This window comes from Anopheles coluzzii, chromosome 3, assembly GCF_943734685.1.
Source record: "Anopheles coluzzii chromosome 3, AcolN3, whole genome shotgun sequence".
Classification (NCBI taxonomy): Eukaryota; Metazoa; Arthropoda; class Insecta; order Diptera; family Culicidae; genus Anopheles; species Anopheles coluzzii.
The window spans coordinates 36924023-36991333 of record NC_064671.1 but is presented as its reverse complement, the minus strand read 5'-3'; the positions used below and the strand labels follow the sequence as shown (position 1 = coordinate 36991333).

The following is a 67311-nucleotide window of genomic DNA, read 5'->3' as shown; positions in this document are numbered from 1 at the left end:
CAGCAGTAGCAGAGTGCCGGTGTGTGCGATGCGGCTTTTACGTCGGTATTTTTTCACCTATCGACACAAATATGGGTCCGTGTGCGCGCGTGTGTGTAGTTGTGGTGTTCGATTCTCCTCTACACACCAGCTGCTGCTTACCACCGTGTACGCGCCGTAGGCCATATTGCCTGGCTTTGCGCTACTTTTTTTTGCGCTTCAAAGCTATGTGCGCTGCCGCGCGGCGTTCCCGTACGCGTGTACGTGAAATGGACGCGAAAAAAAAAGAACGGAAATATGACTGCTAAAGGTATGGAGAGATGTATGTGATGATTTCAGCAAAAGCCAATTCTTTCCAACTCTGTACTCCAGCACGGTTCTGGTCGCTCTTGCGCACGTTCACACATTAGTGGCGCGGCGTTCAACACGTGTCCTGGACAAATTCGGTTTGAAAAGTAGACTACAAGCTGGTTGATGGGGAAGAATAATACTGTGCCCAGTAGCTTCCAGTGGCCTTCCCTTTGACCGGATCGCAATAATCTAAAAACAGACAGAAACCCCCGTAACACGCAACACGAGTGTGAGAGAGTGAGCGGGGAGCAGCTTTCGCCCAAATGCACCGTTATCAGCACCAGCAGACATGTTCATTCCAGGTGATTCCAGCGGATCGAAGCTGCCGTCTACATACGAAGCGGCCACTCTACAAATACAAACCCGCATCCCCCCTCCTCCCATCATGCTTCCCCCCATGTACTCACCATAGACAGAGTGTCCAATTTTCGTACGGACGGATGGAGTTCGATCAAATCCAGAGTTCCTTCCTGCGCGCGAAGGTTGGATTTGGTTTCGTGATGGTGGTGGTGTTGGTGGTACTGATGATGGAATTTTACCACACTTGATTTTGCTGGCTGTACCGGGGAATATTCCTAAGAGTGTCCTTCCGGGGTTTTAAGCACCGAAACACACACACAACAGTAGCTGACACTCGGAACGTCACCGCCGCTGCGCCACACACGACGACTCGCTATCGTTGCTCAAGAAGCACACGCACAAATTCACGCACACAAACAGCTCTATATACACGAATTACTTTAAACACTAGGACACTAGGAGAGGAACACAGCAGAGATAGGCACCGAGGCGGCAGAGCAGAAAACAGCAAACACCAGTGGAAGAATGAACGCGCTATAATTGATCACAGATCTTTTTGGGTTTTGGGTTGGAAAAAGGAAACGAGAGAGAAATAAAGAAAAAAAAACGTACGATTAAAATTTGGAGAACAAAACTAAGGTTAACTTTAGCAGTCGAGAGACACAGGGGGTAACATCGCCGATGTGGAAGATATTTTCCTGTTACATTTCGGCGAATGTTCTCGCCTCAGCGAATACGAAGCAAGATTTACACACACACGCATATACGCACGCACACGCGCATACACACACGCAGCAAAAACACACCGATCGTACCTTTGCCCGTTTGCAAAGATTTTCAATTGCACACACACACACACCGAGATCCACGGAATTCAAGGAAAGATAATCCTTCCTAGGAGGCAAACAAAAGGAATATTGTTCTTTTCAAGCTTTCTTTCCCAACTTGTGTCCAACTGCCCAACGCTTTGCTTTGTATGATGTAGAGGCAAGGCAGTATCCGCGATGACGTGACGAATGCGTTTTTACGTCTCGGCAAAAGCGAGATGTAATTCTGTGTCTGTGCGCGCTCTCGATATGGCCCTTTTCCGATGGCCGCACAGCAACGGGGACGTTTCGCACACGCAATGTAGAGAGAAAAAGAAGCTGTTTTTACCGAGATTGACACAAGCAAAATGACGAAAATAATGGATACTGTTAGGTGCCGTGCTTTTTCTCTTCGCCAATGGCGCGGGGTGCCGCAATAATGGTGGAGATTCTATCACACAGGAGACGCGCAATACACGGCCGGCAGGCGGCGCGAGGTGAGCAAGAGAGAGAGAGAGAGAGAGAGAGAAAGGGACGACTTTTTCACGGCAAACTTCTGATTTACGCTCTATTGCGTTTCTGTTCACGACGGTAAGTTCAGCGCGTGCAGTCTTGTTAAGATGTGCAATTTCACTGAACAGTGTGTGCGTTGGTGTGTTTTCGATGCTCCGATTCGCCGTAAATTGTACGATTCGTAGAATAAAAGGCCCACTTTTTGGTGGTAATTTTACGAAATTTGCCGTCCACGGTTCTCACACGATTTTTCCTGTCTCCGTCGCTGCTGTCAGACTGGCAAGGCTAGAGCCGCGGTCGAAGCGAGTGAGCCAACGGTTTGGCATATCACGGGCTGGTTAGTACGCGCTCTTGCAACCGGTTGCAAATGTTTGGCGTAATGTGTCGTGCGTGTATGATGAATTATAGAGGGTTACAACATTAGTATGCTTTCTCGTTCTCGCCAACAGATGGTAAGAGTTGACATGAGCAGAGCAACCATGCTGATTTTGGAAGTAGGACCGGTGAGTGAGACGTTCAGGGCTATGAAAATGTTGCCGATACATTTGGTGCCAAAGTGTATGGACGAACTGTCGAAATTGTGTTGAGAGAACATTTTTGTTGTAAGCGAAATAAATCGATTTGCTTCACGTTTATTATTGAATGAACATTTCCGAGCGCGTTTGTATAGCACGATGAATGAACAATCAATTATATTTTAATCATGTTTATTGGTAAATACGTGTAAAGTTTTTGAAATACACCCAAGTGCCACAACTCCACTAAACGGTTTCTAAACGGCTCAAGCTATCCACCTAAAGGGGATCTAAAAAGACTTCGTTTAGCAGACGACAAACGACTGATGCATTCTAAAAATAGCAAAAAGCTGTTGGCGCTCTCTGTTGGTGGGATATCCCAACCAGTTGAGCTTCATTGCTTGGAGGAGAGCTTTCTCATTCCTTCTGTACTGTTGTATGGTTTCGCATTGAAGTTATGCATCGCTAGAACTAATTGTTTAAATACTAAACTCCAACAATAACCGCCAGCACTGAAGCAAGTGAGATTTGAGTAATGGTCGTTGGTGTAGATACCCGCGTATCTGACCACACGACCATTCATATACAGTCATTATCCGATATACGCTATCGTACGGGACCGAGCGCAATAGCGTATCTCGAGTTTTCGCGTATAGCGGATTTGTATGGAAAAATAGTTTACACTACCAGTTCGAGGGTTGAAAAATATCGCCACAGAGTTTTGCATTAAAGTTTTTTGTTGTAAAACAGGTATCTTTTGCACAAATTTAATGCAAAATGCAAAAAGAACATTAAGGAAACTCAAAAAGAGCATAAAATATTTCAAAGTATTAAAATATTTGTAAAAAACACATGGAGCTGTCAAATTTAAAGCAATCGCGTACTGCGAATTCGCGTATATCGAGTATGGCAGCGATCTAATCTTGTTGCGCGCAACATTGTTGCTCGGCAACATATCGCTGAGGTGGTCTATGAATGTTGCTGGCAACATTTCGCTTTGACATTGTTTAGCGTAAAAAAATTGCCAATTAACAGCTCAGAGATTATTTTTTATCATTCACTTGTTGACTAAAGTGTTGAAAAAATGAAATATACACCAAAAAATGTATTATAAATGCTTAAAATCCAAATTTAGCGGATGTCAACAAAACGCACACTGCTGCTGTGTCATTTCATACACCCGATTACCATGACCAAGGTAAATAGAAAATGTTGCCAGACAAAAATCAAATTGGTTTGAATTTGGCTGGCAACAAAGTTGCGCGAGCTGTCAAAATCCATACATTTTGCCAGCAACAATGTTGCGCGCAACAAGATTAGACCAGTGCCTATCGCGTACTGCGGATAATTGCTGTATTATAATTTTTATATGAAATTGAAATTTCTTGGACCATTATCCGTGCAAATCGATTAACCGGCAATCGTCTGGTCCCGAGCTGCCCGAATAATCGACGTTCTACTGTAGTTATCAACGCGAAAACAACAGTGTTTTATCATATTGTGCTCTGAATTTCATTAAATCACAAATTTAATTCTGTGCGGAAAACGAAGCAATATTGTTTTTTTTTTTAATTCCGGACAGCCGAAGTAAATTGTGATTTGTTACATAAAAATATATTTTTACACAGTGATGATAACAAGAAAACAACGATATTTGAAAATCTATGTGACAAATGCATTCATGGCCGCACGGGAAAGACCGTCAATTCGCGTAGCAGTTCTTCGGTTCTATGCATCTACGATTACAAGAGAAAAACAGCACCCAAACCGCGTTGTATTTAAAACCGTCGTGCTGTCGGTCCAGGAGAACACAGACATCCAGAATCAAGTGTTCAGACCTTGAAACAATTTAAAAACAAAAAAAGGTGTAGTGTGTGTATGTATATGTTAATTTAAACGTTATAAAAATGAATTTTGAGGCTGTTCAGAATATGAATCGTTCGTAATTTTAAACATGAGCTCGAAACTGTCCGGAATATGAATCAAAATATCGTTGCAGATTTATGATATTTTACAATGTTTCGAGTAAAATTATTGAAAATCTTTATTTTTCTCAAATGTAGAAGGTTTTCTTTAGTAAAGTGAGTAAAACAGAGGTTTAACTGAATAAAATTGAATTAGTATGAATATATTAGATACCAAAAATGCATAAATGTCCGTAATTCGAAGCAATACGGTATCTTTAAAGAAATAATTTTATTTTTATTTTCCAGCTTTTATTTACATGCACATTTTAATGCTTTGCAAATAATCAATTCTCTTTGCAATCGTGATGCGTCCAGACAAATGAAATATAATAATAAAACTACTGACGTATGTATGTTAGATTGATACATTGCTGTTTCTTTTATGTACATTAACTACTTTTTATCACAACAATTGTTTTGCTTGTTTCGTGTTAATTTCTTTTGCTTTTTTGGTGTTAATTTCTTTTGCTTTTTTCGTGTGTATAAATTAATGTGGTTTGTTACGATACTTTTTTTTTAAATCCTTTTCAATGTTTTCCCGTTTGTGAGTTAGGAGATGCCTTTGGAAGCTCTTTCGCTTCAACGTTTTACTGCAAATCACACACTTTTGCAGCTGATGGTTTTGCCGATGTGCGTACAGTTTTCTTTTAATTACGAATGTTTGTCCACACTCACCACACACAAACTCTCCCTTATCGTTATTTTTTGATACATTTTCCTTGTCGTTGCTCGTTTTCAACGAGTCTTGCGATGGCACCATGCATGCGTACTGTTCCTTGTCGTTAGTATCGGGCGGACAGTGATTTGACAGTGACCTCAAGCAATCTTTTTCCACTTGTTTATTTAATTTTCCTTTACTTGGCTCGTTGTGTGGGTTGTTGTTTTCTTCCATTATTTCTAGGAAGTTTTCAACATTTTCTTCATTCGAGGAGCTCTCTGTTGTATCATAATCGGATGATATTTTGTAATCACCACACGTCATAATTGTACGCCACTGTTCTATACCGGAGATCGAAGTTTCCATAAGATCTGGATGGAACTCATCGACCACATCAACCTCATCCAGCTCAGTCTTGTACGCCATGTCCACCAAAGGTTTATCATAGACATTCGAATCCAAATATATATCAGATACTGTTGAAGATGATACTGTTGCAAGTTGACTTTGGGTCGATGGTTCCTGTACGCAGCTTTCCTGATCCACCTGTTCTGTGGATTCGTCCTCAGTGTAATGAGGGCTTTCCATGGGCAAATATTTTTGTTTTAATATTTTCTGATTTTTCTCCACTAGCTCGCTAAAGCATTCAAAATCTTGCACGTTCCAGGAGCATTGTTTGCAGATGTTCTGGGGTAATTCCGCTTCAAAGCATACCTGTAACGATTTAAAAGATTAATTTTTATATAACTAAACTGGCTTTCAGATTATAGTGATCACAATATTTGCATGAGTCTATATAAGTACTATCCCCGAATTAAATGTTATTTGGCCAAATATATGCTCGGTTTTTAGAATAAATAGAATACTAGAGAGAACTACTCGAACTACAAAATGCTCGTCTTGGATGCAAGCTAAGCATACAGTGCACTGACTATATTACCATGAGTACAGCAACAAGTCACAGATAGTCAAGCTCATTAATGGCTTATGGAGGCCTAGACCGACTATAACTACTACTACTGCGCTAAATAAGAAGAATAAAAAGAAACTCATTAAATTGATATCACTTTATTCCACTAAGTAGTGTAACAAGTGTTTAAAAATTTGTTGTGAAATTTGTGACACAGTCAACTGTCTATAATTTGCGAATCGATGAGACTTTCAAATAAGACGGGTTATTACATATTATGGGACCGACAAAAATGTTCAAAGAAGATAGCTTTTTAATTTGGAGAGGTATCAGATCAGAAGACCGTATCTACTATCTGGGTGTAGCTGGATTTTTTTACGACGATAACATGTACTTACCTTAAAGCAAAACACATTGTTCATCGCTTTTCTAATCTTTTCATCTAAAATAGAGCCTCCATCCGGATCATCCGCATCCAGGTCCTTTAAGCAAAGTCTGCAAATGATGTCACACATTGTCTTGCTTGATATTGCTTCTGTTTTTTTGTACTAATCGTCTTCAAGAACAACTTTAATTGTGAAGCGTGTGCTGAACCGTCGTAGGTTGAATTGTTGACAATGTCTATAAGATACGTTAGTGAAGTAAAACACGTTAATGATGGGAAAAAAATGTTATAACTATACAGAGGATAAGTGAATGATATACTGATGATGATCTATTCAACTTCAAAAGGTGTTTGGTGGAAGTTCAAAAGCGCAATGGAAATTGGTACTACGGTTTAACAAAAACGACACAGAAGAAAGTTCAGTGCCAAAGCCTACTAACAGCAATTTCGTTAGGATTTCGTTCGTCGACAGGGGGACCAGAATCGGTCGTAGGTCGTAGCGTTACAATGCGTTACATTTCATATGTTTTTTTCCGTTACGGTGGAGTTTTCGGTGTGTCTGGCGTCGGCCTTGAGCTTCTAGTAAAAATGACCCGATTTTAAACGAGGTTTACTGTGCTGGCGTAATAAAGCGTTTTTGTTCGGTGCTTTATGTATTATTTATTGCTAGTCTTAAGAGTTAGGCTAATTATAAGTGATAAGGAATAACCGGAAGACAGCTCCTTCCGGTCAATATCTGTTCAATAAACAACAATACAATACAACTGATTAAACTGAGAAGCATTGAGCCACACTGTTTTGGCTGCTTATTGCACTGCAGAGCACGACTAGAGTTACACCACCCACCCACCACGTGTGCCGTTTTGCCTTGCACTTTCCTTGCTGTTAAACGCTATTCCCCTAAACCACTACTCCGTCTTCCACACGAACGGCTCGAGCCGGTCGTCCACGCTGAGCAGATTGTTCAGATACTCCATGCTCTCGATGTTCTGGTTCAGTATGTCGTTGCAGCGCGTCAGCTGCTGGGAGATTTGGCGCACCTTCGAGAACGTTTCCGCGTACGACGTGTACAGCTTCTGCTTCTGCACCAGCTGGGCCAGCGCGCTCGACACCTCCTGGTCGACCTCCTTGATGCGGTTCGTTATCTGCTGCTGCTCCGAGGACACGTGCACCGCGCACGTGTTAAAGTGTGACTGCAGCCGGCTGCACATGTTGATCAGATGGGTCGGTTGCAGCCGCTCCAGCACTTCCGGGTCGCGGTTCGCCGGCAGCGTCAGCGTGCCGCGCATCACCGGCAGAAACATCGGCACGCTCTGCAGTCGCACGATGTCGTCATCCTTCTCGATGCCAACTTCCCGGGCGGCGGCCGACTTCACCACCACGATGCTGTGCGCCCCGCCGCTGCCACCACCGCCAGTCGGTGCGGTTGTGGGTCGACCCTTGCCACCCCTGCCCTCCAGCTGCTGGGTGAGATGTTGCTGGTAGTGGTGGGGCTGGTGCTGTTGTGACGTTCTGCCCATGATAATCGCACTGTTTGGGCGTGATTTGGTCTGCTTTGCCTGCTGCTTGTTGCGCAGCTTCGGTGAATCACCGATCGGTTTGTCCGTGTAAGAGATGTAGGGCAGGTCGGAATCGGAGCAAACGCTCATGGGCGGCGAGACGGGCCGCGAGTCGCAGATGTACGCCGAGGACGGTGTGACGGACGAGGTGGAGTAGCCATCGTCCACCCCGCCGCCCGGTGTCGTGCCAGTGACCGCAATCGTGTTGCCGCGTTGCAGCTTGCTACCGCTGCCGCCTCCTGACAGCCCTGAGCGCCCAGGCGTCGACGAGGACGTACCGGACGCGGTGGGGTTGGCCGTCGAGTGACGATGTAGGCTGCCGGTGCGCAGGGCACCGTCGGCGGCTGCTCCTGGCAGTTGCGTGGAATGTTCCGAGCCCATAGCGAGAGAAGGTCACAGTAACGGGAAGGGACGGGACCGTCCTTAGCTGAGCGCGGTCTTTAACCCGAAGCAACCGCGGGCCTTTCTGGTGAACTTTCTTCTATTTTGCAAAAGAGGGTGTTGTATCCTCCTACGTTTGAATCCCCATGTTCAGAGTCAAACTTTATCTTTATGGACTTCGACTAACTGGAGTCAAAGTAGAGCTTCTGGTATAGGATGTTTCTAATGTTTTGTTGTTTGTAGTTTGTTAATTCTGATGACAGTAGGCAATAGAGGCTTCATATGTTTATATCATGGTATTTGCTTCTTGGTTTAAAATGTTCATGGTTCGTTTGAATCGGTTGTTTTGTTTTTCAGTGTGTTTTTTTAATTTTAAATTTATTTCAAGGCCTGTACGTGTTTGAGTATCTTTCCATGGATTATGTTCTGAATGAGAGTATTTCTTGTGCTTTACTTTCTTTCCGTTACTTTTTTGTTGATATTGTTGTTTGGCCTGGCTTCAAGCTGTTTTTTGTTTTCACTTTCTTTTGTTGCCTGCGAAACGCGATTGACTCTCCCAAAAAAGGTCCTTGATATCCTGAATCTGTCCGTATTTGGACAGTTCCACTATTTGGTCTGCATTAGAGATATTTGATGAACAGTCTAATACCGGTGGTTCCAAGACATTTGGCAATGTGTGCTGCATGTTTTGTCGATAACGAAACTTATTCTGACACCAACGACTTTTTTGGACTGGCCCAATGTTAATTTTCAATCGTCCAAGTTTAATTTTGACAGCCCTTTTGAGCTCGACTGCATTCAATCGGGCTCGCGGGACACAATCGGAGTCAACCGGACTCAATGGGACTCGACCGGAATTGCGGAGTCAAATACGATTTAAATCTTGAATCCCATTCAGTTTGCCAGAGCCAGAGGTGGGATTCTTACATTTTTGTTATTTTTTTCGAAGCTCGGTTTTCCAATAAAAAAAAATGCATGCTTTGTAATCGATCTAATTGGCCTATCACTAAGCGACCAAAGAAAAAAACATGCAAATTAAAAAGCGTTAAAACTATTGATTTCTGACTATAGTTTTCCACACTAGTTGGAAGTGGGAACGATCGTAGAAGTTGGCAAAAATGAATAGGAAATTATGGTTTACTTTGATATTTTTTTCAGATGAATTAAAGCAATCGTTGTAACTAGGCAACAGCAGCTACCGTTCCTCTTGGATAAATTTTGTTAAACTTGCTGAAATTCAGGTATGTGTAGGGTACATTTTTAAACTTCAAAAGCAGTAACGATACGATTCCTATGTCGTTTCCAATTGCAACGTTTTCGTATACATACATCGAGAATTCTGGTTAACAGATTCTGGTTAACATTCACAGCTGGAATCTTTGCTACCTGTGATCATAGGTTTTTGGTAAGAGTGTCCCTTCTTTATAATCTTTTTTTTTCTTTTACACACTATAACCTTCGCCCGTTTTGGCCTGTTTATGGTATGGAAGCCAGCATACGTGACAGGAGGATACGGAGCGATACGTTTTGGTGAGAAACATTAACAAAAATTGGAAAGTTGTATCATGTACCAAACAACAAACTCTACCGTGGTATTATGAATAATAAGGATAAAGGGATAGCATCCGTGTCAGAAGACTAGGCTAGAACAAATCAAATGTCTAGGAAAGCAAAAATACTAAATCATAAGCAAAGAGTTGTCCATACACATTTCTTCCTAGTAATGGTGTAAAGCACAACATTCCGGTGGTGTTACGCCTCCTTCATAACAGTGTCCTTACGGAACCGGGCGAAGCGCCTGAAGCTATTCATGGGGTTGATGATAAAAGCAATACGCTATGTTTATGCAGCTGTTTTAGGAAACAGTTCAATGTGCATCTACTGGGGAAGGTATTTAATGGCCCATTAGCATCATAAACACAGACACACAGAAAACAAAAAAACTGTAACCAACCTTAAAGTACCATTACCGACCCAGACGCTGTATGAGCTCCGGCGCTACCAAACGACGCCGCTTCCTTACCTTACGCTTAGCTGCTGCTTTGGCACGGTTTTCTACGCGTTCTTCTTGTGGATGCGTTTTTGTTTTTGCTTCACTAAACACTCACCAAACTGTACTCAACAAAATAGAATATAATTTAATGCAAAACAACAAGTTTTCTGCACAGAACGCTACGATCGCGTCTGGAGCGCGTGAAGGTAACAAAATGTTGATGGCAATTGGTTTGTTTTGATCGTACGATGTTTGACGTTATTGACAGCGGTGGTTTAGTACCAACATAATCCACCAGAGCGCTGTACTGCTACAGCAAGGGTGAAGTAGATAGTAGAAAACCCATTTCCAACATTTTTTTCAGTATGTAATCAAAAAAATCCTTCAAAGAAAAGCAAAATCAGTATTCCTTCGATTTTTTTATCCGCGATAACTTCAAAGAAAAGAAATTGCTCCAAATACCATTGCTCCGGTTACGTACCGTCGTTTTGCTCACTGGCTCATTTCTACTGGATTGGTTTATTTTTAATAATAAAATTAGAAATATACAGTGGTCACCTACGTTGCTATCCGTCAGCTTGCCTACTCGTTTTATACCACATTTACATAAACTACATACCAAATTTTATTTTACTTTTCAAGTTTTTAATAAAAAAACGAGTCTCAACAAACTCCCTTGCTAGCATCACCCATTTTACACAGATTCACAGATATGTTTTCGGTACGCATATTTGCTTAAAAAATTATTTTTACATAAACTACACCGAAAGTCTCGCTGATGGGTCAGTATGTGTGAATTAAGTTCCTTCGCCAGTATAGACTTGTTGCAACAGGGACACTTTACGGTGGTATGATGCTTCTGGCTATGATATTCAGATTGCCATTTGGTTTCGAATGTTTTTCCACAATCTTCGCAGGCGTACGATTCGTCAGTTTTGCAAGCCGACGGTTCTTGATGTAATTTCAAACCGTTTGTTGCCGAGGCAGTATCCTTATCTTTAGGACTATTTACACGTTTTCGTTTTGCATTTGCGTCATGAATTTCACGTTCCTCATTGCCATCACCCGCTGATATCAAACGGTCATCGGCAGTAAGGATATCCCTTTCGATGGGTGTTTCGACTGTATCGCTGTTCGATGAATCGTTTTCATTATTTAGATTAGAGATTATGAACTCTTCACACACTAGAACCGAGCAAAGTTTGTCAGCAGCACCATTTACTAGGCTTGTCGTTGTTTCACAGTCCATAAGATATTCGCTTGTCATTTCACTGTGGTCCAGATCCCGCTTCTTATCGGAAACAATGTGACCGTTTTCTTCAACCGTTTTCATTGAGCTTGATTTTTCTAGTCCATTTTCTTCTATACCCTGATCTTCGAAGCCTTCGAAGGAGTCTTCGGTGAAGGTGTTATTTGATCGATTCGTTTGCGACGTATCCTGGAGAAGCTTTTCCTGATTGTTTTTTACTATCTCGCTGTAGCTGTGAAAGTCTAATACGTTCCACGAACATTGCTTGCAGGTGTACTCAGGTAAATCCTCATTGAACTTTATCTGTGTTGAAACAAAAAATGGCATTTGTGCCATTAGTAATAGTAGCTTGCTAATGCTTATTGATTGTGCGTACCTTAAACCTAAACACAGCTGCAAGTGCCTTTTGGAATGCTGCGTCCAATACGGAGGAGCCACTATCGTCTGGATCGACGTCACGCAAACACAATCTGCACACCGCGTCACTCATTGTTGGCTTTTTTTTAAGGATTATTCGTATATTTTACACAGCGAAACTGTAATTGGGTTACGCATTAAATAGACACCGAAACATTTTAAGCTAGGGAGAAGCTATACTTACTTATTTGGCACGCACAGCACAGTCCGAGGGTAAATTCGACCTGTAAGGCACAACAAGCTCCTGCAAAGATCGTCTCTATGGTGCCACAGTGCTGACAGTATAGAGATTATAACGCAGTGTTGTCAATGTGTACAAGAACTTTAGCCTAGTTTTATCGGTGTATTGTAATTACACCAACAGCATCAGACTAACAGATACCATTCTAATAGCGTAACAGAGTACATTAGTGTTTGGCAGGGTTTGTTTTAAGTATTGGGCAAGATCGATCCTTACTAATACTACTAAAGTAACCTGTCAACTGTTACAGGGGTTCAGGTTTACTCCTGTAAATTATGCCTACTCTCATTTTAGTTTCTTCTTCATCATAATACAGAACTAAGAACGGATGAATACAATTATTTGATTATTTTGCAATTCCCATTACTGCCACATGTATACTTACGTAGCTTTGTCACACATAGTTACGAGTTTTTCGATGTTTTTTTATTCTGTTGAACATATCTAGAAGTTCAAATTTTCCATTTATTCGTTACCTTGTGTCATGGATTTTGTAGCACAATGTGCCATTCTATGTTTCCATCTTCATTATGTATCATTTTTTCTAGCGCTTCGCCTTGGCAGCCCTAGCGTACGTGTTCGCGCAACAGGCTGCACGCCAGGCTCCACATTTTCCACATTCTGTACGGCACCAGCGTCCTCCAGCGCACGTTTGTTTATTTTCGAGCCCGATGCTGCCTTCCTATTGGCCGCTTTGGCTTTTTTACTCGCCACCGGTGGGTCCACTTCCACCTCTTCACTTGCATGCTCCAAGGCACGTTTCTTCGCCGCCTTTCTGGTGCGTTCGTTAAGTTTGGCTAAATTTTTCAACGCCAGCGCTTCCGCACTCAGGGACGTTTTGTTAGCTCTCGTTTGCTTGACGGCACCCGTAACCTCTGAACGATTCGAACAGGCCGTATGATTGATGCTTCCTTCACCATCATCATCATCGTCGTCGGCGTTGTCCGGGTCCAGCTGTGGTTCAACTGCTTCCTCGTCCTCGTCCATCTCCGTTCGGTCCGTCACTGTCCGCTGGATGGCCTCTACCAGTGCAGACGTTTTGATGCGAAAATCGCGCACCGTGCCCATGTGCAGCAGGTAGGTTAAATCTTTCTTCGTTTTCTTGCTCAGCTGCATCACGATTTTGTTGAACGTTTCAATGCGAAACACCAGCTTGGGGATCAGTTTTGTCTGCCGCAGCACCTTATCGCGGTTTGATTTCGCTTTCGCCGAGTTTACCGGTTCGTCCCCTTCGTCCTGCCCGATAATGTTCTCCTCGACGAATGGAATCAGGTCGTAAATCTTTGAAGCAAGTGGTTTGGATGATTTCACCACTAAATTAAACCTTTAATGAAAAAAGCGACACAATTATTAGAATTTTTAGGATATAAGCCAACCGACAACATACTTAGTCACGTCGTAAGAAATTGGTACAATTGCGTGGCGAGCCAGAAAATGTTTGCTTAAGTTGGCCAGACACCCGTAAACCGAAAGCAACAGTTTGATCAGCGCATCCATCGTCGCTCCGAGAGGCAAATTTGCATTGCACAAATGTGTCAGCGATCCGAGAATGTGCACCAACTGAGAGCAGATCGATCGTTCGATGGACTTTAGCAGTTGGGATGCTGTAGGATAAGAGATTGTTTAATTGTTTGGCCATCGGTTTGAATCTCAATATTGCCACTGTACTTACTCTCATCCGTATCGTCCAATCCAAACACTTTCAAACGTATCATAAGACTATTGGTGCGCAGAATCAGATGCTCGATTTCTTCCAACTGCTGCCGAAAGATCGCACACAGATAGTGGAAGGTCGGTTCGGCCGTGGCGGAAGTGATCGATTTAAAGTAAAACAGCGGGCTCGTCTCTTCTGCTGCAATCTGGCCAAACTTAAGCTCCAAACGCATCGCTATCGAATCAAAGTACGCTCCCGTTTGTGTGCGAATGCGCAAATCAAACAACAGCCGATGAATGATAGCAAACGATTTCTGCTTCAGCTTGGTGTTGATGCAGAAATTTTGCAACCAATCGTACCCCTGCGCCAGGTGGTCTTGATTAGCAACGGACGATTTGTACAGCAGCTCGAGACACTGCAGCAAACCCACGACGATTTTCTCCCCGATCGGTTCCGGTTCGGATCCCTCTTTGAAGCATTCGTCTACGATCGTTTGCAGTTGCGCAAACAACTCTTTCTTGAAGGATGGTCCAATCGTGCAACCTAAAAGCAAAGAGAAGCAGTTAACTAAATGGCTTTCCCATCTTGCAAACAGCACCAACAGCAAGCAAACTAACATATCAGCTGCAAAAAATCGTTGAACTTCCGTTCATATAGCTCGACGGCCGAGATAAGACCCTGCCGGAAGCATTCTACGGCGGCTTGTGCTACCAGGAGGCCACCGTTACCGATCAGCTCGGTCGTTTTCTTGATGCAACGATCGTACACCAGCTTTGTGCATTCAGCCAAATGGCCAAATATGCGTTTGCTATGGTTCACCTGCCAATAGTCCGGCATGGAGCGCAAGCTTTCCAACTTTTGGCACGCAATCTTAAGTATGTACTGCTGCAGATCGCGATTGCCGCGGAATATTTTTAGATCTTCTTCCTTGCCGTAATTGGTCATGGTACTGAAAAGATGGTAAAGGAATATATTTTTTGGGATATGTTGTTTTATTATCATTTTACTAACACTTACTCAAGCGAAATGTGGAGCATTCTCTCAACAGTGGCCAAGTCCCAAATATTTTCTGGTTTAAACGAAATTCCTGTCTTGGAAGAGGCGTTCAACGTTGATGCGTTGGCTGAAGCTTCTGCAATTTGTTTTTTGTTTCCTTTTTTCGGCTCCATTTTCTGTTCACATGAAAGTAAAAGTACTGAATTAGAAATTTTGTTACAAAACACGATAACACGTACCTTAAATTTCTCAACACAATGTTGATGATGTTTGAACAGCCGTACGAAATCGCGCAACAGCACGTTGTCGGGCTGCGTTTTGTATGCGCAATATGCCATCGCAGCTTCGAGCATGTTTAAGTATTGGGTTGCAATGACCAGACTCTTCGCATCCAGCGTACCAGCCTGTAAAAAAGGAAAAAAACAGCAGCATATGAATGAAGAGCAAATTGCTGTTAGCAAGCGATGCTATTGCATGACAAAAGGTCCTACTATGCCCAGATCATCGACGCTCAGATTATCGATCCGTTCGACAACAAGCTGCAACGTGCTCCGGACCGCACCCGTATCATGCTGAACGTCATGCTGATCGCAAAGCACCACACAGTGCACCATGAACGCTGTCAAGCGTCCCACATTGTCATACACCACTATGGGCCGCTGTTCGTCCGCGGAATAGTAATCCTCGCCCATCTCACCCTTGTACCGGACGCACTTGTCAAAGTCGATCCGGAACGATTCTTTGGGATTCTCTCCAAAAAAGCTTTCAAAGTGCCAGTCAATGAACTGCAGCACGTGCGGCAGCAGCTGCGTGTTGAACTCAACGGCCCTTCCGAGTGCTTCGTACAGCATCTGCCGCACCTCCAGCGTTTGGGTGAAGCATCTGAAAGAAGGGACGCTTGAAATGCTTAAAATTGGGTCCCAAACAGTGAAGCCACAAGACCTACTTTCGCAGCATGCCCATTATTTCCAGCGTTAGCATGTCGAAATGTACGTTCGGATTGTTCTGCGATCCATAGGCGGCCTGGGAGAGCAGCGACATGCCGGAGATGGTTAGCTGCGTGTAGTTGCCACCACCGCCGCCCATAATCGAACGGCGGGCATTATTGTTTTTCAGTTGCTTCAGCAACGAACAGAACCCAAACACACCCATTATACGGGTGGAAGTTTCACTGTGTGGATGGATTGAAAAACAGGAGGATAATTGAAGGTGAATGTTGAGGCAAAGCTACATTTCATGTTTACCCATTGTACATCGCTTTCCGCAGCACTTCGATGTAGCGATCGCGGATTGTATGCGAAATTCGCAGCAGCGGAAAGATGAATGCCATAAACCGCATTGCATGCGTTCCATTAATCTACAACAAAAGAGGGAAAACAAACATTATTGTTCACGCAAAACAGCAAACTACCCAAAACGACGGCTTCTCTTACCAGCAGCAAATAATCCATGATGAATTGTATCGTGTTCGTACACTCCGACACGGTGAGTGCGTTCGTTAAGCTGAGCGTCGTCAAGCACGTGTTAAACTGCGATTCCTCCAGGTCGGCAAAAAGATACTTTTTAATTTTCGCAATAATCCCGCTGCCGAAGATAAAGCGGCGCTTGATGAAGAGCTGAAAGAAGTTGATCGCTATGCCGTGCAGTTTCGGTTGCTTTTTAGCGAGCAGTAGCGCGAAAGCAAAATTAATAAGCCCGGGCGTCACCACCTCCTTCCCCTCCTGGCTGTTCTCCGTCAGTATACTGAACAGCTGATCGATGCGTGCTATAACGGATGGTTCGATGCGTCCACGGCACCACGCGGACTGGCTGCACATTTCTCGCTCCTGCTCGCTGATCGCTATCAGCTTGATGAGGAAAGCCATTATGGGTGAGGACACGACATCGGTGGTGTCCGGTTGGCGGTTAATTTTGCTCATCGCAAGCAGCGCCCCGACCAGAAAGGGCGTCAGCAGCACTTCCGGGTTGTTTTGAAACGGTTTAAACATTGCCACCGTTTGCGCTTCGTCGACCCGGAACTCGGTTACGTTCGAGAGATGGAACAGGATGGTTTCTTCCGCCTCCCGGATCTCGCTATCAGAGTAGCGATCTGTAAAACAGAATTTTATTATTATGTTTGTTATTAAAACTTTTCCACAAAACCGTACCAATACTATCAAAGTCCGTCGTATCGCTGTTTTCATTCGACAGCACTTTTTTGTAGTAGTTTTTGTGGAAGTACTTCTGCAGCGCCATCAGCGGCACAACCAGCAGCGACGGATGCTTTAGGCAGACGTGAAACAGCTGGCATGCCAGCGGCGGAAGCTCCAACGGTTCGATGTTCTTCAGGCTGTCCGACACTTTCGTCACAAAGATGCTTGTCTCGTCCTTCGAGAGCGTCAGATCGCGAAACATGCCACACAGCGCCGTCAGGATGGCGAGCTGCAGCTTCATCTTGAAGATTTCCTCCAGCACCTTCTGCCGGTATTCGGCACCGGTCAGTAGCATCCCGTTGGCATTGAGCCGACCGGAATTGCCCGACAGCTGCAGTAGCGTTTGCGGAAGCAAATGCTTCCAGGTAAGACATTTGGGATCGCCGGCCCGAATCGATTCGATGCACAGTTCGCAGATCTCGACCAGCTGTTCCGGCGTCAGTGAGGGCAAATCGGTCAGCAGACGGGCAATCAGATCGAACACCTGCTTCGTGGACAGCTCAACGACGTTCAAGTGCTGCAGCACGGCCATTACGAGCTCGAACCGCTTGCCGGCACATCGGTCCGAGCTGGCCAGCCCAAGCAGCGTGAAGTGCCAGAGCGTGTACCCGTCGATGGAGTCAATGTTCGAAACAACCATATCGATTAGCTAAAAGGATAGAACAGGGATTTCAATCATCATTCTTAGGGCGTTTCACGATGCATTTCACAACGTTGTTGGCACGATTTACTCACTTGCGAGGAAGGCAGCTTTTCGAGCAACTCTTTCAACTCATCATTCTGCCTTTTCTGGCCTAGTTTAATCACTGATAGCATAAGATTCGGAGGCATTTTACGCAGCTTTATACGACGAAACACAGTACGCACAACGAGAACAAGCAAATTGGACCGACACGGGCGGCGTACAGGATTATTCACGAAAACGTAAACATTTAAATCGCGCCAACCGACTTGTTTACGTTTGCACGCTTGACGTTTCTTCCAAGGTGTGCACATACAACGTGTTTGCTCAAGATCCGTATAAGTTTCTTGCTTGCAGGTTTGTTTACGTTATTTCAGCTTGCGTACAACCACCCCCTGTTCGGTGCGGTTTGTTTTGTTTCGTGATTATAACCCGCTCTCAATTGTCCAATTCTACTTTGCAGCACGGAAATTAATCCAGATTGTTCAAAATTAATAACAAGGTAAGCGAAATGCTATTTAGAATTTTGATGATCACTTCCACCGACCGTGGCTACGCAAACTGGCATTCCATTTGGGCGTACGTTTACCCAGATTTTCTTACCGCACGAGTCATCTCCTCCATTATTTGCATTGTCAGCTGAACGTGCTGTGAATGTGTTTTACTGCTTGCACCAGCTATTTCTATGATGACATAGGAATGCTTTTGGAATGAAGCGGCGCATCATCATAGCGTAAGTAGCGCAAGTAGATCATCAGAACAGTTGCCATGGGCAAGGGAATACATACTAGATCATACCATGCATCGATCGAAGCAGAACAGCATAGCACCATTGCAATCCAATGTCTCTACAACAATAACTCAGCAACGAATGATTCCAGTGGAGAGACCCGGTAAAACGTGCTCTATGGCATAACGATCAAACGAAAAACAAACAATCTGAACCCTTCTGCTCGGCGCGGTGTTGAGGAAAACGTCCGGGAAAGATGTGGTAACCACCGGTGTGTTCTTATCAGCCCTACTCGCCCTGAGTCTGATTGTACGCCTATGTGGGCTTGAGTAAGTGTGTGTGTGTGTGTTTTTTTTTCTATTTGCTCCACGCGCCTCTCCAGTGTGTACATCATTCACTTCGCAGTGCAGTGAAATCCCAGTCGAAGACGCGTAGCTAATCGCCATGAAGGAGCAAACCCCAACGGGAGGATGGTCCAAAAAATGGATCAAAATTTTCTTCTGCATGATTTGCACGATGCTTTGCGTAAGTATTAGCTAATTAGGTGCAATGTATAAGGAAAGTGAATACAAAGAGGTTTTTTTTTGCAGTACTTGGGCGTACTGGTGCTAACCATCGGCACGGTCGCCCGAATGCAGTATGAACTGCTGGATGTTCTGATGGACATTCGGATGTATCGTTTGATCCTGTTCCTGCTGCTGGTCGGAGCGTTGTGTCTGGTGCTAGCATTCATAGGATTCCTCGGGACCTGGAGAGAAAATCGACCACTCCTGTATACGGTAAGTGATGTTCGTTGTTGGCGAAGTGTTCAAGTGATCCTAACGCTGGGCTGATAATTACGTGCTTTTTCCGTGTCAGTTCTGCTCCCTTTTGGTTGTGTTTTCATTGATGGAGTGCACGGTTGCATTCATCGGGTACACCCAGCGCGATCGCATGGAAACGGAAATGGAATCGAACCTGTGGCTTTCGGTTAATCAGTTTCCCGTTGATGTTACTTGGCAACCGTACGTCGATTCGTATCAAATGCAGGTCAGTTGTATTCGCGTATTTGCTTTAAGCATACAGATGGCGTTTCGCTAAATGATGAGTGTTTTTATATATGTTTTAGTTAAAATGTTGTGGCGTCCATAACTATACCGATTGGCTGATGGCGATGCCACCGGACAATATCACCGAGGATGATAAAGATCTGATAGCGCAGCTTGTCCCACTTTCCTGCTGCGATCTTGCAGATACTGCGCAATGCACAATCTACGACGCCGGCTGCCACAGCAAAGTGTACGAAATATTCTACGAAACGGGCAATACGGTGATAACAAACACGCTTGGAGCGGTGATATTGCAGGTAAGATGCAGTTTTGGATTGCAAGATGCATAGAAAATTGAACATAAAACATTGTTCTATTCCATTGCAGCTATTGGGAGCAGCGTTTGCCTTTTTCTTGGTACGCAAGCTGCGACTATTTACGCAATCCGACGAGGGCTTTTTCCACGCTGAAAAGCCGAACCCATTCGCATACTCCAAATTGGTCAACATTGCGATATCGACGGAAAAGATGTAACCCTTTCCAGTAGTTCCGTATCCATCCCGCTGTCTTACATTTTTAGTCAGCTTTCAGCGGGCCTTGGATTCTCCCCTCCATCTGGCAAATCGGCAAAGCGGGAAAAAGTACTGCAGCGTGTTTATCAGTTTGTGCAGATAGATAAGACTGATATGATAACACAATTTAGTCATTTACCAATACATATGTACCGGCGCTAGGCGTGGCAAGCTGAGGAATGTAGTTCGGGCAGCGGTTTAAAGCAGCTTTTAGTGGAATAATAAAATAGAAATTAAACAGTTACTTAAAATTTAAAAATGTTTTTGAGTTGAGGTTGCACGAGTTTTAAGAAAATATTAAATTAAATTCATCTTCAAATGGACAATTACCATACTATTAATTCAACTAGAAAAGTGATGTTTTTTTGTATAGTTCGAGCGTCGTGAACATCTTTAAAAAATAGATCAAATAGGACCCTTAAAACTTGGAGGCGGCCAATGAGGGTTAGCAGTATGATGTTTCTAAACTATTATATTGTGTTAATGGCTCAGTTTAAGCCATGTCAAGTACAACGAAAATATAGGCATTAAAAATCTATGAGATGAAAAATAAATGAGATAATGCATAATTTATAATAATAAAATAGGTTTTGATTTTCTATTTCGATATTTAATGTAAGGTTTAATGTCTTCTTCTTCTCTTCTTCTTGGCCTGCTCAATGAGCACGTCTCGTAGACATGGCCAGGTCGCCAATTCGTTTCCAGGAAACTCGGTCCTGGGCTGCAGTCCTCCAACCACGGTTGCATCCGATTTCCGACAGGTGCGACTCCACCTGATCCAGCCAGCGAGCTCGCTGTGCTCCTCTACGCCTCGTGCCGAACGGGTCGCTGACGAGCACCTTCCTGGTGGGGCATGAGTCCGGCATCCTCATCACGTGCCCCAGCCAGCGTATCCTTCCGGCTTTGATGACCGTCAGGATGTCTGCACCGCCAAACAGCTCAGCTAGCTCGTGGTTCATCCTCCTTCTCCACACGCCGTGCTCGCACACACCGCCAAAGATAGTCCTTAGCACCCGCCGTTCGAAAATGGCGAGTGCATTGGCGTCCTCCGTCAGTAAAGTCCAGGACTCGTACCCGTAGAGGACCACCGGACGTATCAGTGTGCGATATATCGCGCATTTCGTGTGTTGCTGGAGTCTTCTGGATCGCAGGAGTTTGTGGAGCCCGTAGTAGGCACGATTTCCCTGAACAATGCGCCTTCGGATTTCGCTGCTTACGTTGTTGTCCGAAGTTACGATCGTGCCAAGGTAGCAGAACTCCTCTACCACCTCGAGATCGTCGCCGTCAACTGATACTCTGCTTCCGAGTCGGGCTCTATCACGGTCAGAGCCCCCGGCAAGCAGGTACTTTGTCTTCGTCGCATTGATCCTCAATCCAATCCTAGCGGCTTCGCGTTTCAGTCGGGTGTACGCCTCGCACACCGCCGCAGATGTTCGCCCGATGATGTCGATGTCATCCGCGAAGCCAAGGAATTGGAGAGTTCGGGTGAAAATCGTGCCCCGGATGTCGAAGCCCGCGCTTCGCATGACACCTTCCAGAGCGATGTTGAACAGCAAACAGGAGAGTCCATCCCCTTGCCTCAGACCCCGGTGAGATTCGAACGCTTCTGACAGCATGTTTGTCACTCTCACCTTGCACTGCACCCCGTCCATAGTGGCCCGCAACAGTCGTACCAGCTTCCCAGGGAATCCGTGCTGCTGCATGGTGTTCCATAGTTCGGTCCGATCTATGGTATCGTATGCCGCCTTGAAGTCGATGAACAGGTGGTGCGTAGGGATCTGGTGCTCTCGGCATTTCTGGAGGATTTGCCGTAGAGTAAAGATTTGGTCGGTAGTTGATTTGCCTCCAACAAATCCAGCTTGATAGCTGCCGACGAAATCTGTAGCAAGAGGCGAAAGTCTGCAGAAGAGTATTCGGGACAGGATCTTGTAGGCAGCATTCAGGACTGTGATGGCCCGGAAGTTAGCACAGTCCAGCCTGTCGCCCTTTTTGTACACTGGGTGTATGACACCCAGTTTCCACTCGTCCGGTAGTTCTTCCTGATCCCAAATCCTAACAATCAGCCGATGCATGATGACGGCAAGCCTCTCCGGACCCATCTTGAACAGTTCGGCCACCAGACCATCGCTGCCAGCTGACTTGTTACATTTCAGCTGTTTGATGGCGCTGATGACTTCGTCCAAAGATGGCGGGGGCACTTCGTCATTGTCATGCTGGCTGTCGTAGGGTTGCTCTCCTCTGCTTCCTGCGTCTGCTCTGGTATCTGCTCCGTTCAGGTGTCTGTCGAAGTAGCACTTCCATCTGTCGATCACCTCTCGCTCGTCCGACAGGATATCTCCCTCCTCACTGCGGCATATAGCGGTCATGGGAGTAAAACCGCTCCGTGCCGCATTCAGCATCCTGTAGAACTTACGAGTTTCCCCCGACTGGGATAGCTGCTGCATGAGTTGCTCGTCCGACTCTTCGAAGCCGCGCCTCTTGTCCTGGAAGAGTAGGGTCTGCTGCCTTCTCAGTCGTCTGTAGTCTTCCACGTTCTGCCGGGTCTCGCGCTGGAGCATGCGGGTCCGCGCGGCGTTCTTCTCGGAGAGTGCTCGCCTGCACTCATCATCAAACCATTCCTTCCTCTGGTTATGGGTCACGCGGCCAATTGTTCGCTCGGCCGTGCTGCTGATGGCTTGCTCCACCATGCGCCAGTGGTCATTGAGAGACATCGCCTCGGTAGTGGTGTCCTCCGGCAGCGCTTCCCCAAGCGCGATTGCGAAGTCCCTCGCCACAACAGCTTGTTTCAGCCGGTCTGTGTTGAGCCTTGGGGTGGGCTGATAGCGCAGTTTGTTGGCCACGCACAGTTTCTGGCGTAACTTAACCATAACCAAAAAATGGTCTGAGTCGACGTTTGCTCCTCTATAGGTCCTTACGTCGATTATGTCCAAGAAGTGCCTTCCATCGATGAGAACGTGGTCGATCTGGGAAAGTGTTTGCTGCGGTGATCTCCAGGTGTAACTGAAGCGAGGTGCGTGCTGGAAGAAGGTGCTGCGAATGTTCATGTGCTTGGAGGAGGCGAAGTTTACGAGCCGAAGCCCGTTGTCGTTGGTCAGCCGGTGGGCACTGAAACTTCCTATCGTCGGTTTAAATGCCTCCTCCCGTCCGACCTGAGCATTAAAATCCCCGATGACAATTTTAACGTCGTGTTGTGGACAGCGGTCGTACTCCCTCTCCAACTGCGTATAATAATTGTCTTTATCGTCATCGGTGCTTCCAAGGTGCGGACTATGCACATTTATGATGCTCAGGTTGAAGAACCTGCCACGAATCCTCAACCTGCACATCCGTTCATTGATCGGCCACCACCCGATCACTCGCTTTCGCATCTCACCTATGACCAGGAACGCCGTACCGAGTTCATGCTTTTCACCACCGCTTTGGTAGATCGTGCAATCGCTACGATAGGGGCGCTCCGTCACTCCTTTCCAGCGCGTCTCCTGAAGTGCTACTATTCCGAAGCCACGGGCCCTCACCTCGTCCGAAAGAATGCGGGTACTTCCGGGTGCTGTGAGAGATCTGCAGTTCCATGTTCCGAGTTTCCAATCGTTTGCCTTGTTCGGTTGCGTGGGTCGGTATCGGTTGGTCCGGTTCGAAATTCTTTGGTTTCCTTTCGTTGCGTTTATGTTTTTCCCAGGGGTGGCTTGCAAGGCCTCTCCCCTAACCTCCAGTCTCGTCGTAGGGCCTACGCATCCTAGCTGATTAAAGTCCCGTAGGATGCCAGGACAGAAGGGGCAACCAGCCGCCCCTAACATGGAGAACAGACGCTGGTCATCCCCCCCCGCTCAATTTAGCCATATAGCCCATCTTCCCAAGGGGTTGGGTTTCCCCGTATACCCAAGCTCAGATATTTGGAGAAATATGTTACCGTTCTGTACGCCGTGGACGTATTGAGTCGGAGTAGGGTATGGAGATCCTATATTAGCCTTCGAGAGGCGTCAGACCATACCCGTATCAGTGCGGTATTGCTACAAACACTGACAACAGAACAGAAGGTTTAATGTATTTATTGTGAATGACTTATTATATTTTGAGAATAGATAAATGAATACAAAAAAAACTCTGTTTGCAATTTACGTTTTCGTGTGGGATTTACAAGATTGCAACGGTTTTCTAAATTTCCTTTCAAAAACACTTATCGATGCCGACGACCGAAAGTGCAAAGTATTCAACTAAGGCCTATAAATTGACACGACAAGCGAATGACGTTAGCCGCGATTGGAACTGACAGCCCCTCGCACCAAAACAAAAATTTCACGATTTTGCTCGGCTTGCGAAAGAACCGTCCTCTGCGGGGATCTGCGGTTCTGTTTTGTTTTTTCGGTAGTAGCAAACTCGCGTGAATATTCAACATGAGCAGCCCCGCCAAATTGCAAGATCTTCCACCGAAGGGTGGCTATCAGAACATCCCCTTCAAGCGCGTGCCGGCGAAAACCTACTTCAAAGGTAGATACAGTTTGCGAAAGTGTCGATTATGTCATCACAACACACTCCTTCCTCCGGGAAGGGATGGGAAAAGCACACAAGCGCTAAATAATTACCCGAATCCTTGTTGCAGGATGGCAAATGATCGCTGGCTATGCCGGCATCTCGACCGTCGGGCTGTTCCTGTACTGGTTGAACGTGAAGGAGAACCACCGGAACGAGATTGAGATGCGTTCGGCGCGAAACGTCATCTATCCGCTGCTGCTTGCCGAGCGCGACCGGGAGTACCTGAAGCAGCTGCGACGAAACCGTGACGAGGAGGCCGAACTGATGAAGAATGTCGAGGGCTGGGAGGTACGATGGGCGCGAGTTGTCGTTTGTATGTCGCTGTGATTCTAATTGTATACAATCTCGCTTCCTAGGTTGGCACGTGGTATGGTGAGCCGGTGTTCAAGACGATCCCGAAGGATAAGTTGGTGGAGCCGACCTTCCAAGAGTTCTACGTCCATACTGATTACAAACATATGGCTCAGCGTTCCGATGTTAAGTTGATGAATTAGGGAACCTTGTCGTTGGCCCTGAGTGTGGTTTGCAATTGTAGAGGAATGCGTTATTAAAAATAAAATCAATTGTCACCTCCGGTGAAAGTCAAAAACGTAGACCCAATGTACCGCCACCCGAGAGCAGGATGTATACGGGGTAAGTAAACGAATATTTTGGTAGCAATAAGGGGATGGAATAAGGAATAATTAATGCAAAGTAACAGTAACTTACGCAACGCAACGCAACGCAGAGTCGGATGCGATCCAATTGGAATCGATTCCGATACGTGGGTGCAGCGAGTTCGGGTCGGGTCGGTCCGCAGTAGGTTTAGTTCGCCGCTTGGGTGTTACTTACCTACTTTGGGTCTGATTTGACCCGAACTCGCTGCACCGACTGGTCAGAATCGTTTATGCAGTCTTGCACCTACTGATCCTATGTACGATATGGATCGACTCCAGCGACTCCGGGTCTCTTACGGATGACTCCGTCCCGGTAGGTGCACCGTTCTTTCATAAAATTAAAGTGACATGACACGTGTATCTATTATCTAGATAACTTGGTTACAGTATATTTCCATGTTTTGCGTGTGTACAATGGATTCTTTCGAAGCAGGAATTCAAACATTTTATGAGTTTAAAAATACACCGTAACACGACAGGACACTTCAATCCTTAATAGCTGCTGACGCCTTGCAATTTGATTTGCTTGGCCAGATAGCATGCAAAGAGAATTCCAAAGAACTAAAATAGAAGAAGAAAAAATGACATAAAACATTATTACTTAAATCTCACACGAGTAAATGGTAGCTTAAGAAGCAAACCTGAATCACTGCCAGTGCTATTCCAGCAGCACCTAGGCTTACGGCGTGTGCCTTGATGAAATCACCGAACGAATCGATACATCCCGTTTTGCGCAGCGTAGCACTGGTGGGATCCGGGCAAGCAACATATCCGACGGCACCTTTTATGAAAAAACAATCATAAAAAAACATTAATCACCATCCTCATGGTTAATGCAAAAATGGTTCATACCCGTCTGCTGCCGGCAGCAGGTCATCGGTAGGAAAGTTTCATTGAATTTCGCCGCATTAGCACGTCCCCAGTCGGAACTGTTGTACACACCGCAGCAATCGAACTGGAATTGGAAAGAAAATATTAGCCCGAGCTTTTGATGCTATAGGAAAATCACCTTCAAATCCTACTCAGATACTCACATCAACCTGAATCTCGTCCCAAACCAGCGTAATGTCACCAGCGTTCTCGCCGCCATAGCTCTTCATCGATGAGTTCAGTGCATTGCTCACGAGTTCGCGAGTGTCATTGCGCAGCACGTACCCACTGATACCGGCCGCCAGTTCCAAAATAAAGATCAAGATCAGCAGGACGGAAAACTGCAAATAACAACAAGCACGGGATGAGCAAAAAAAAAAAAGCGATTACATACAGGGAGGAGAGGCAGCAGACAATTAGCATCCGAACGCAAATGGCGGCTCTTACCGTTAGGGTCATGCAGTAGTTTTCCTTGTAAGCGCCGCAGCACCCGAAAAAGGCAATCACAAAGATGAACGATCCAATCACCACCAGAAAGGTGGGAATGCTGAAGAACTTTGCGTCGAGAATGTCGCGGAAGTTGTGATAAGCGCCTTGCACGGTTAAGCCAACCGCCATTATGATCACACCCGTGATCTAGATAAGAGAGTGAGAGGGGGTAAAAAGAATGCAAAATTAAATTGGTCATTTGGTTGGTGTGGCTTTGTAGTATCTCAACTCACCGCAAAGAAAAAGTTAAACAGAAATAATAAATATTTGATAAAATTTGCACTCGTTGAAAGAGCCATTTTGGTGGGGGTTGGTTAAACAAATCTGAAACGAAATTAATGCCAAAAGAATTGCAATTAGTCTTTCCCCAATGAAAAGAGCAATTTATCTTAACTTGTATTGCATGTAGTAGACATAAAGAACTTATTTCAATCAAAATACATCGCACAAGACACCTTTTTTTCGTCCTTGAAGCCGTCAAGCTAGTCTAGGCTAGTGCAGTTCTCTGTTTGCAGTTCGACGATTGTATTGGCCCTTTGCAAACACCAAGGGCTATTTACTCACAGGTACGTTCGAATTACGCTGTAAGTGGTTCTGCAAATTAGCCAAGTCGAGGCAAGGAAGTTTACTGGCCAATGCGAAAATAAACCCATTCCAACAAAAGATGCTAAAACACGATAAGATAAGAGCGTCTATCGGGGCCGTACTTTCGAGACCTCATATCAATCGAAAAGGCAGAGGAAAAAAAGAATGCACGGCTTACATTCGCTTTCAAGTTGATTAATCTCTTCCGTTATTGTTGAAATTATAAAGGGTGACAAATACCTTTCATACCTGTTTCATGTTTGCATTACTCTAGCGTTTGCCAATTTGCTCTTTTCCGCAGTGAGGAAGAATTTCAATCAAGATTTGCCTGGCCATGATTGTGCACCAGTTTGCCGGCACTTTTTTGTAAAGCTTTACTTAACGGACGGGGTCACGCAAATTCAACGGTGTTGTGGTCACGCTAACGACTGCATTCGCCACCAAGCGCAAACAGAGGACAACTTTCACGTGTGAGATTATTAACTGGGTGGGCAAGTGCGCGCCACCCATTACACCGAACACATCGATTTCAGGGCCAAAAAATCGATCCAAATGAAAGGGGTCTACTACTACTCCTGGGGCCGCATGTTGTACCGGTACTCCTCCGGTGTGTTGTTGTGGAGCTTGTTTTGGGGGAGGACAGTGGTGGGCTGGACTCCACTATCCACCACCACACATCATCAGCATGATAAATTCATGGCTTGCTGTAGTGGTGGGGGGTTTAGACTCGACTGCCCCAAAAAGCCCGCAACTATTATGCTGAGCAAGCCTTGGTGGATTGCTTTCGATTGATACAGTTGGGAGGCGCGCGCGCGGTGGATGTTGTTCTTCTCTTTCTTCTTCCATGCGTTTCGTAACACCTGTAAATTGAGCTTCGCTTTACAGGTAAAAAAAACACAGATGCCTACTTGATTGTTCGCGTTCGCTTTCATCTATTTTGCGTTCTTTTCTCGGTTTGCCTTTTCTGCCTAGCCACACAGCTTGCGCTCGCGGCGCCTGTTCAGCGGAAAGCGTTTCGAATGCTGCGTATAGTGAGGGTGCCGTATGAAAATGAAGAAAAATTTCCCCGAAAATGAGTCATAAACCGAAAGCGCAAAAACGTTGCCAGCAACGTGGCAAATTACACCAACGCGTGTGTTTGAAGGAAATGTTTTCAACAAACGTTTTGCTTGTTCCTCGCCAGCTCAACACCATAATTTAACGCCAAGCTACTATAAGAAGCGAGCTACGGAGTGTTTATGTACTTCAGTTTTATCCATACATATGTATGTATTGTTTGTAGTAAATGAGCCACACACGGGAACACTTTTTTCTTCCAGCTTGTCACCAGCTAAACCACCCGAGGCGTCAGCGCGCGCATTTCTGTGTATGTGAGACCGTGGCTTACTGATAAGATGCGTAGGTGTGTATTTCACTGTGCGGGTGAACTGCAAACCACCGGGCGCAACCGACTCAAACTCACCCCGTAGCAGAATAATTCCTTTCACGATAATACACACAGAGCTTCTTTCCTCGTGCTTTTCTTTCCAAATCTTCCACAAGAACACGTGTTTCTTTACTACGCAAAAAACAGAACCTCACAAGCACGCACACGAACGACAGTGCCGGTCACTCTCACATGTACTAGGAGACTACTACCAAGATCTACAGCAATCGATTCACTTGCGCCACACGACGACGACCAGCCCGATGCGCACCGCACGAGCGATAAAATGGGAATGCGAGCTGAAAATTACATGCAACAGAGCGCGTTCGGGCATAACAAACCTGCCGGCGTCGATGTGGTTTACACACATCTACACAGGCTTTGCCTACGCTGTTGCATGTGATAATATCGATCGATGACGAATGGCACTTGAAATAGTCGGTCGGTCGCTACGTGTGTTCCGGAAGCGTTTTGCGGGGGAAAGGAGCAGCTGCACGCGGTGGCAATAGGTTACGGCATTCAATCATAATTGAATCTCGGCGGTTTAGTAAATTCGTAATGAATGCATTGCCTTTAAAAAGAATATTATTTCTTTGTACATTAGATATAAAAATACAATAACGCAATATATTTACACGTACGATATACACTAACCTACGGGGGCGCAGTTTGTTTGTAAACAATGAATAATTTGGATGGTATATACTAATTCATCTTGCAAATGCTATTGCTATAAGTCGTGCTAATGGACGGTTTCGACGATAAACAAACACTTGCCCTATTGTAATATTTCAATCAATTATTTTCCAGGAAATTAGCATTACATAGTTCCACAAAAAGTGGTCTTTTCGTGAGAATTTAACAACTGCTTTTGAAGTTCTCTTTTATTTGTAAGCTAAAAGAGAATTTCAACTTCCCTTTTTATGTGGCTTGCTGAAATGTCAATCTTTTGACAGCTGCCGGTATCGAATTTTGTTTACAAACAACTTTTGTCAGGGTACAAGCTCGCCCTTTCGCTTACAATTTGTGTAAAAATCACAATTTGCTTTGGTTTTCTCGAGTTTAAGCTAACGCCCTCAACATGAACATGCTAACGCACTTCGGTCCCGACTCGGGGGGCCGGGTTAAGGTAAGGAACGACTCCGCTCTGCTCATTACCCGCATCGCTCCTTATGCATTCTCTCCTTCCCGTGCTGTCCTCCTCAAGGGGCTGACGATAGTGAAACCGGTGGTGTACGGCAATGTGGCCCGTTCGTTTGGCAAGAAGCGGGAAGAGGACGGGCACACGCACCAGTGGACGGTGTACGTGAAGCCGTACCACAACGAGGATATGCAGTCGTACGTGAAGAAGATACACTTCAAGCTGCACGAAAGCTACGCCAACCCGAACCGCATCATCACGAAGCCCCCGTACGAGGTGACCGAGACGGGCTGGGGCGAGTTCGAGATTGTGATCAAAATCCACTTCCACGATCCGACCGAGCGGCCCGTCACGATGTACCACATCCTGAAGCTGTTCCAGTCGCCCGTCCTGGACGGGGAGGTTTCGACGCAGATCGAGGGCAAGAAGGGTCTGGTGTCGGAGCAGTACGAAGAGCTGGTGTTTCAGGAACCGACCCAGCTGATGCAGCAGCAGCTGACGAATGTGAAACCGGTCACTACCGGCAGCTGGAAGCATGATACGGATTGTAAGCGTCATGCGTTAGCGCAGATCGAGAGAGGGTGAGGGGGACTCACGCTTGTCTAACGGGTTGCCAATTATCAATCTTCTTTGCAGTTGAGGAAAAGCAGCGGCAAGCGTTGGAAAACATAATCGACACCAAGGCGAAGGTAATATCGGAAATTGCACTACTGAAGGAGAAGCTGAAGCTGGCGCGGGAAACGATTGCCAAGTTCAAGACGGAAATGTCCAAGGTTCAGGGACAGCAAGCAGCAGCCTGAGCAATCTCGAGAACTAGTAGCGTAAGTTTTTTTTCACAGTATCAGTCATTTTAAGAGTACACTAACAATTAAGGGAATTTTTCGACTGTATAATAAACGACAACATGAAGAAGAAATGGTGAAAAATATCAAAGACAAACGAACATAAAGTACAGTATTTGTATGATTTTATTTTACTTTTCTTGTCTTATCATCATGAAGTAACTAACATCGTGTGGGTTGTTTCTATATATGCCCTAAAGCAGGATGCAGCTAATATACTTTCATGCCTTCATTCTATCTAATTTTGTTCTCTGTTCCAAGTTCCACTGATCCGCCGCTCATCATAATTCACTCCAAATTTTGCAATAGACGATGAATTATTTAGTAAAGCTGTGATTTTTACAACACACACACATTCTGTCAAGGCGGGTTTGTTCGCATGTGAATGAGCAGTTCTAACTCGACAGGCTGTGTTTCAATTAAATGCCATTCAGTTTAAAGATGGGTGGTAAATATTTCAGCTCCATTCACGATTTCCTAAAATATTTAAAAACAATCGTATTACGAGAACACATTGGCTGCTATCAGAACAGTGGTTCCCTGTAAAATATTAGCCATAAACGGGGAAAGAGAGAGTGAGAGTTTTGTTTTGTTGCACGCAAATTGCTTATCTTTGTGTGTACTGGCCTTCTCCGCTCGCATCGCTTCAAGCCATCGAGTCTTTCTTTAATCGATAAATGAAATAAACTTAGCTAATTCTAACCATAAGTACACGATTGCTTTTCGGTAAGAATATTAAAATAGAGAGTGGGTACCATTTTCCACAGGCCTACTACGGTAATTGACCGATCAACCGATCGAAAACGAACAAAACACAAGAAGTGATAAGATGGAGATGGAGATATGGAGCGCTACCCCATCAATATCGTACATGAAAGCTAAAAGTGTGTTGCGCCAGCCCTTGTCCCTGCTGTCCCTGCTGTTTGTAGTCTTGTGTTGTGTTTCGCTTCCGACTGCAATTACTGATCTTGGCCGTTGTAGCTCTGTTTCGATTCCTTCGTGTTCAGCGGTGTGGCTTCCGCTTCGGCCGCTTCGATCGAGCTGGCCGGCTTGTCGCCCTTGTTCCATGGTTGCTCTTCGCCCGAAGCCAGCAGCAAATAGGCAACGATCTCCACCACGTACAGAGCGATCGTTACGAAGAAGATAACCCGCCAAGCGCCAATCGTTTGCTGCAACAAAAAAAAAAAGAAAAGGTTAAAATGTTAGTTGTATAGGCAATTTTGCAATGAATGCATGCTCCTCCCCCTGCTGCCGACTTACATTTCCGTGCGTAATCTGTCCAACGAAGATGGGCACAATGATGCCGGAGAGCGTGGCGGCCGTGTTCGTAATCGCCATCAGTGTGCCGGCATAGTTCGGTGCAATGTCGATGTGGTTCGAGAGCAGCCCACAGAACATGCCACCGATCGCGGTAATGCCGATCGTCATCAGTGCCACGGCCAGGCCGCGCTGGCAGCCGATGTAGCAGAGCGCCAGCAGACAGCCCATCGGCACGGCGGACGCAATGAAGGTGGCCGTTTTGCGCGCAATCGTCGTCGTGATCTTGCCCCGGGAGCGCAGTGCATCCAGCGTCTTGCTGAGCGCCATGCTGAAGAACCACATCGTCAGGAAGGGGATGGCGGTCACGACCGCATTCTCCTTGATGTTGAACTGCAGCACCTGCTTCATGTAGAACGGCAGCTCGATCAGCAGCATGTACCAGCCCCAGTTGTTGCACATGTGCGCAATCAGGATGCCATAGAACGGGGCGGACGTGAACACCTTGCGCCACGGTACCGGTGGTTTCGGCTCGTTGTGCGCACTGGCCGCGCCCGTGCCGAGCGACGTGGTGATGAGATCACGCTCCTCCTGGCTAATCAACGCCTGCTTGGTGGGTGTATCCTGGATCAGCCACAGCCACAGCACCATCCACAGGCAGCTGAGACCGCCCATCACGTAGAACACGGACTCCCAGCCGAGCGTGCCGGCCAGCACGCCCGCCATCAGCATCGAGATGACCGTGCCGAGGGCAGTGCCGGCGTACACGATCGCCGACATGACGCTGCGCTCGTTCGGCGGCGCCCAGGACGCCAGCATCACGTGCATGGCCGGGAAGGTGACACCTCCCCCGATGCCTTCGCCGATGCGCATCACGATCATCGCGACGTAGTGCATCTTGGCCGCGACGGGCGTCAGCAGCGTGCAGACCACGTTGATCAGCACGGAAAAGAACATGACCCAGCGGGCGGAGAACGATTCGGCGACGCGGGCACCGGGCACCTGGGACACCAGGTAGCCCCAGAAGTAGCAGCTCAGGATGATGCCCTGCACCGGTTCGCTCCAGATGAATGGTCCATCCTGGAATGGAAGGGGAAGAGGCAGAGATAATTAGAAAAATCGAACGTGAAAGTACACTGTATGGGAATTTTATACCGAAACACGTAAAGCTATTGGTAAAGGATTCCAATGGGAAGGAGCGAAGGCAACAAACGTTTAACGATCATTTTGATTATGATTCCAACCGATCGTTTCCACTTTTTTTCTCCTACAAACATTTAAAATAAGCCATTCCTCTTCATCTGCCAGAGCGATCGTTTGAATGAAAGTGAAACCAATTAACTTCCTCCACTCGCTTCCTCGCAGACGATCGAGCTGAAGATCATCAAAACCAAAGAGGAGCAACAACGTAACGGGAGCCGGGGCGTCGTGTTCGCATCGTTCTTCATCATTCTTTCGTTCGTAACACAATATAAAACCAAGCGAACGAAGGCGCGTGTGCAAATAACAGCTGTTATGCTTCTTTTTTCTCCCTCCAATACCGCGACCGACAACCCGCTGCGGCTTGTATCTTCAATTGATTGGCGCTTCGGACAGCGGGTTGTAATGTGCGCCACACGCACAAGTGTTGGCAGCGTTTTGTTTTGCTTCTTTTCGGGAGCATGGGACTGCGAACACCATGGTGAGGGTTATTTTTATTTATTTTGAGAGGGCACTGGGACGATTGTTTCGATTAATCTGTATCTGCTGTTCGGGGACAGCAGCATCTCCCCCAATTCGGTTGATTGAAATGTGGCGCTACTGCTCGATAAATTGTCCACTTCTGTGTACTCATCTTCGCTGAGGTCTTGGGATGGTTTAAAAAGCCTCGCTTTGGGGGTCATGGTGCGCTGATGGTTTTGCTTGTTGGTCAGAGTCAGTGTCACGCGTTCCATCGATGGTGATGGTGAAGATAGTCCAAGTTGAAACAAAAAAAAAAAGGAGATGGGACACGATCACTCTGTCGTCAAGTGTGCTTTCCATCTTGTCCCACTGTTCAATTGATACGGTATCTGGTTTGCTGCAAGGGTTGGTGTTGTGCAAATTGCTGCTATCAAGGAGGGGTTGTAAATTGATACTATTCGGAGCGATTGGCATTCGCGAAAAAGAATCGCTCTTTAATAAGGTCGACGCATTATTCGTTCGAGTTTATGGAGTGGTTGATGCATTCGAAATCATAAGTACTGACGATGTTTTAAGTTCATTAAAATCATAGCTACATTTAACAATTCCCTTGACTATCACGATCAATTTACAGTCGTTGTTCAGACCTAATTTTGGCTCTAAGGCATACATTTTTTTCTCTAAAGCACCTACTTTTATCTGTAAGTCATCAGTTTTTGACTCTTACTGAAATCATGTTAATGTTTTAAGATAGTTGAGCAGATTTTTAACATTTTTTTATAAATCACACAAAACATATAAAAACCGTGTAATTTGATTGTTTTTTGAGAAAAAAATAATAAAATTTTATTATTCCTAAAGCTAAGTTTGCATCTGAAAATACATGCCAATTTTTTCACTCTTCAAAAAATAATTAAAACTTCCAAAATTGGTAAAACAATTGTTTTACTTTAAATTCTATCAATGAAATTATTCTTTTCTTCCAATAATTCCAGAACACACAGTTTCAGAAATTACGTTAAATTTTGTAAATAAATTGATTGACTAACAGTCAAAATTGATGCTTTACAGACAAAAATTAATGCACATTGTCGAAATTGGTGCCTTTGAGACAAAAATAGGTGAGTTAAGGCCGGGCTACATTGATCGTACTCCGTAGTGTAATTTTTGTGAACGCGTACGCCATCTAGCGGCGGCGGGTTGAAGTTAGAGGCTGGTATAATTTATCTGTCAAAAAACGTTTTGGGTCGAGGAGGCTATAATTTTACCCAATGATGCATATATATTGGAAGATGGGGAAAAATGTTGACCAGCGCTTTGTATGAATGACGATTTGTCCAACAACAACAATTAACGGCCTACTTTGTTGCAATTTATGGATGTTTATCAAAATTTCAAACGGCAAACAGGTAGCCTGGTGGAAAATTGATGGGACACCAAGCATGAATAATTTTGGCACTTAAATTATACCCACATCTAGCTTGCGCTGGTCGCCGCCAGATGCGCTAGTGAATATAAAAATTACACTTGCGAGTACGATCAATGTAGCCCGGCCTTTAGAGTCAAAATTGAAAGGCAACGACTGTAAAGGCCGGGCTACATTGATCGTACTCGCAAGCGTAATTTTGATTTTCACTAGCGCATCTGGCGGCGACTGGTGGAAGCTATTTTTGGTAATCCAAGGAATGGTCATGCCGGATCTCAAAATTAAGTAGTTTTTCCATCGTTTTCCATTGCAAAAATGGATGCAATGCGTGCAAAACATGTGTATCTACGTTTTACAAACCTTTCTCCTCCGTTTTTAGTAAAAAAACATGGAAAAATAACGTATTTTCTGAAGCGGCTCCAAATTGTTTGGCAAAATGCTTCGGTCAGCCGCCGCCAGATGCGCTAGTGAAAATCAAAATTACGCTTGCGAGTACGATCAATGTAGCCCGGCCTTAATGCATTTCAAACGAGTATTCTTCGTGTTGAAAGGTCTATTTAGTGAACAATGTGAAAGAGAACGTAAAAGGTTCTTAGATTTGTCATTATATTTTGCATTTTATTTTATTGAAATATTGAAGAATAATGTAAAATATCAAGGCCGGGCTACATTGATCGTACTCGCAAGTGTGATTTTTATTTTCACTAGCGCATCTGGCGGCGACCAGCGCAAGCTAGATGTCTGTATAATTTATGTGTCAAAATTATTCATACTTGGTGTCTCATCAAGTTTCGACCAGGCTACTTGTATGCCGTTTTAAATGTTGATAAACGCCTACAAATTGGAACAAAGCAAGCCGTTAATTGTTGTTGGTGGACAAATCGTCATTCATACAAAGCGCTGGGCAACATTTTTCCCCATCTTCCAATATATATGCATCATTGGGTAAAATTATAGCCTCCTCGACCCAAAACGTTTTTTGACAGATAAATTATACCAGCATGTAGCTTCAACCCGCCACCGCTAGATGGCGTACGCGTTCACAAAAATTACACTACGGAGTACGATCAATGTAGCCCGGCCTTCAGACATGTATCAATATTGTAAAATATTGTCAAAAATCAGAAGAAAGAAGAAACGTGTAACACAAAAGCAAGAATATTATATTATTCAAATATTTAGACTAAATTTATACACAAAAATATAATTATTCATTAATTTGCACTAATTATCAAACAGCGTTCAATGTGAAATTTTGTATGCCGAGCGGGGTATAACGAAAAACTATGTTAAATGTATTACTTTGGTAGAGAGAACGTTGCAGTATGGTTGAAAAATTGAATGAACATCAACAAGAAATATTTCACGATCACTTTCAATATTCAAAATGTTCTCTAGTTCTAATGCAGAAGGATGTTAGAAGAAGCTAATCGGTCGTAGTGGTCGGTCAAACCATTATAGACACTCATGGCACGTGCTGATCGAGTGGGAACATAGGTCGTAGAGGTCGTACGTACGACGGGTAGAAACATAAAGAGGGATAGTTGAGAGCAGAAGCATATGTGATGAGGCCCAGAAGAAGAGAGGCAATAGACGACCCTCGAGATACTGAAGAAACCCAGAATAAGTCAACATCTATCTTAGGGGCAGCCGCGAGGTAGTGATCTATTGCCCTTCAGCTTTCTTATTACAATTCTGGTGAACGCTTGTTGGAACCGCTCGGTACGCCTCGGCCTGCACTTAGGCAGTAGGAATCCAGCGTACGGAGCAATATGCGAACGTTGTTCTCACTGTTGCACAATATATAGTTTTGAGACATGGAAGCTTTGCTAAAAAAATTATGATCCAAATGGATGGAGAAAGTTAAACCACAGTCCAACCAGACACCAATAACCTTGATCATATAGCACCTTCGCACGATCACCAAATGGACCTCTTTGGTAGGAATGTCACTCAAATCAATTATTCTGTACGGCAATAAATAGGAGGGCCCAATTTCTTTGTCAAACTTACCTCGACCGCTTCGGTTGAGTTGCTTCCCTGGCAGACGGGTTCCGCGTTAACCTGGTGGTGCTGTTCGTTCGCCCCGACCGCCGACGCAGCGTTGTGGGCAAGGGCCGAATGGTTCAGCATCGCCACCATCGCCACGCTCAGATTCACCTTCAGCCCATAAATGATCGCCATCGCGATCGAGCCGAGCACGGCCAGAATGTAGCGGGCTGGGATGAGTGCTAGAAAACGTGTTTGAAACGCACAAAATAGAAAAAAAGGAACAAATTTAATAATAAAGCTTCAAAATGTTTATGCGCTGAAATTCCTCGAACATATAAGCGTACGCGTAAAGGGCTACGGTTCGACGACCCATGAACGCGAACCAAAAAGAAACAACAGACAACATACCCTTCTACCCAACTAACAAACAACAAAGAGACAATTAAATTTTTACCAAACCCTTACACTTTTTTTTGACCAGCCAAGCACAAAGCGTGCGCGCGCGTGCCAGAGTGATCCTCCTAACATTGGTTGGCCCATTTCTCTTGCCCTTTCTACATGGATCGAGAAGAGTGGGGGAGCAGAGATCCGGCAAAAGAGATCGGTGATTGTGCCACACCATGGCCACCACTGTAAATCAGTCACACTTTGACACAGTCGAACGCAAAAATGGACAAACGCTGTGAAACAATGGAGTAAGGCATGGGACCCCACATAACCCCGCGCTCCCTCCCTCAGAAGTGCATCGATCCAGAACCGGACGACTACTGTTGCCTCCCGGTTGCATCTTTTCGCTTCCGCTGGCGGGTGGCGGGTTTTTGATTTGTTTTTCCGTCACAAGGCCCATATTCTGACGAGGCTACAAACGGTTACATTTGCTACACACGTCCGGAAGGGGGAGAACAGCGGAGTAAAAGCAACGCCTACAATAAACGAATCGTTCGCCACGACATCCGGGGCCTGGTCAGGGAAGGGAATTTCTCTTTCTTGCTTACGTCTTCATCTACGCGAAAAGCTTGCTAAGGTTAGTGCCAAAGGTTTGCTGGTAAAATGCAAATCTGGGGTGCAACTTCTCGTCATCGGAGGGGCCTTTTGCATTTGCTTTACTCCAAGATGGGGGTCGGGCAAACACACAAACACCACAGAAACGGTAGCTCCACCGGTTCATCGATCAGCGAGAAAACGTTTCCTCTTGGTTTTGGGCATAAGCATGGTTTGTCGTCTTCGATTCTGTGGAGGAGAAACGGGAGTTTTAGGGAGTGGCAGAGCCCAGACATCCGCCAGACCGTTACGCTACAAGGGATTCTTTATATATTACAAAATTGTACGGCTCACCGTATGCCTGTATAGCCATTGTCGCTTAATTTAAGTCACCAATTTTTGCCTCGTTTTATTAATCTTTGTCTCAAAGGGAACAATTTTCAAGCTGTAAGTCAATCGCTTTGTGGTTCAATTTAATTCCAATTATTAAAATAATTTAATGAACAGATATTAACATAGTACGATTATTATTTCAATTTTGATAATTATATATTGGTTCTTCTAAATTGGCTTGTATGTTCAGGCATATTACAATGCCTTGACCCTTTATTAAATTTAACTAGATTTTCCGCACACAAAAACATCTAAATAACAGTATATTTAAAAAAATACATAACAGGTGTGTTAAATCCGCTCAAATACCTTGTAAATTCTGGCATAATTTCTGTAAACCGTACAAATGGTTAACTTACAGACAAAAATAGGAGCGTTGGAGGCAAACATTGATGCAAACTGACAAAATTTGATGCATTACAATCAAAATTTAGTAGAAACGACTATACATTATTCTGATAAACCGCGTTTTAACTAAATTGTAAGCCAATTATCACGTAACATTAAACTATTAAAAAAAGCGTTCACTTTTGACTTCCGACAGTTTGTATTATTCAATAACAAATATTAAAACAATTAAAATGTACACATTTCAATGATTGATTGCAAATTGATGCACAACATTCTAACATCAACTGTCCGATCGATCATCGTTTAGCCATTGAAACATTGAAACAATGCATGAAGATCGTGAATATTCCCATCGTAAATCGCAGTAAAATAGCTTCAAACAGTACACAGCAAAAGCTTTTCATCTGCCGCCGCAATAAGGTAGAAGCAGCACATCTATGTGCAGGAATGCAGGCGCATCGGTTTTCCGACCACTTTTTGGCGGGAAATTCAATTGCACCTTCGTGTAGTGTGTTAGTGGCGGGAAACAATTTTTCCCATGGTGACGGCGACGACGACGACGACCTCTGTCGTCTGTTGGTCTGTTTTCCACCTGTTGGTCTATTTGCATCACAACCGACCTGTGTGTATGTGTATGCGTTCTTCTGAAGGAGACCGGCACAAACATTGGCGTGTGCATCGGTACAGTAGTGAGAATATTCTCTTCTCACGCGAAAGGTAGGCCGTGAACGCCGGCTTTTTGGCGCACGCACCAACACACCACCACGTGGGAAGAACGCGCGAAGGATATCTCAATGTCAAAAGCAAACGCACACTTTTCTCCCCCACCTTTTTTGTTCCCTTTCTGTAAGTGTCCCTTCGACAAAGGAATGTAAAAAAACGACGCTCCAATTGGAATGGTTTTCTTCCAATTGGAATACAGAGCTCGTGGCACTTTAAACTGCACTCAAACATTGCGGTTTGCGCAAAAAGAAAAACATCGCCACAAGTGTGACCCCAATAGCACCCGACAGACTTGTCTGCAAAACTCCTACACACACACACACACCGCATCCTGGCCTCTCATGCACACGGTGAGATTGTTCGCATTTTCCCGCATCATCTTCCTAACGTTTTCCAACGCTGCTTCGCGCCATGCGTCGCGACCTGGGAGTAGTAGCAGCACGCCCGTGTGTCCTCTAGCTGACCTTTCTGTCGCACCGAATTGGAGAGCGAGTTAACCCGAAGCAGGGGTGCAATGGGGATGGGTGCCTGAATGAGTAATTCTTGCCCAGGATTGCGTGTTCTTTGCATCGTTGCCCATCATTATCTGCAAACAAAACAGATGATTTTGCTGTTTGACAAACATTAATTGAGAGACATTTTCTTCCAAAAGTCACCTGCATTGTACTCGACCATCTCGACACCATCGAGTTTTGATAAGAGGCAAGACAACGTGTTTCGAATTTTTAAAATTCCCCGTTTCTTGGCAATGAATTCTTGCGCCATTCTCTTTCGTCTCTTCCTTCACAACGAATGTCTATTTTAAAACTTTGCTCGACATTTTGCTAAATAATGCTCCCGTCAAAATAAACAAACATTTGCGTTCATTACGAAGGCTGGTCGAGGTTTCTTTATCAGCAATTATCAAGCGATTGATGAGCCGTGCCCCTGACAAAACATTAATCAACACCCCCACAGCAAACACACACAATTGCATCAATCGATATACACCATGGCCTACTGATGTGTGGTCCCCTGTTTTGACTGACATGTCCCAACAGCATCTCTTTAGCAACCGGTGTCTGAAGAGCAAATTGCTTCAAATTCCTCAACCAACCCACCCCAAAAGCATGTGATTGGAATAAGGATTAAAATCGGGTTTAAAGTTGTACCAACATATTCGGGACCTTCTTTCTTCTTAAATTCGGCTCCCGACCATAGACACATTCTGGTCCTACTTGCTGTGGAAGACAGAAGACGGTCGCAACCTTGTAGAAGCTGTGGAAGTTAAAATACACACAACCCTCTCTATCGTCTGTCAAATAGCGACCATCGGGCTTTGGGGGAACAAATATCTCGTAGCTTCTATTTCCAGCTTCTCTCCGTTCCGAAGGATCCCTCGACAGCATCACGCACCGCACCGCACGCAACGCACCTCGTTCATTTGAAGACACCAGAGGAAGAAGAGGAATTGCCGTTGTGATGAGAATCATTCTCAAGTGCATAAATTAAATCCGCTGCTTCTTTGCGACGATTGCGCCACGCCTCTCTCGCTGGTGTGATGACTTCGATTTCACGTTCGGGATAAATGCGTGCGACCGTGGCCGACTGTGTCTTTTACCAGACAAAATAGACGATACAGAGGTGGTGTCTTCAAAAGAGCAAGTGCGAGGGATTAAATCTCCCCCGACATTGATTTCACCCCTCGTGGTCGTCGAGCGACAGAAACGCATCCAAGCAGGCGAGGCAACATGAGGACACCGCAGCAGCAGCATCAGCAGTAGCAACCGTATTCCACACGGTGGTTTAAATTTAGTTCAACGAAACCTGAATACTGCTCTCTCTCTGTGGATTGATACAGAAGCGGCACCCAGCGTGAAAGTGTGTGCTTTGCGTTCGTATGGAAGAGTTTGGCGAAGATGAAATCGGAAATAGGAATATTATCAGGGTGACGACCAAGCAAAGGCAAAAAGGGATCAGTGGAATTGTACTCTCGGGGTCTGCGGTTGGCTGTAGCGCTGTGAAAACCCACCGCACGACCAAACGACATCCGTGGGATGGGAAAGTGTTTCCTCCTCCGCAACTGGACCGAACGGTCTTTGGACTGCATCCCTCTTTGTACGCCTCTTCGATGTCCCACGCGGCATCCACACTTGGGGCACAACATATCCTTCTGCACGCGAATATTGAGAAATCAGAACATTCCAGATGTATCCCCGACCCGCGATGCTGCTTTACACACAGGATGGTACATCACAGTAAGCGGCGCCCACACATTTCCCACTATCCATATTGAAACGACCCAGACACGCTTCACCATATGGTGCCCAAGCTACCCTGCCATGGCAGCGGCACTTGCGATAACAGCATCTTTGAAGGCCTTTAGCCCATCCGAATACTTACATCCTAAAACATTGCCCTTCGCTGGCACGGTTTGATCGCCCATGATGATAGATTTTCCGTAAATATCGTTCCGCTTCTTATCGTTTCTTTCTTCACTTCACAACGCTAACTCACGCTCGTGAGGGATCTCCTTTTCACACACACAAACACACACGCAGTGCACACGTGTGATACGTGTGTCCCTTTACACTGCACAACACTCTCAAGTTGTGTGGTACACAGTTTGGGGATAAGAACCCACCACACGCTACGTTTGACTTCACGCAGCAGGCACAGTACAGTTTTTGTGGTCCGACTCCCGGCCCGGTCGTTCGATGAATGAGCCAGCGAAGGCAAACGCTACGCAAACGGTTCGCGCGCGCACACACCATGCGGAATCCAGCGAGACGCGAGAACGAGTTTTCCGTTCGTTCGGCGCTTTCACCAACACTAACGCACGCACACGCAGCAAAGGCAAACACACCACCAGGACCAGCGAGATGGATGAAAACGGTCAAACGGGGTTACGATAAGATTCCTACGGGGGTTTGATAGCTAGAATCGATATCTCCTTTTCTGATTGGAATAGCTAAATGGCTACACGCGTTATTTCTAATTACTACCTTCACTTCTTCACTTTTCTTTACTTTCGTTAAACCGCGATGTGTTTAGTTTGAAATTCGCCGCCACCCTCACGCACACGCACACACACAGTCGCACGCTATTGAGAGTTTTGTTTTCTATGTACTGCGCACACGCTGCCGCGCTTTTATCTCTTCGCTTCTCTTGCAGCTCGAAGAAGAAAACAACCGGCACCGGGGGACCGTCTTAGCATTAGCCTTTCTTGCCGTGTTTTGTTGTTCTACCCTTTTCTATCGAAATGTATGGATTATGGGCCATAGGCGAAGACGCCGACACAAACGGAACAGAGACGATGTAATGTGGCCGAACTCGGAACGCTTGTTATGGGGTTCGATTGCCACGCTTCTGTCATTAGAGCGTGTCTGTGTGTTGTGTGCCTTCTTTATTTTTTGGGAGGGAAATAGAAGGGCACGTCGCTTGAAAACGATATTTGTCTTTTTCGTTACGAGTGTGATGTGAATAGTTAATTCGTTTCACCGATGTATGCTAATATGGTTGAGAGCACACTCCTCATAACTGTTGCACTCTATCGGCGAAATTGTTCTCGATGCGATTGGTGTTAGCAGAATCATTGAAATTTGCAGCATTATGCAACACACCCGGGACGATTGGGAGAAAGCAAGATTCAATGCAATGATTGAATTTCATCATTCTCGTGCAATATCTTTCGCCGTGCTGATTGACACGAACGCAACGGTTTGCGTCAGCGTTGAGTAAACCATTAGAGCCTTGCGGTCGCCTTTGTGTTGATAGAGTGCACGTTTTAATTTTGAAGATTTTTGAAAAGAAAAATATTTTCTAATTGACTTGTAATAACTCTGAGCGAACCGCAGGCGTTCGGCGTTTGCTTATCACCAGTAAGGATGAAATTGGTTAATCAAATTGAACAGCACCACACCAATTCTGGTTACTATCACCCCGAACGAACGATACATTTGATAAGGTGCGGCCTGATATGTTGAGCACTGGAGCACCTGAAAGGGTCAGCATGTTGCGCTTCGGTGCAGCCCTGGTAAAGAAGGTAAATATTGATCTTAACGCGTTTGTATATTTGAAGAAGAAGAGAGAAACACGTCCGTACTTACCTGAAACACGCCGAACGCTTCGGTTGCCGAATTTGTTCCACATTTTTCGGATATCGGGAAATTGTTATTGATATCGTTTAATGAGGTTTTAACTTCTTCTTTCGTTGCTGTGAAATCGGAAAAGGTAAATACTTGTTCCATGTTTACCACTTCCATTTTTGTAGAGGTGGAACATACCTGCAAGCAGCAAGATTGATGCAAAAGCGCACGTAGGCACGCTGACGCTGGGTTACCGGTAATTAGATGATTCATGGATGTATCGGCACATGGCGTTTAAAGCTAGACGATGCTTTTAGAGTTACTTAAAGGGTGAAATTTTAGAAAATTTCAGAAAAGAATCAATAATGATCTAGATCTGTCGCCATTATTTCGCTAAATTCCTGTATTTCTTAATGACAGCTGCTGTCTAATGTGGCGTTGCAAAATCCCAGCCGGCAACAGAGTTACCATGGATGTACTTCTTTTGGTTGCCATGGGCAACCATCCTCCGTCTGTCCAGCAGCCATTGTGTCTAGACATGTTCATAATTGTCACAGCCGTACACCACATCGGACCTAGTTTTCCACCTGTTGTGAATTATCCTGCTCCAAAAGAAATCCTCCGAAAAATGGCAAGTATAACTAAAAAGTGAACCAAAAACGGCTTAAGCGCTCAACTCAGAATACACTAACGAAGCGTTGCACCGATACACAGACCTCCTCATCGTATCGTAGCTCGGATCGCCGTACCAGCCGCCGGTATGACGATGATGGCGACCGGCACCATCGGCACCGGTCGAGAAGTGTGGACCGGTGCCACCGGAGCCGGCGCAGCCGTTCCAATTCGCGGGATCGCTACCGGCGCAATCGTTCCGCTTCCCGGTCGCCGCGTGGACGGTCGCGCCATCGGAAGAGCTCCACTGCGCCGAACGCCTCGCGCAGCCGGATCCGGGTCGATTCGCCGGAGCCGAGCCGTTGCTTGGGCGTGTTCGGGCTGAGCGTGTACACGACGGAGCCGTACCTGAACGATATCTTCTGCCACTTTGGCACGGTGGAAAAGTCGATAGTGATCTACGACGCGAAGACGCGGCTGTCGCGCGGGTTCGGTTTTGTGTACTTCAAGTCGCAGGCCGAGGCATCGATCGCGCGTGCGAACTGCAACGGGCTGCAGATCCATGGCCGGCGCATTCGCGTCGACTACTCCATCACGGATCAGCCCCATCCGCCCACGCCGGGCGTGTACATGGGCCGAAGGCAGTACAGGTTAGAATAGGAATGGAAAACCCCGTTGCCACCTAGCAACGGAAAGCGTTCCTAGGAGGTGTGGGACCTTTTCAATGGATGGGTAATTTGGTTTTTGGTTTTATCATTTTCCTCGGTAGCCACTCTCCGTCCCCGCGGAACCGATCACACCACGAGGAGCATCGACGCCGCCGCCGATCTCGCTCGTATTCCCGTTCGTCCTATGAGAGCCATTGAGGCCCGACGGTAGCAGGAGCATGTGCCGGACAATAATGTAAGTCGAAAAAGTAGAAGTCTTGAACCCAGAAATGTCGAACTGTTCAGTAGTGTACACAGGGAAAAAGTCAAAGAAATAATGAAAATGTTGTTGATCTTTGCCGTGCTTGTGCAAATTAATTTAAATGCTAAGGGAAAAGTCAAGAGAAAAGACACATGTTTGTCTTTCCTTACAAGCATGTGAAAAAGGTTTGGAATTGAGCTTTCATATTTTCTTATTCATTTTTACAATTGTTTTGTATTTGATCAATATTTTAACGCAGATCTTTGTCTAATAATCAAAGTTTTTCTTATTTTCCAGACTGCGTTTCATTTGCATCAATGTTTTCCGGAAGTAGGGGCATCGTGGGCAGTGTGGATGCACCGAAAAGGTTTCATTATTGAACTTCATTCAACATCTCTCTGTACTCATCGATCGATCTCTGTACTATCTCGTTGATAATATCATTCTTAATGTTATAAATATAATTTATTGCAAACAATAGAAAAAAATCCTGTAAATATACTCCAAGGATTAGCTTCAAAGGGGAGAAAACAGCCTTTTAGAAAATTTTATTAAAATGAAAGTAACACCATTTTCAGCAACATTTAGCACGATATTCTAACCAGTTTCACAGATTGTCAACCAACTGCAAGATTCGTAGGCGGCAAATTTTTTTCACCTCCTCCAATGCAATTTCCAGCTCCTGCTCAACGGTGTGATGGATTCTTTCCGATACGCTGCGAAGTATCACTTCAAACTTGGACGCTTCCCGAACACAAACCACGAAGGGAAATCCAAACTTTGCCTTGTAACTGCAATGATAGATAGTAACAGAGGAGTTAAAATTGACTTTGTAATGTTAATCCAAATCGTGGCATCGGCTCTTACCTTTCGTTCAGATCCGTTAGCTTCTTTTTGTCCTCCGGCGACAAGTTATCCAGCCCCACCGATGCATGCTCGTTTGTTGAATCTTCCGACAGTTGGTTTGTGTCCAGCATTTTCCCGGCCAGATCGGGATAGAGGCGCAGTATTTTCAGCTTCGTCTCGGCCGGCAAGCGCTCCAGGTAGCTTTGGAAGGCAGCGATCATGGTGGCGAAGCTTTTGAAGGGCAACAGGGCCGAGCAGAATATGGCAGCTTCCGGCCAGCATTCTATCACGTTTTCGAACGTTTTGTGAAACTCTCCGGGCGAGAGCGCATTCAGCTGTTGCAGCGTCAATTTAGGGCGCCTGTAAATGAATGTTACTTTAATGCTTGTTCGAACGTATGCTTATGTTTAACACTATAGTAACGCAAATTGCAAGCAAATTAAATACCACTTACATCTCGCTGTTTTGGTATGTCTGCTAGGAACTTTGGAAGGTGACTGAATGCGCTTGGCGGTCGCAGATAACAAATACTTTCGAGCGTGGAACAATCAGAGCCCGTGCGGCGAAGTTCTGGGGCTGATTGATGGACCTTTAATCGCTGTTTACTATCTCTGTTGTTATTTTAAAACGCATCTCGGCGACGACATGTGCTCACACAAACTGTGACGAAGTCTACGCGAGAAAGCATTTGCTCATTTTGGCAACGGTGTGCAATTCTGATAGCACCAATTCCGCTACAGTAGTCTACATTGAAAAATATTAAATTAATCGAAACATATATTGCATTCAGTTCACTGATGTAAATTTATAATTGCACAATTAATTTTGGTACAAATGTTCCAAAATGACTTGCACAAATTATCAAAACTGTTCGGAAACAAAGGCAAACAAAAATTAAACAAAATTTCAAGTCGACCAAACAATTTCATCGACCTGCCGTTTCTGAAGGGGGTTTGACGGCTTCGACGTGATGACAGCACCGGAACTGTCAAAGTCGGCACATCATTACTTGCAAAAAGCAAAACATCTCTTGTGGACGCGATCATTCTCACCTAAACTAAACTGTATCAAGATGGTAAGCTGGCGACTAGAGTGTTAAACTAAACCATCACACTTTGCTCACAATCGTATTTAACAATTTCCACCTTCCACCAGGACGCTGGCATTAAAGTAACGCCAAAAATGCCGGCCACCTTCAACGAGTTCATGGGCCATCTGGAGCCGCGCGATGAAACTTGCGTCGCCCAACTGCAGGCCGTCCATCCGCTGAAGCAGTCCGAGCTGAACGTGAGTGCTGTTCGCTGCCGGCTTCCGAAACGTTTCATTGCAACTAATGCTCAAAATTGTTTACTTTACAGTTCGACCAACATCGTCACAATCTCAACATGCAAATGCTGCGAAAGCACGAGGGACTAGCGGCGCCGCTCAAAATTGCGATGGAACTGAAAGCCGTTTCGAAGGTTGGCCATTTGCCGTTCCTTCCGTCGACAAATTTGGCCCGCGACGTGCTAACGGGCCGGGATGAAATGATCGAGTTCTCGGACATCTTTAACCTGGAGGAGCACCAGGAAGTGATGCGTCAGCCCCATGCAGTGATGGAGAAGGCATTGGGGATGTAAGACGGAAGTGGATTGTTTATACACAATAACAGCAGAGGCGAGCACGGAGTGTTGGGGTTTGGAATAAATTCTTAAGAACGTAAGAATTCCTTGTGTTGTAACTGTATGATTAGTGTTTAGCTTCAAGTGATAACTTACATTTTTGATGATTTGTTGTGCTGAAGATTCGATCAAAGTAGACTGCACTTGAACACGTCTTTATTTCGTGGGACTACAATTGCATTGAAAACAAAGAGACAAAACCGGTTTGGGGGGCCACTCTGCACTGTGTGGCGGACGTGTGTTGCTTCTTGGTCATACGAGTGACGTTTGTAGATGTAGATATCATCTAATTACATTTTGTTTTTACCATTCTTTTGATTACTAATTCGATGTGGTATGTGAGAATTGAACTAAAAAAAAGTGGCAACTGAACAGTACGAATACTCTAGTCTTTTAGGGCCATCAGAACTGGTAACATCTTTAAATAGTTATGGCGTACAATAATAGAGGGTAAGTAAATAGAAATAGAAAGAAAAGCAAACCAACTAGGTTTGCTAAATTATGCTAATTAAACATGCGTTCTTTCGAATTATTCTTAGTAAGAGCTTTGGTTGTGAAGAAAAGAAAAAAAAAGACATACACGAAGCAATTGATGTACCCCTCGGCGAAGTTCGATACGGTAGCGCCATCTATCCGTCAGAATTCGTTCTAGAAAAGGCCCCCTAGCCGCAAAATTGAAGATTTCGGACGTCGTGCCCTAGCCGCAAAATTGAAGATTTCGGACGTCGTGTGGACGTCGTGTGGACGTCCACCCGACGTCCACACGACGTCCGGTTTAAGAGGTTACTCGACCTAGCGAATTTTTTTAGACGGGTTTTATGGCAAAAATTGTGGCGGATTTCCCAGAGTTGTTGTATCGAATAGCAGCCACAAAAAATAAATTTTATGGATGGCCAGAAAAAAATGAATCTTGCCCTCCCCCGCACTCCTTCCTGGTCGGTAGTTGCGATCACACCAGCTGTTCATATGATGGTGGTGGGAGTGATATCGCTTATCTGCTGTCTTCTTTATCCGTTCTACCAGATCATACGCGTTTTCTGTGACGTCCTTCCCCACCTCCTTCGTTTTCCCAGCAGTTATTGGCGAATGCTTGACCTTGTGTGAGCGTGCTTGACTTGGGGTTATTGTTTTTTTCCTTCCCGTTTTTTTTTTGGCTTCAGCATGCATTGCGCGTTGGCTAGAGCGCCGTCGTTCGAATCTGGATTTGATCAACGCGCAAGTTGTCGTTTGGATGGAATCGATTTACCGTTCGAGCTATTTGCCGGATCGATTGAATGCATGCTTCGTACTGGTTTTATATTGTTTGTTATTGCAGTTAGTTGCGCTTGTGCAAAAACAATTCAAACAAAAGATCATTCAATGCACTAGTCCTCTCATGTTAAGCCAACCAATGATTAGTTAAAGTCAACGGAAGGTCAAATATAAAAATGAGGGATTTCATTGAACACATATGGTCTTTCCATTATTTTTTCTTTAATAATGTACAAACCCTCCAATCTTCTCCCATCCCTCCCTCCCTTCCTCTCTCCCTCCCACCGGATTGAAGGTTAGGATTTACCCACCATGGTGTACTCTTTTAATTCTCATTATCGGGGTCTACTGTTCGGAAGAGAAAAAGAAACGTGTCCCCCGCCTCTCGCTCGATGCTGTAAGCGAGAAACGACCCGCCCCGGCTTGGCTGACGCATGCATCGCTCGCGTTGCCTGGCTTGCTCCTTCTCTCGCCTTTTTTGGAGACGCATCATCGTTGCGGATGGTGCTGCGCGGCCATGTCGCTGCCTGGAGGATGGCATAGAAAGTTGTGTTCTAGCCCGTCGCTGTCCTGGCGATTGACGCAGGATGCGTAAGTGGAGTTTATGCTGCATGCATGGTCGATAGCGCTGCGGCTGCGCTCGGGGATTGGCTGTGGCGACCGGCCCCCCGGGAGCCTCAAATGCCGGTGATGCAGCCGGTCCTTTCACGCGCCAAGCTGCTCTACGCGTCCCCGCATTCTATGTATGACTTGGCTGGTTTCGGCTGCCCCTCGTTGTCGTGCTACCCGAACACAATACAACAACATGACCGTCCTGCGTTCAAGCCTCGTTTGATCCTAGTGGCCCAGGACTGCCTATCTCGCTAGGGGTAAACCAATTAGTAACAGGTCACGTCAAAAAATGCATGTTGTTCCCTTCCTGTATGTACTCCACGTTCCTGTATGCTCCTTCCAGTTCGCTTCGCTCACGTCCCCCATTGTTTAGAACCCATCGTCGCTTTGGAACAGTTAACGCTACTACACGCCATCCCCGCTTTCATCTTCTCATCTCACCTCTTCGACTATCACCCTTCCTGCTCCTCCGCTCCCTTCCGCTCTTGTTAGTCCCCCATTTATTTACTCCCTTTCTCCTTCTTTCCTTCCCATTCCTTTTCTTTCGTATTGCTGTTCAATAATGCTAGCATAGTTTAGAATAACAAATGTAAACTGTATTTGCCGTAAGCCTTAAGGCAAACAATAGTGAGGTACGGGCGGATTAACCAGTACACTAACTAAGCGGCCGCGTGAGGTCCCGAGGAAAGGATCCTTCGTAATCCTTTTTTTGTCGAAACCATTCGTAAACGATCCAGTTCATTCGTGTCGACTCGAACTCGTTGCACCCACGGGTCGGATTGGCGCCTGCCGAACTACCTAGCGCACTCGCTGACCACATACCAGCGCTCCATGGAACTACTTGGTCGATTGCAGGCCGTGGCCGATAAGACCCCACAGCTCCCTGCCATCTCACAGCTCTCTTTGCTGTACAGGTGATTTCGTCATCCACCACGTACCGAGGCCGCGTTCAGCATTGCAAGCTCATAGCCTCCCGTACACATTTTCTTCTTCTTCTTTGACGTAACGAACAATGCTGTAGACAGGGCTGAAACGACTTCTTAACCTTATTCAAATCACGCTATCGGATAGTCGGCTCTTGATACCTGGAGAATGGTTCGGATGAGAATCGAACTCGTCTGGCCTCGTAGGAACCAGTCTCATCACAGCATGCGTTCAATGAGTCGGGGCACTGGTCGAAGAGAGCGCCAGAGTGACGATTAAAAGATTGAAGCAGATTGCCGTTTGGTTTAAAGGGTATACAATATGCGGCATTTAATTGTTGCTCGACCGTAGAACAAGTTTACCAAAATGTGTTCCAAATATACTGTGTTTGTGGTTGTGCTAGTCACAAAACGCTTTCCATACAGTGTGGCACATCAACGTGCACGAATTTGTATAGCATTTGGTGTGCCAGAGCCATTGCTTCTAACAATTTCCCTTTAACTAACTAAAAGATCGTGAGGAAGATGATCGTTCGCAGCCAATGCCAATGCCACACATGTGAAAAACAAGGAGAAAGAAAATTTCCTCATGTGTGAGAATGAGCAGCAACAACCATACCCTTGAGCCGATAACAGAGAGAATGCGACGGGACATCATCGCCAGTGAGCGAGAGTGAAACAGAAGTCATAACCATAATCTTCCCACCCATAATCAACAACCATAATTCGTGTGTGTGTGTGTTCGCCCCATACAAATGGCATAATTTTTATTTTCGCTTGGTCGAAATTCGAGGCGAAAACCGGATTTTGCGGCTAGGGTCGTGGTGTTCTGCTATTAGTCATAGAACTATTAGTGCTTTTTTAAAATCATGACAAAAATAATCGTCATATAATGGCTATTTTTTTAAAAAGTCTGGTGCTATTAGAATACAATCTGCTTGGCATTATGCAGCTCACACGTTTACGCAACAGTCACGTGTTGATTAGCACGTTTGCAATAACTCGCGCAAGAAACGTTTTGTTCCCTGTTTTTGCACATTTGATGAGAGGTGTTCAAAGTTTTCAGTTCGTGGGCCACTTTGCCGTGCAAATAACGTTGCTCAGGGCCATTTTATGAATATTTCTATCTCGCTTTGATTAGAACATGCTAACAGCTTCTATGAAATGTCTACAGCTTTCTAATAATGCAAAATGAATGTGGTCTTAAAAAGACGATATTAGAAAAAACTATAGGATTAACATAGTTATAATTGCACGTTATTTATTTTATCCCTTACACATTCCACGTGGGCCACACGATAGGCTCTCGAGGGCCTGATTAAATAAAAAGAAAGCTTGTCGATGTCTCTCAGCGGTGTTGGTGAACAAAAATGTCTCCAGTATTGGAACTCGTTTGCTAGATAAATTAATAACAAACCTCCAGCTTTCATAGTGATGTATCATTGATTTCTAACAACAACAAAAAGGGAAAGGAATGATAAAAGTTCAATGCACTTTGTTTTGTGAATCATCCCTCACCCCGCAAAGGGTCCTATCAAATTTAATCAGTTAACGCCACCATGCCACACAAACTAATTCCACATTTGCTATCCAGCCCTAATTAATGGCTTGTAGCGCTAATAATAAACGGAGCTAGAAATGGGCACATTTTCGGGGGGAGCGGGGGTGGGGAAGGAGCATAGACAATGGCGCTGGTGGCTGGTTCGGCCACCAGCCATAGATTCGATGCGGTCAAGATACATGCGTCGAGCGAACAAACGGAGATTTTATGGCAGCCCGTTGCTCTTGCTATCATCATTCGTCCGTCCTTTTCCATCACCCTTACCGCTTGGTAGGAAGGCTGAACCACACGGATCACGAAAATTATGTGATCCATCCAGTGGAAAAGTGCAGAAGACGCCCGAAACCCCCCGAAGGCCTGCCCTGCCGTCGCAATGGCTAATGGGTGTCCGCTTGATTACACGATAAAGAGCCTCATCGCCATCATCAACACCGTTGTTGGTGTTGTTGATGGCCGCCGTAGCTGGTTGCTGGTCCAAACGTTTTATGTCTTCATTTCAGTGGGACGACGGAGAGATAAAGACAAGGTTCGTCTCTTGGGCCTGGGTGGAACGGTCCAATAGGAATTTTGATACGAGCTTGTGCGTTTGTCTTTACTGGATTTTTGTTGTTGTTGTTCTATTTGTTATTGTTGGCCATTTTCTTTTACATGCCGATGCTGGGTGCTATCGTTCTAATTAATTTTCGGCGATGTATGGCGATTGCTGTAGCGAAATTTGGAGCACAATGCGCCTGCTATTCCGTTTGGTTGTCCCGTTGCCATGACGAATGGGATAAATCAAAGCGTGTGCTCGTTAACGCGGGGTGATAGAAGAAACGCAAGAAACAGTTATTGAGCAGAGTGGACTGAAGATCAACTGTTTTTGTTGAATGTAGTTTTTTTTTTCAACAATAAATTTATGTTGTATGGTAGATTACAAGCTTCTAATCGAATCGAATGGTATGGTTTGATGTTTAAAAATTTAGTAATAATTTTCATCGACAGTTTTTCATTCAGTTTTTGGTAAAGTACTACAGCATTGTATTTGCAAAATTTTCTGGAAAATGTGTATAAAATTATCATTTATTTCATAAACTTCTTCTCCTAATTTAGACACACCAACAATTGTAGTTTGTGTCTAAGCCACTCTAGTGAGAATTGATCGAAGTGTCTATCGATAGATCGTGCAACATGACCACTACACCATCGCGAAAGCTTCCATAAAGACACAGTGAGACATACGGTTGTGATCGATAACTACACAAAGATGATAAACGGTGCTGACAAAACATTTATTAAACAGAACCTGGCTACAAAAGAATTTGAGGGGCTTGATTTGAGGGAAAATTTATAGGATTTTTAAGCTTACTGTTTCATGCTGTAAATCAGGGGTCTCCAAACTACAACCCTCAAATTACCGCGATGACTTTATAAAGGTTAAAAAATAGGCTTATTTTATTGACTAATTCATCAAAATTAAAATACTTCCTTTTGAAAGACGAAAATCAAATTTTAATAAAAGAAAGCTGTAGAAGTTTGATACATTCAATTTACATTTTCTAATTAAAACGAGATTTGAAATTTCACCTATTGTAAAGGTAGCGTCAAAATGGCCCTCAACAACGTTAATTGTGAAGCAATGCAGCCCGCGAACTAAAAAGTTTGGAGACCCCTGCTGTAAATGATTTTCTTTCACACTTTTTTAGGTTACTTTATTATAGTTCGAAATGAGAATTTAAGTAACCGAAACACTAGGGGAAGGTAGGTAAAGACGGACACGTTAAGGGAAATGGTAAAAATCTAAGGATATATAGGTGCAACGACCATGAAAATGTGCATACATTATCTTACACTCATGTTTTATCAGAAAATGTGTTGAAACTTTTAAGTTTCCATCGATTTTTGCCTTTTTTCATGAATGAAAAACATGATTTTTTTCGTGCAGTTTTGAAATGTTCGGGTAAGACGGACACCTGATAAGGGTAAGATGGACACCATGAAGGCTAACATGGACACCTTTAGAAAACGTTGGAAGTTGAAGAGTTTTACAGTATTTTAACAAATTCTATCACTTTCCACGTCCTGGTACCTGGTACGTCCTGGTCCAATTCTTGGCCAATTCCAACGACAATTCATTCAGCCGTGAATTTAGGAATTGTAAGCACCGCTTCTAATAAATCGTAGAATGCAGAATCTAAGGCATTTTTTAAAATATCGGGCACTAACAGTGGACGTTGCACCAGCTTAGAGAACAACAATTTAAAACTTCGCTTTAGGAAATTATTCCGCGGAAAGTCCGCGACCACGGCATATTTCATGGTCTTATTAATAGGTCCAGCTATTCTTACATTTAAGATTGAAATTTTTGATATCTGTAAATAATAGAATCTCTCATCTATTCCTGAACGATTTGATATCAGTACTTTATCAGTACTTCAGCCTGATATTTATCAGGCTACATTAAGTGCCTCATCAGCGTCGAGCGAGTAATATTATGACGCATGACTGCTATTTTGACCGGTGTTTCATTTCTCGCTTATTTATTAATTTTTATAGTTGCGTAATAGTTTATATTTTCAAAATACCCTTACTTAAGGTGCTTGAAGAAAAATATTCATCACCAATTGATATAAGAAGTAAAATAACTCAAAAATTGCGGTGTCCATCTTTCCCTATGACAAAGTGTCCGTCTTTCCCGCTTTGGTGTCAGGATGTTTAAACCAGCAGAAAACAAGATTTTTAATTCTTTCATTCTCATTCTTTCGCCAGTTTTTTGCTTAACAATCATGACAAATCGTTCATGCAATAAAACTTTCGAAAATATAAACAATGGAAGTTACAGAGCTTAAGCCCTACAGTAATCAAATTAGATCCACAAAGGTTCGCATGATTGAAAATTTGTTTTGGTCATGAATTCAACCAATTTCGCATATATTACACGAAAAATATTCTCAAATGTGTTGTTTTACCTTCAGTTTAGATTCTACATTGTTGAATTACTCGAAAATTACCTTTTTCATGCATTTATGAGAAGTGTCCATCTTACCCGCAGTGTCCTTCTTTACCTACCTTCCCCTACTTAATAACACTTTTTACTTAAAACAGTGTTTCTGTGTAATGCTGCGTTTTTGGGAAATTTCAAACTACCAAATTTATTATTTTTACTACTGAAATTGATTATTGTACAGAAATGTTTAAAACTGTATGTTCTATTGCCGTTTTGATTCATGTTTCGAACAGCTTTACATTACGGACATTCTTCCTGTTTTATTTTTTTATTTTCATACTCAGTCTATATCCATACCTCTTATTAAATTTACATGTTTGCCACGATAATTAAGAATTAATTGAAAAACTAACTGCAATTTTGAAGGCTCCTATTTTGTGATAAATATGTTCTATCGATCTGTTCACCTACAGTGGCCATGTTTTGCAGTTTGATTCAAACCAACTCCAGGATAATTTAATTGTTAATTCCCACTCATAAGAATGACTAATAAGACTTAATAATGTGACTAATTTAATTTATATTTTTTACCTCATATTCTATGCAAAAGGGTCCGAAACTGTTTGTAATTTGAGTAAATGCGGTAACAGGCAATCCAGGCCCAAACTTTTTTAATTGAATTGGAAAAGGTGAAATCGAATGTTTTACATTTATGTATAAACTAATGGCATAATTTTCCCTTTGGCCAAGCTGTTAAGGGAATAAATACTCACTACTGCAGGCCTCTTAAAAATAAATGATTAGGACTTTACCCAAATAGCCAGAATTACTTAAGCAGCTCAGTTTGGCACGCTAAAGATCGCTGCTCTAATTCGCCATTTGCAGTAGTTAAACAGCATCAAAGTTCTAGGTGGGTCTTTCAAACAGCGCTTAAGCAGCTTTCTTATGCTACGGTGCCGGGGATTATTTTTCTTTGTGTTTTATTTTCAAGCAAGCGTCATCGGTGAAATAAACAACAGGATTTGTTTTGTTTGTGTACATGTGTATATTTTTAAATCCTTAATATTCATGAATTACACAAAATGTCACACAATTTACTGTACAATTACAATCACTTCACTCAATATTCTTTCTTCAATCAATGAATCTAACTTGTGCAGCAGCTATGAGATGATTGACGGCACCAGTCTTTGACACTTTGACAAGGGCCATCTAGTACCAATGTCATACATTAAAAAGCTATAAAGTTCCTCCAAGTTCGGTACGCTTTCTTAACAAGCCTTCAAGTTCCATCGTGAACCATACACATCAGGCTAATCAGCTACAAGGTTCCTGAGAGTACGATGTGCCTGTTAAAAAGCTCCATAGTTCCGCAAAGTACCGTCTATCTCTTAATCAGCCACAAAGTATGACATCGGAACGTTTTTTTTTTTGTTAAATAGCCCCAAATCAGCTATAAAGTACGAGCTGGCTATTTGGGTACCTACTTACTTATCCGGCGCTACAACCGCTTTGCGGTCTTGGCCTACCTCAGGAGTGTCCGAAACCGCTCACGGTCTCGCGCCTTCGTCTGCCAGTCCGTTAGGATCAGGACATTATCTATCTTTAATCTATGTGTCATTTTCACTCACCAACAGAAGTCTTCGCAGGTTTCACTACAGTGCATGATGATAACCGAGCTCTTTTTTTGACAAGTTTGCAGCACTTTATTGACAAGTTTGATAAATCACATAAAATAATCGTTTAATCAAATCTGATCATACTTGATCGTATTTTCGGTGCTATACACAGTTACTTCAAAATAACTCCTATCTCTTAATTACAAATATATTTGCAGCAGGAATAAACATTTACAACATTGCTGATTCAATTGTATCCCAATCACTGAGATTCCTTAAAAAATGCCCATTCTCCACGCTTATTTGCATCATTATTGCATCGCAACGCGATTGCATGGGAACGGAATTTGGAGCTTTATTAAGGGTGCAATGCTGCATATAATAATAATGATCAATCAGTGTGCAGAGTGTCGAAGTATTCAATTTCTTCGCACATTCGATTGGATTCGTCGCTGCTGACCGTTGTTAAAATAGTTTATGTATTCTCTCCCTCTGACTTTTCACTGATCCTTACAGCGCTTGTTTTACAGCGGTGGTAAAGGTGCGCTTGGACGGTTTCTCTTTTTTTCTGTAGGTTTTTTTCTGTTTTTATTTCACAAAGCATAAAGTGGAGCAAAGGAATAATGTAGTGCAGCGTGTTGCGCTTAGCCTGAGCACTGCGCGCGCGCGCACACACAACGAACTTGGTTTGGTATGGGAAAGATCGTTCGAAAAACCAGAAAAAAACGTCAGAGTTACTGTAAGAAAAAAAAAAACACACAGTGAGAGAAGTGAAACGCATCAACCATTCTGTTGCGTTCCTGTTCCAGAACGTTTATGACACCCCCGGGGTCCCCAGGGAACCATAAAACCCGGAGCGGGAGTGTTTTAACGAGAACGCAGAAAAAACCAACCCGATCGAAAACGGGTCGAGGATCGAGTATAGACCGTGTTAAGGTGTGTGTGTGTGTGTGTGTGTGTTTGTGCTGAAACGAGCTAAAATATGCAAGTTCAAATTAAGGACAACACAAAAAAAGAACGACAGGTAACAGGTATTTTAATTCGACCAAAAGTCAAAAGCTTTCTTCATTTCTTGGTGTTTGCCTCTCGTTTCCATGCGATCTTGCGATGCACGATCGTATTCGGCACCCCTATCCAACCCCTAGCGTAGTAGGCCATATTTTGCCCGTTTCTCTACCACACGATACGCGTCAGATAAGGGCTTATCCGTTTGATCGGATTGCTTTTAATTAGTCGGCTGGTCGGGCAGGCAGCCGGCAACATGGCCACCATCAACACGCACGAGGGAGTTGAATGCGCCGCGAGTAAAATGATCTCAATATGGCGAATGAAAACGGACGTTTTTGTTGGTTTCACTCAGTGTGTGAGTGGTCAAAGTGGACAAATAAAGGAGGCTGTTGAGAAGAATAAGATAGCATCTAAATCCCAAAAAAAGTAATATATTTGGTAAGCATTATTCGAGCCTTGAGAATGGAAGCAAAGGACTCATACGCTGTCCGATGCTTTATTCTATACACCCTTTTGATTCGACTGTTTCGGTTTGTTTCCTTTCGTTTCCCCCTCTAATTCGCCCGTGTTTCATCATTTAATGTTCCACGGTGTGGCTCATTAATCAGGAAGAATGCTGCTCGGGATGACCACCATTCCTTCAATGTCGATCATTTGTTACGTTTCTGTATTCCACGTTTCCTCCTCTGCACGAGATCACTTTCTGGGCTGAAATCAATAATCAAAAGGCCTTTTTTCTGGATTGTGAAAACGAGAAGAAAATAAAACGCACTAAGAAAGGAAGAAGCTCTTACAGCAGGAAAGACGTAAAACTGGATAATACTTTGAAAGGTAATTTTTTCCCACCTATCTTCTGCCCGGGCCAGCCCATTCCAATTCCAAAAGACTGCTGGCGTTCTGACTTGGTGTCTCTCTCCACTGTCTCGCCCGTCTCGCGTCTTTAGCGCTGCGTCAGCTTCAGCATTGTTTGGTCGCTTCATTTCAGCGTCTAATTTATGGCCTCTCCCAAACACCCCACCCTATATACCCTTGTATCGTGCACGGCCCCGACCGTTCGGATTATTCGATGGGGCAGCACAGCCACGTTGCCTTGACACTGCTGCTGCGCTGCTGCTCTCAGCGATGGGTGTCTTCTGTTTCTTGGCTTTATTTTTCTCTCCCATCTCCCATCCAATACGGCTGCAAGCACTACAAGCAGAAGAAGCATAAGAAGACGATAAAAAAGGGCCGGCAAAAGGGCCAAAGGGCAACGGGAAGGATAATGGTTAAAGGGAACGCAGATAAGACGTTCCAATCGAACGATGGCAGCAGCAGCGGCAGCAGCAGCTGGATTGGGATTGTGTCCTTAATTGATTCCCGGCCTACTATGCTCCCTTCGTTCTACCATGGTTTTCGGAGACGTTTTACATCGGCCATTACTGTTTTTCCTCTTGTCCGTCGTCAATTCTTCGCCGGGCGGAAAAGTAGAAGGCGTTGCTATGGTAACGCACCAAGACGCATCACCATTCGTAAAGGTTCTTGTACAATGTTCACCAGCACGTTGGAGTTTGTAGCAAGAAGCTAAGGAGGTACCAATGATATGGCAAGCAATGGTTTGTGTATGAGACGTATTTGTTAAAAATATTGCCCGTCCCTACTGTTCAAGTGTTTGATGCTGAACAGGCGAGCTTTTGAGTAGAGAAAAAAAATGCAGAAATTGATATTGCATGCTGTGCCGGAAACAATCAATCGAACAATAAAAATGCAAAAAATAACAGAAATCTGTGAAAATGAAGCAGACGATCGTCCAACATCATGTCATTCTTGCACAAAGAACTTCCTGCCCTATGATAATATATCAATTATCAATTTGTTACATTGTATTCTGATCTTAAATAGTTTATTTGATTGATATGATACTTACAGTACATATTAGTAAATTCTGGATACCTTGGATATTTGGGGAGATTTTTAAAAGTTCACCCACTTTGCTCAACTCGAACGACTCAACGACGGGCATGTTCGTTCTGGGTTCAAGCCTTGAATGGACCGTCCCCACCGTAGCAAGGACTAACTATCCGGCTGCGAGGTACCGAATAAAGTCTGGAAAGCCTGTTGTATGTAGGCCCGCATGTCCGCGTAGGACGTTTACGCCAAATAGAAGAAGAAGCATTTTGCTACAGTTTGTCAGACCATCTATCGTGACAAAACCGTATCAGTGGACCATAAACTGTTCGAGATAAAGAAGAAAAACCAAAAATATGTATTTGATTGAATACAAACATTCAATACTTGGGACACGTGGGCTTTGTATAAGAAAATGATTATCAAACCAATGAAAATTCGTTTTTATGATTGGTTGAGCAATATGCAAAGATACAACTGACGTTTTAGTTTCAAAACCCTTTCGAAATCATAAGTGTTCGGGATTCATTAATACATACTATAGTGTTTGTAGAGAATATCTGATTATCTTCTTGTTGGAATTGTAAAGGTAAAAGTTCTGAAACACACATTTACTAAAGGAGCTTGCTCTAATTGCAAAAAAAAAAAATACAATATACAATTTAAATGTCAACAACATGTTTTGTAGAGAATATCTGATTATCTTCTTGTTGGAATTGTAAAGGTAAAAGTTATGAAACACACATTTACTAAAGGAGCTTGCTCTAATTGCAAAAAAAAAATACAATATACAATTTAAATGTCAACAACAAGGGGTAACAATATGCCCGCCGTAAGTTCAAGACTCGTATGGACCGCCGTTAGGATTGACTCGACTTGATAAGTCTCAAAATATAGGCCTGTATGACCACGTATATTGTTACGCTAAAAAGTGAATTGATATTTTCGGTTTTTTTTTTAAATCGGGTTCGGGCCACGCTAATTCGTGCTTTATTGTTGAACTGTATCAACTGTAACTGTGACCAACAGTTATTTAAAAGTGTCAAACTTTTGAATTCCGTGAATTGGAAATAGTATAGATTTTGCACTCACACTATTATTCTTTTGTTAGATTAATTACAAGCAGGTGTCGATCTTATCCTGGAATATCATTTTCCAAAAGTTTTGAAAAAAAATCTGAGAAATTCAACAAACATCAGGTAGTAAATGAAAAAAAGAAAAAGTTACCATTTTAAACTTTCTAAAGCAATTCGATATTTTGTCACACGTTAAGTGTAGTTTTTTTAAATAACTATTAATATAATTTACTTTAGTTTTGATCTTTGTGCAAAGGATTGGTTTTGATTAATCAAAACAATCTTTAATTTCAATCCAATCAAAATCCCATAAAAAGTTCAGTTATCACGTTAAAACATTATGATTTTATTTTTTTTTCTCATAGCTTTTAAGCAAATTACAAATGCGAAATTATTAAAGCATTCGCAAGAATTTCTTTATTGGTTTCATGGTTTAAATAAAAAATATAGAAAATCATTAAATTAGTATTAGTAATAGATCAACTTCAAGATTTCTTCTTACTGATTGCCTATCAAAACTGTTGCATTTTCAAATCAATTTACCGATGCCAGAGTACGGTTTAATGTACAGTGTGTGGTTTTAAGTACCCTTATATCATTTTGAAATTTTGAAATGATTCTACACGTAACATAATTGTAATTTCTCCGATAAACGCGAACAGAACTGGATACTTTTATAGCCGTTGACTCTAAGTCACCTATTTATGTCTTAAAGGTTAACCAATCTTTAACAGCGGGTCACCATTTTTCCCTCTAAGGCATCCATTTTTGTCTCTAAGGCATCAAATGATCATAATCAAAGGTGAATCAATCGCTTTATTTACCAAGTTTAACGTAATTTCTGTAACTGTGTGTTCTGAAATTATTGATTTTAAGTTAAGTAGTGAATAATTTTTATTGATAGAATTTACAAGTAACAAATGCAATTTTTGGATGTTTGAATGGAGTGAAAACATTTGGCATGTATATTCAGGTCTAAACAAAGGCTGTGGAAATTATAAAATTTCATCATTATTTCTCAAAAAACAATCAAATTGCAAGGGTTTTGTATTGTTTATGTGATTTAAAATTACATTTGTGCAAAATCTGCTCAAATTCCTTTCAAAGTTATCATGATTCCTACAAGAGTAAAAAATTGATGACTTACAGACAAAAATAGGTGCTTTAGAGTCAAAAACTGATAAACACTGTGGAGAAATCAAAATTGATGCCTTTAAGCCAAAATTAGGTGACAACGACTGTAAGGCGACATCATATGTTGGGTTTCATTTAATCACTGTAGCCGCAGAATCGTACCATCCATTCGCAGACACCATAAACCCTTGCACTGCATGTAGTTTCATTAGTAATAATTGGTGGAACTTGTTAAAGAAACAGTCACATACTCTCACACACACACAATAAACCACCTACAGCGGTATGACACGGTTCGATCTCATTACTTGCCACCCATACCCACGGACGGTATGTGAGCATCACTGACACAAGATGCAGTCCAAACCCGTACCTTTACACCGGAAGACGTTTATTTTCCCACCATGTTTCTGTTGCGCACCTTTTCGCACCAATCAACCCTATTCGAAGCAATAGGGTCCCCGGCCCAAGGTTACACGATTGCACGGAAACGGATCAGCCACGGCGATCGCGTATCGCGCGAAAGAACGATCTGATGGAAGCAATTAAGGCACTGCCTGGTGGGTTGGGTAGTACTGTTGTCCGATCTGACCAGACCATCATCATCACCGTGCGGGATGCGATCGGGACGTCCTGTAGGGTTTTGGTGTTACAAACATAAATCATACGCGAGGGATTGTGTTGGACATTGGAAATGATTTACGACAGGTTGTCAGCATGGAAGACATGACGGTGCGATGCATGCGTTCGCGTTCGCGTTCTGTGCCAGTGTGTGTGTGAAGCCTTTTTGTTTGTGATAATGTACCGAGCAAATGTATCACCTCTTCACGAAACTGAATGATTTGACTTGATTTGGGATGGTAAAAACTACAAAACACAGCAAAGAAAACCGAACTGTAATCATCGCCAACAAAGCCACACGACACGCGAGGCACTAGGATCGACTGAAGTGGACTGATAAAGCTGGGCCTTGGGGAAGTTAAGAGCGCTTTCGATGTACACAGAGTATACACAGAACTCTTCGCGTACTCGCTGTGTACAACAAACATGGCGCAAAGCGATGCGCAATGGTGGCATTTACATCGAGCCGTCGATCGATCACACGCTGATAGGCCAGGATATGGATCCCGAAATGCTTGCTCGAGTGGTGTTTGATAATGTGGTACGTACAAGAAGACCCCATATACGATGGAAAGAGCTAGCCACTGCTTTACACACTCTCTCGACAAAGTAAGGCTGTGATAATAAGTTCCTGATAAGCTTACCATCCCGGACTGGCCGGACTCTCTTGGGGGGGTTGCGCTGTACTGCCGGGACCTGATGGGCGGATCAAATCGATTGGATCGATTAATATTGAGTGAAGTGGCCACCACAGTGAACATATCAAAACCGGACCGGTTGCTGGTATCTTCTCAACTGGACGCTTGTTTGGTTCACCTTTTAGTCTACATACGCTCCGCTATCAGTTAAGTATGTAACTGTTTCTTTCGTTGTGGTTTGTTTTGATTTCCATGGGACCACGGGTCCCGCACAGGCTAGACAACAAAGCCTGTCGGGCCAATTTGGGCTCGAAGTTGATGAGTTGGTAATTTTTAATCCAAATAGTGATTAGCGCCAACGTGGAACCAATTGGGCCACTTTTTCAGTCCATATCATCATTATCGGTGCGCCATTTCACTGGCTCACTCGTAATCTCGCTCTACGCGTTGGTGTGGCAGCAGGATCGATTTATTGCCTTTGGTCTTGGAGGGGGGGGGGGGGGGTTGTCTTAATTGGCACGAGCGAGTTTTACTGAACAAATCTGTGTACTTTTATAGTGTAAACAGATCGTAAAGATAGTTTGCAGATGGATCTAAAGATGGATGGATCTTTTTGTGTGTGCAATCCACAAACCACTCTCACAACATTAATTTGGTTTTGTGCGCGTGTTTGTGAAGTGTTAGAGTAACAAGGGTGGTGTGTGTGTGTGTGGTTGTGTGGAGGTGTCTTCCCAGCAAGTATATTGCAATGTGGAGTAGTTTATAAGGTTCCAACATGTATTATGCCCTACCTAAAGTCAGTGCAAACTCTCAATTGTATTGTTATTTGTTTGCTTATAACATTAAAATTTGCATTTTATAATTACACATTGGATTTATGTGTACAACGATGATACAAAATTTATAAAACCACCTTAGTAATTGCTTATTGATGGTACTAAAGAAATGGTATCAAAAAGAGTTCCATAAAAGTCAAACATGTTGGTTCGGGCTGTTATAAATCAGAAAAAAAACGTTCAGGTGATTAAATGATGAGCATCATACGCAGTACACTAACCCAACCAAAGTTTATGAAACAACGTTTGGGAAAAGAAGCATAAATTTTATACAGTGAACAATGTAGTGGATAGCGAGGCATGTTAAGCAGTTTACTGAATATTCCTTTGAATACGTCACAAAACACAATTATTCTTACCGTGCGGCCAGACGAGGTGAAATATACAGCGAAATGAACTATTTGACAAGCGAAATATTTGACAGGTAAAGCTAAAGGGTTGGGACAGATACAACATCCGCTTTCGAATATCACTTCAAAGGAGTACCTTCTTAAGCGGAAAATTTACAAATAGAAAGAAATGATGAACTGTTGACTGAAAATTAACGATATTCTTGATATTGAAGTTTTTTAATGGATTTAGTTGCAATTTTGTACACGTTATTTGTTTATATTGCACATCAGCTGGTTGCTGTGATGCGTTATCTGACAGATATTTTACCTGTTAAATAGTTCATTTCGCTGTATTTTTCACCACATCTGGCCTTGCAGTTACATTATTACATGCCTCCACCATTTATCTATGGTTTAAAATTGCCACATACAGTCAGAATTCAATAGTTGAACGGTTTTTAGTTGAACGCTCGATAGTTGGCTGACAACTCAATTAAAAAGCATGCGTTTGTATGGGAAAACCGGTTTTTGAAAATTTCACAAAAATCTCATGGCTTGCCGAGAAAAATTTCATAAAATTTTTGTATGGAAAAACGTGCCAACTAAAAAGCACATATTCAATAGTTGGCAGGGAATCGAAGTTCAACCAATGAGTTCAGACTGTAGTCTTAAAATATCTGAAACACATGAAAAAAGTGTAAAATAAAAGTTGATGTTTTAGCTATTTTGACACGCGGGGTAAAATGGGCATAGCCCTGGGGCATATGTAAACAAAAAGTGAAACCAAGGACTGTGTACCAAAGTCTATATAATACAGAGGTTGAGTCGTCCAGAACATTTGATCAAAAAGCGTGGGAAAGTTTTGACAGCTGGATGAAAAAGCTTCAATAGTTTCATCGTAGCATACATTGAGGTTTTAGTTGTTGTGCATGCTGTGGTCTGAAAGCATTTTCGGCCATTTTTACATCGTTTGTTTGTAATATTTGTTGCATAGTAACACGCATAACGCAGTAACATTGCAAGACTCGATCAGAGTACACATTGAGTGAATAAAGACGATTCCATTCTGAACTAAGGAATAAAGCAGTTGTGTTTTTCTCAAGATATATTCCCTGCGACATATCATTTTGGCGACGAGGATTATTACTGAACCCGGAACCCGAAGCTCACGAGATTCTGAAGCTAACGAGAATTAGCGTCAAGGATGAACAATGAAAACCTTGAAACCGTTATCAACCAAATGGCTCAACTTCTTCAACAGATGGCTGCTTTTAAAACTAGAAGTCCTGACGAAATCCTTGAATCTTTATCGAAAACCATCGAGGAGTTTCGTTTCGATGAAGAAAACAACATCACTTTTGAAAAATGGTATGTACGTTTCAAAGACCTTTTTCAAAACGATGCCAGCAGTTTGAATGACGAGGCGAAAGTGCGACTTTTGCTGAGGAAGCTGGAAACGTCCGCTCACAGCCGGTATGTGAATTACATTCTTCCGAAGCAACCGCATGAAAATTCGTTTGAAGAAACCGTCAATATTCTCAAAAAAATCTTCGGAAAGCAATATTCGGTGTTCCACAAAAGGTACCAGTGCTTGCAGATAGTGAAATCTGCATTAGAAGATATCATCACTTACGGCGGAAGAGTGAATAAGGCATGCGAGGATTCTGAGTTCGAGAATTTGAAATTAGACGATTTCAAATGTCTAATTTTCATTTGCGGACTGCAAGCTCCGGAATTCTCGGATATCAGAGCAAGACTGCTATCTCGAATAGAAAACGCGACGCCGGAGGCTAAAGTGAACATTCAAACACTAATGGCAGAATTTCAACGGCTTATCAATCTGAAAGCGGATACAACGATGATCGAAAATCAATCAAGATCGAAGCATTCCGTGCATGCAGTTTCAGAGAAGAAACCGTATCGTTTGCCACAGCCTTCCCGATTCGACAATTCAAAAGATCAGCGTCAACCGAAATCAGATTCGAATACTGTCCCTCGTACTCCTTGTTGGCAATGTGGAAAAATGCATTTTGTACGGGATTGCAATTTTACAGATCATCTCTGCAAAGTGTGCAAAAATGTAGGCCACAAGGAAGGTTACTGTAAAGCCATGAGATCAAAATCTTCAAACAACAACACATATCAAAAGAGTGAGAAGAATCAAAATCAAAATCAAAAGAAATCTCAGGGAATTTTCGTTAATCATGTCACGAAAAACACTGCTAAAAGGAAATTTATCTCTATCATAATCAATGGCATAACTACATCACTCCAACTGGACTCCAACTGTGCATCGGGAGAACAACTCAAGCTTATCGGTGAATTCGAATGCGAGGTTATCCTTAATGCGATTACAGAGAAATGTGTTTGTTTTGTTACATCATCACCAGTCCTAAATGTTATAGGTATAGATTGGATAGATAGGTTTAATCTATGGGCAATTCCCTTCGATGTACTGTGTAAGAAAGTTTCATCAGCATGTCCAAAGGATCGAATAGTACAGCTTCAATCGAAATATCCAACAGTTTTCGATGATTCGCTTGGACATTGCACAAAAACGAAGGTGAAACTGTTTCTGAAGCCCAATGTAAAACCAGTTTTCTGTCCAAAACGACCAGTACCATTCAATACTATCGCTCTTGTGGATGCGGAACTATCAAGACTACAATCACTAGGCATCATCACACCAATAGACTTTTCGGAGTGGGCTGCTCCGATAGTAGCCATTCGCAAGCCTAATGGTAAAGTTCGAATTTGTGCGGATTATTCGACGGGGCTTAACGAAGCTTTAGAGTCAAATCATTATCCTCTACCTACTCCTGAAGAAATTTTTGCACAGTTGAACGGAAGTGTTGTATTCAGCATAGTCGATTTGTCCGATGCATACCTACAAGTAGAAGTAGAAGACGAATCTAAACACCTTCTTACGATCAACACACATAGAGGTCTTTTTCAGTTCAACCGTCTCGCACCGGGAGTCAAATCAGCACCTGGAGCTTTTCAAAGACTAGTTGACGGTATGATTGCTGACATTCCTGGCGTTAGAACATTTCTAGATGATGCTATAATTTTCGGTAAAACTTGGGAGGCACACAAGCAATCATTAGACACATTTCTTCAGCGTTTAAAAGAATATGGCTTCCACGTCAAGCTGGAAAAATGTCATTTCTATCAAACTGAAATTGTCTATTTGGGGCATGTGGTAGATCGCAACGGCATACGTCCTGACCCAGAGAAGCTGAAAACCATCGCATCTATTCCAGCACCAACGAACATTTCCGAATTAAGATCGTTCTTAGGAGCTGTGAATTTCTACGGCCGATTTGTGAGAAACATGCATGAACTCAGACACCCGTTAGATCAATTGCTAAAGAAGGATACGAAGTGGAAGTG

At 43.8% G+C, this 67311-nt stretch overlaps 12 protein-coding genes across 20 annotated transcripts in view; 5 read left to right on the top strand and 7 right to left on the bottom strand.

The window, feature by feature from the left end:
- Positions 1-2259, bottom strand: part of LOC120959651 (uncharacterized) — a 13747-nt gene extending 11488 nt beyond the window's left edge. The window contains exons 1-2 of one of the 5 annotated variants that reach the window (XM_040383221.2): positions 2193-2259; positions 738-1182 (exon numbers count right to left, since the gene is read on the bottom strand). In XM_040383221.2, the coding sequence (XP_040239155.2) occupies positions 738-740 (3 nt within the window). In that variant the 5' untranslated portion in view covers positions 741-1182; positions 2193-2259. The other 4 variants (XM_040383220.2, XM_040383222.2, XM_040383223.2 and 1 more) reach the window with 4 other exon arrangements.
- A 2546-nt stretch (positions 2260-4805) lies between these two features.
- On the bottom strand, positions 4806-10540 carry LOC120958685 (zinc finger protein 432-like). The gene is made up of 3 exons (XM_040381646.2): positions 10348-10540; positions 6398-6620; positions 4806-5803 (listed from the first exon to the last, which is right to left on the bottom strand). The coding sequence occupies exons 2-3, from the start codon at positions 6512-6514 to the stop codon at positions 4919-4921; spliced, it is 1002 nt and encodes a 333-aa protein (XP_040237580.2). The 5' UTR covers positions 6515-6620; positions 10348-10540; the 3' UTR covers positions 4806-4918.
- LOC120958684 (BLOC-1-related complex subunit 5) lies at positions 6994-8582 on the bottom strand. Its single transcript, XM_040381645.2, has one exon. The coding sequence runs from the start codon at positions 8322-8324 to the stop codon at positions 7293-7295; it is 1032 nt and encodes a 343-aa protein (XP_040237579.2). The 5' UTR covers positions 8325-8582; the 3' UTR covers positions 6994-7292.
- A 245-nt stretch (positions 10541-10785) lies between the features above and the next one.
- LOC120957433 (Fanconi anemia group I protein) lies at positions 10786-18250 on the bottom strand. The gene is made up of 14 exons (XM_040379638.2): positions 17802-18250; positions 17022-17715; positions 16308-16963; positions 16119-16231; positions 15821-16045; positions 15366-15756; positions 15114-15278; positions 14896-15050; positions 14496-14827; positions 13897-14421; positions 13612-13828; positions 12168-13548; positions 11943-12102; positions 10786-11869 (listed from the first exon to the last, which is right to left on the bottom strand). The coding sequence occupies exons 1-12, from the start codon at positions 18060-18062 to the stop codon at positions 12753-12755; spliced, it is 4530 nt and encodes a 1509-aa protein (XP_040235572.2). The 5' UTR covers positions 18063-18250; the 3' UTR covers positions 10786-11869; positions 11943-12102; positions 12168-12752.
- Positions 18251-18851: 601 nt separating this feature from the next.
- LOC120957435 (CD63 antigen-like) lies at positions 18852-20337 on the top strand. The gene is made up of 5 exons (XM_040379641.2): positions 18852-19003; positions 19069-19257; positions 19337-19507; positions 19587-19823; positions 19894-20337. Exons 1-5 carry the CDS (start codon positions 18923-18925, stop codon positions 20038-20040), a joined length of 825 nt encoding a protein of 274 aa, XP_040235575.2. The 5' UTR covers positions 18852-18922; the 3' UTR covers positions 20041-20337.
- A 4010-nt stretch (positions 20338-24347) lies between these two features.
- On the top strand, positions 24348-25201 carry LOC120958804 (NADH dehydrogenase [ubiquinone] 1 alpha subcomplex subunit 13). Its single transcript, XM_040381809.2, has 3 exons — positions 24348-24563; positions 24676-24896; positions 24965-25201. The coding sequence occupies exons 1-3, from the start codon at positions 24470-24472 to the stop codon at positions 25100-25102; spliced, it is 453 nt and encodes a 150-aa protein (XP_040237743.1). The 5' UTR covers positions 24348-24469; the 3' UTR covers positions 25103-25201.
- A 425-nt stretch (positions 25202-25626) lies between these two features.
- On the bottom strand, positions 25627-28944 carry LOC120958159 (CD63 antigen). 3 transcript variants are annotated; one of them, XM_040380753.2, is made up of 7 exons: positions 28671-28944; positions 26857-26947; positions 26582-26770; positions 26299-26475; positions 26117-26219; positions 25906-26045; positions 25627-25825 (listed from the first exon to the last, which is right to left on the bottom strand). In XM_040380753.2, the coding sequence occupies exons 2-7, from the start codon at positions 26920-26922 to the stop codon at positions 25757-25759; spliced, it is 744 nt and encodes a 247-aa protein (XP_040236687.1). In that variant the 5' UTR covers positions 26923-26947; positions 28671-28944; the 3' UTR covers positions 25627-25756. The 3 variants fall into 3 exon arrangements, with proteins under 3 accessions (XP_040236687.1, XP_040236688.1, XP_040236690.1); XM_040380754.2 differs by lacking the exon at positions 28671-28944 and adding an exon at positions 27079-27190; XM_040380756.2 differs by lacking the exon at positions 28671-28944 and adding an exon at positions 27018-27038.
- Positions 28945-29584: 640 nt separating this feature from the next.
- Positions 29585-30746, top strand: LOC120956367 (YEATS domain-containing protein 4). Its single transcript, XM_040377776.2, has 3 exons — positions 29585-29763; positions 29842-30322; positions 30412-30746. The coding sequence occupies exons 1-3, from the start codon at positions 29716-29718 to the stop codon at positions 30573-30575; spliced, it is 693 nt and encodes a 230-aa protein (XP_040233710.1). The 5' UTR covers positions 29585-29715; the 3' UTR covers positions 30576-30746.
- LOC120956366 (sialin) lies at positions 30726-42595 on the bottom strand. Its single transcript, XM_040377775.2, has 4 exons — positions 41785-42595; positions 36976-37193; positions 31878-32954; positions 30726-31786 (listed from the first exon to the last, which is right to left on the bottom strand). Exons 1-4 carry the CDS (start codon positions 41825-41827, stop codon positions 31577-31579), a joined length of 1548 nt encoding a protein of 515 aa, XP_040233709.1. The 5' UTR covers positions 41828-42595; the 3' UTR covers positions 30726-31576.
- A 1519-nt stretch (positions 42596-44114) lies between these two features.
- Positions 44115-45394, top strand: LOC120956368 (transformer-2 protein homolog beta-like; the record flags this gene model as incomplete). The annotated part of the gene is made up of 3 exons (XM_049608258.1): positions 44115-44731; positions 44851-45175; positions 45288-45394. Coding segments are annotated over 2 exons (714 nt in total), but the record flags the coding sequence as incomplete, so codon positions are not given.
- Positions 45395-45500: 106 nt separating this feature from the next.
- On the bottom strand, positions 45501-47770 carry LOC120956369 (2-oxo-4-hydroxy-4-carboxy-5-ureidoimidazoline decarboxylase-like). 3 transcript variants are annotated; one of them, XM_040377779.2, is made up of 4 exons: positions 47594-47765; positions 46291-46580; positions 45858-46196; positions 45501-45781 (listed from the first exon to the last, which is right to left on the bottom strand). In XM_040377779.2, coding segments are annotated over exons 2-4 (525 nt in total). In that variant the 5' UTR covers positions 46293-46580; positions 47594-47765; the 3' UTR covers positions 45501-45597. The 3 variants fall into 3 exon arrangements, with proteins under 3 accessions (XP_040233713.2, XP_040233714.2, XP_049466522.1); XM_040377780.2 differs by lacking the exon at positions 46291-46580 and having other exon boundaries at positions 47594-47770; XM_049610565.1 differs by lacking the exon at positions 47594-47765 and having other exon boundaries at positions 46291-46687.
- On the top strand, positions 46790-47541 carry LOC120956370 (proteasome maturation protein). The gene is made up of 3 exons (XM_040377781.2): positions 46790-46911; positions 46992-47123; positions 47195-47541. Exons 1-3 carry the CDS (start codon positions 46807-46809, stop codon positions 47453-47455), a joined length of 498 nt encoding a protein of 165 aa, XP_040233715.2. The 5' UTR covers positions 46790-46806; the 3' UTR covers positions 47456-47541.
- Positions 47771-67311: the final 19541 nt, after the last annotated feature.

Excerpts from the sequence above, each read along its gene's own strand:
- LOC120958685 (XM_040381646.2), bottom strand. The coding sequence starts at position 6,514 with ATGTGTGACATCATTTGCAGACTTTGCTTAAAGGACCTGGATGCGGAT. Across the intron at positions 5,804-6,397 it reads ACAATGTGTTTTGCTTTAAG|GTATGCTTTGAAGCGGAATT; the intron begins GTAAGTACATGT and ends AAATCGTTACAG.
- LOC120958684 (XM_040381645.2), bottom strand. The coding sequence starts at position 8,324 with ATGGGCTCGGAACATTCCACGCAACTGCCAGGAGCAGCCGCCGACGGT.
- LOC120957433 (XM_040379638.2), bottom strand. The coding sequence starts at position 18,062 with ATGTGCACACCTTGGAAGAAACGTCAAGCGTGCAAACGTAAACAAGTC. Across the intron at positions 15,051-15,113 it reads ATTGTGTTGAGAAATTTAAG|AAAATGGAGCCGAAAAAAGG; the intron begins GTACGTGTTATC and ends TCATGTGAACAG. Across the intron at positions 13,549-13,611 it reads ATTTCTTACGACGTGACTAA|GTTTAATTTAGTGGTGAAAT; the intron begins GTATGTTGTCGG and ends TTTTCATTAAAG.
- LOC120957435 (XM_040379641.2), top strand. The coding sequence starts at position 18,923 with ATGAAGGAGCAAACCCCAACGGGAGGATGGTCCAAAAAATGGATCAAA. Across the intron at positions 19,004-19,068 it reads TGATTTGCACGATGCTTTGC|TACTTGGGCGTACTGGTGCT; the intron begins GTAAGTATTAGC and ends TTTTTTTTGCAG. Across the intron at positions 19,824-19,893 it reads TTGGAGCGGTGATATTGCAG|CTATTGGGAGCAGCGTTTGC; the intron begins GTAAGATGCAGT and ends ATTCCATTGCAG.
- LOC120958804 (XM_040381809.2), top strand. The coding sequence starts at position 24,470 with ATGAGCAGCCCCGCCAAATTGCAAGATCTTCCACCGAAGGGTGGCTAT. Across the intron at positions 24,564-24,675 it reads GGCGAAAACCTACTTCAAAG|GATGGCAAATGATCGCTGGC; the intron begins GTAGATACAGTT and ends TCCTTGTTGCAG. Across the intron at positions 24,897-24,964 it reads AGAATGTCGAGGGCTGGGAG|GTTGGCACGTGGTATGGTGA; the intron begins GTACGATGGGCG and ends CTCGCTTCCTAG.
- LOC120958159 (XM_040380753.2), bottom strand. The coding sequence starts at position 26,922 with ATGGCTCTTTCAACGAGTGCAAATTTTATCAAATATTTATTATTTCTG. Across the intron at positions 26,220-26,298 it reads GGGACGAGATTCAGGTTGAT|TTCGATTGCTGCGGTGTGTA; the intron begins GTGAGTATCTGA and ends TTCCAATTCCAG. Across the intron at positions 26,046-26,116 it reads CTGCTGCCGGCAGCAGACGG|GTGCCGTCGGATATGTTGCT; the intron begins GTATGAACCATT and ends TTTTCATAAAAG.
- LOC120956367 (XM_040377776.2), top strand. The coding sequence starts at position 29,716 with ATGAACATGCTAACGCACTTCGGTCCCGACTCGGGGGGCCGGGTTAAG. Across the intron at positions 29,764-29,841 it reads ACTCGGGGGGCCGGGTTAAG|GGGCTGACGATAGTGAAACC; the intron begins GTAAGGAACGAC and ends GTCCTCCTCAAG. Across the intron at positions 30,323-30,411 it reads CTGGAAGCATGATACGGATT|TTGAGGAAAAGCAGCGGCAA; the intron begins GTAAGCGTCATG and ends TCTTCTTTGCAG.
- LOC120956366 (XM_040377775.2), bottom strand. The coding sequence starts at position 41,827 with ATGGGCGATCAAACCGTGCCAGCGAAGGGCAATGTTTTAGGAT. Across the intron at positions 37,194-41,784 it reads GAAGGGCAATGTTTTAGGAT|CACTCATCCCAGCCCGCTAC; the intron begins GTAAGTATTCGG and ends CACGTTTTCTAG. Across the intron at positions 32,955-36,975 it reads ACTCAACCGAAGCGGTCGAG|GATGGACCATTCATCTGGAG; the intron begins GTAAGTTTGACA and ends CTTCCATTCCAG.
- LOC120956370 (XM_040377781.2), top strand. The coding sequence starts at position 46,807 with ATGACAGCACCGGAACTGTCAAAGTCGGCACATCATTACTTGCAAAAA. Across the intron at positions 46,912-46,991 it reads AACTAAACTGTATCAAGATG|GACGCTGGCATTAAAGTAAC; the intron begins GTAAGCTGGCGA and ends ACCTTCCACCAG. Across the intron at positions 47,124-47,194 it reads TGAAGCAGTCCGAGCTGAAC|TTCGACCAACATCGTCACAA; the intron begins GTGAGTGCTGTT and ends TTTACTTTACAG.
- LOC120956369 (XM_040377780.2), bottom strand. Across the intron at positions 45,782-45,857 it reads CTAACGGATCTGAACGAAAG|TTACAAGGCAAAGTTTGGAT; the intron begins GTAAGAGCCGAT and ends CTATCATTGCAG.